The sequence below is a fragment of the Hetaerina americana genome, unplaced genomic scaffold (assembly GCF_022747635.1).
Source record: "Hetaerina americana unplaced genomic scaffold, ioHetAmer1.1.p SCAF_7, whole genome shotgun sequence".
Classification (NCBI taxonomy): domain Eukaryota; kingdom Metazoa; phylum Arthropoda; class Insecta; order Odonata; family Calopterygidae; genus Hetaerina; species Hetaerina americana.
Window position 1 is genome coordinate 19722434 of NW_027287316.1, and position 72089 is coordinate 19794522.

Sequence of the window (72089 nt, forward strand, 5' to 3'; positions counted from 1 at the left end):
AGATTCACATGAAGCTACAGTCGGGACGCGTGTGGCGCAGGGTGTCGGAAAACCAACCTTTTATTTTTTTTTATATGTAAGCAGAAGTTTTCAACATTTCAGCATACATTTTCAATCTTCCTTCTTATTAAATCAAGGAAGATTTTATTTTTTATAATATTATTTTTCAAGAAAGACTAGCATCTACACAAAACCCCGTGTCAAATAGTATGTGGGCCTTGGTCGTCTCCCAAGGGGTGTTAGGACACCCGTCATGTATTATAAATATATTTTAATTCCATTATTAGGTACCTCGATGACTGAAGTACACACAATTACCCTACGATCCTCCAAAAAGGGGCGTGGCAGGGAGTAGAAGCGACAGCATACACACATGCATTCCTTAATACATCATACAATAGTTTTAGTTTGACTAAATCATTAAATTTTGGTTTTCAATTTCCTTTTTAATGTCGCTCGAGTAATGATTATTATGTTATATTTGCGTATTGTGCGAGGGGAAAAGGAGTACTCGAATCTATCAATATAGTTTGGTACCATAATAATTCTCTGTGCGTTATCAGAAAACTCACGTGTCCGTATACCTCTCTAAAAGTCTGTACTAATGAATGTATACCATGTTTTGTTTGTGGATAGCATAAATTTGTGGCTTTTTCATGCGGTCTTTTTTTATTTCTCAATTGCGGGTGGTGTCCTAACACCCCCCGCCACACGCCCTTGTGGCGTCTTATGGGGTATTGAGTATGTAGAAAAGTTTAAATCTTGCTTGCCCTCTTCGAGAATCAAGAGGATCCCAACCTGATTCCTCCAGCATACCCGTGGCGCATATTCTCTTCTTGTAGAACATTTAAAACAATAAAATTTAAGATCACAAAACCGCAAGTCCTAATTCACAAAATTGCAGACCATTTTACACTCCATATTATCATTAATCACCAAATACTACAATTCCAGGATGGCCGAAAACCCCCTGCTACACGACATCAGGGCAGCTTACAGGGTATGTAGGCCCAGTTAAATTTCCACCTTCGGGCGGAAATCGCCCCCCCCCCCCCTCCCCGAAGGATATCCCCGACGTCTCCCAGATTTCTGCATCAGTATCACAATCCGCTCTATGAATATCCACTGTGACGATTATCGCTTCGGACCGAAATGCATGTGTCCTTAATGTAAGTGCGTACTTTTCGTCACACATAGTAGATAAAACAATATTTCATACACTTATGAAATTATTTCATACACTTCTTGCTTGTTGTGTCCTGGCTTCCGTGTTGTAGGATGGCTTTCGTGCTGCATCATGGGGTGCAGTTTTTTAGTTGTTTTGCGGTATGTGTTTGCATGAGTATTGGATGAAGGGATTTTTGCATGAGTGTGTGCGCTGCTGTGGGTGTAATTTTCCGTGTTGTTTTTTTTTGCATGTGGTATTTTTCTTTTTTACGGTTGGTGACCTAACACCCCCCGCCACACGCCCTTGCGGCGGCTTGCGGGGTATTATGTAGATGTAGATATGAAAGCATTTAAATATTTCGTCATTCTCCAACTTAAGGGTTGTACCGTTCATCAGAATTGTAATCAGTGATTGCTTTTGGAAATGCATTATTCAAGGTAATCGGATGACATAAATTCATAAAATTGGAGAATACAGCTAGCTGGTGGATTTTTTTAATTGCTCGGTTTCACCGTTGGGTATCTGGAAATCGAAATGGGTTTGTTATAAATAAATATTAATTTTTGGCATGAAATTGCAGCCATTGAAAATCTGAAATAAACCAATGGTTATCAACAACCCTTCAAGTAATTTAATACTTTCATATTAAAACTTGATATCATTTGTGACGGAACTTGTTGACTTTACATTGTAAGACTCTTAATAATTTAATTTGTAATTTACATACTTGATAATACAATTTTTTAAACTCGATCGTCCGTGGCCTATAGCGCGCACACTTGTAGACATATACATAGATACCCCGCAATCTACCAAAAAGGTTTGAGGCGAGGGGAACTAGATTCACGAATGCTTCTCCGAGTATTTATTCTTGATCGCCAAGATTAGCGAGTCTCCAACAAATCTTTAAATGACATTACCAAGCCTTTCTAAATTCGGAATTAACTCTGTAAATTTACAATTTGATTCTACGAAATATTTCGACTTCGAAATCTTACGAGAATTTTATATACAGGCAGTGTTTACTATTATATGCCGTTCGGCGGTGCCATAGGACTGAGTCATCACAATTCGTTCTTGGAATATCTCCGTGGGTGCATACGAAAGCGACAAAAATCTACTTCTCGGGAATCGAAGACGTCAGCCACTCCTTTCTTCGTATCCCCACTTAATAGCCCAAACTAAATGAACCGGTCTCCTTAAAAACGCTCACTGAGCGGCCTCCCAAGCTGCAACAGAGCTCTCTCCCCAACGAAGAATCCTTCCGCGTCGACAAGTAATTCGCCGGGTTATCATACTCAACATTAATTAAGTATGCATCGACAATGTGCATTCAATGAAAAATATTTTCCATCGTAATATTAATAAGGTATTCCTTTAACTAAAATTTAGGATACGGCTCGGTAAGTCATTAAATTTTACTCTCAAGGAATACGATCGTTGCGCGCGCATACCCGGCACGGCCACCATCTTTGACAGATCAACTGGCTGGCGAACGATGACCCACATTGGCGCGCCATTTTCCCCCACTGGTGCCCCACCCTCCTGCCCACCCCTATCGCCGTCACCGGGGCCCTGTCTCTCCCCCTACGGTTCGCCCCTCTCCTTTTCCGCCGCCCCCTCAAGACTTCCCCCCTCCGCCCCCTTCCTTCGGAATCCGTACTCAAGGCCAAAGCCGGGAACCCGGTGTGATGCGCATAGGAACACCGCGCGCTCATAGGCGCATGGAATGATGGGTAAAACCGTGAGCCGGCAACCCGGGTGAGCGCTCTCGATTCGGGTTCAGTCTGCCGGTAGGTGGCGCGCGGTGAGCGTCTCGTCTTCTTGAAGTAAGGGTTACGTTCCCGCGCAGTGCGTTGCCTAGGATACAGATAAAGGCGTTCGAAGTCCGATAGTAGTAAATACGGTCGGTCCTAACTTCGCCTTTGAAGTAATTCGTGCTAGTGATTGTGAATTTTATCCTGCTGTTACGCATTCGTGGACACTAGCTGTCAAGTTGGCTCGGGGCTTGTAACCGGCGAAGGCGGATCAACGGGGCGTTGCCGGCGTTCCGTGGGATCTTGGTTGTTTATCTTTTCGTCGTGGACATGAACTGTTCCAGGACACAATTGCGATCCTTCTTTCGTGTTCATTTCTGGGTGCGCAAGTCGCCCTGTATTAGTAGTTTGTGTACCCTGTGATCCAAAGGAGACCCGATTCCGGTCGCCGGTGTACCTTTAAACCGGCCGGCGTGGGTAGTTTAATCCTTGCGGTTGAACATCCTCCTGCGGAGTGACATTTGTCTTCCCTGGAGAAGAAAATCATCTTCAAGGGATTGTCGCCGATTTGCCTCACGCGGTGTGGTCATAGCCGCGCCCATATCAGGGTTCCCGCCCATACAGCCACGCCTGCCTACCCTCTTCCCCCTCCCGGCTGCGGTTCACGCATCCCTGTTGCCGCGCCCATTGGATTTTCTGCTTGATTCATCCGGCGCAGGATCTCTTTAGGATTACTTATACGTTGTTCAGTGCATTATAGTGCGACGATTGCTCTCCACGGAAGATTTTTGGGAAATTAACTATACCAACAAGGTAATTAAGTATATGAATTACGTTATCGTTTAGCGCTAGTGTACCAATCTATGCTATTTGAAGTTCCGATAAAATTGGTAATAGGTTACGAGGAAACTAAGACGAGTACACTATAAAACCATTAGATAGATCAGTGTTAGGAGTTTTAAATTCCCTCCGGAGCAGCGCCGAGTAGATAGACGACAGTAGTGACATTGTAAAGCCTCGACGTCAGCATCATCGCTGCCGGCCGCCTGGCGGCACCGGCATTTGATTTCCGTGGCGACAGGTTTCCTCTCATGCCGATGAAGTGAGTTGGAATTAAGAGCTTGGAAGTGCAGGCGATTTTATCTTTAAATTTGGTGGTTTTGACGAAGTTGCTTGCTACTTCTACCATAACTGTTATTTACGCCTGAGAATCGAATAAATGGCCTGCTGACTCGTGTTGCAATATATTTTATCTTGACTTCGGAAGCCTGTCGTCGATCAAGTTTTTCCCATTGCGCACCCAAATGAGCGTGATGCAGTAGTTTTTTTTCTATTTGTCTAATATGTTGAGAATTTAATGGCGTCTAGATGTCTTCGACAATAGTTAAACGCAATATGTAATTTGTCTTGAACACTAGAATGAATGCAATGAATATCCCTAGTTACCCATATACCCAGATTCAGAAGTAATTGTCGTGGGACTTACAAATAATGACATTTTACTTTATTGTTTCCAGCGTGATTGTTATGCGACCACATATCTCGCGTATCATAGTTTCTTCGAATTTGTTTATTGATAATTGTCGTTTAAGTGTGTACGACGTTGTTTGTATTTGGTTTTTGTTGTTTGTTATACATTTGAGCAATTGGCATGGTATATGTTGAACAGTGCAATTTGAACTAAAGTATCCGTAACTTTCTCATATTTTGCATTATCTTTTCATGAAAGTTGCTTTCCGAAAAAAAAACTTTAAGGTCATATATACGGGACAAATGGACAATATTATAAATATAAATCCATTTGAGTTTAAAGTCATTCATGGTGGAGTATAACGCGAATTTATTGACTTGTTTTTCACGCTAAGGTTAATGACATGTCTATTTGTTTGTAAATACGATCGATACAGGTAGGCGTGTCTTCTCGTGATGTCGATTCTGATCTTAAAAAATCGCGTCTTTACAAAGATTTGACTCATTACAGTAAAAATTAATCTTTAAAAATCGCACGACCAATGCCGTTGTATTTTGCCCTAACGATGTATTTGAAATTCATTCATATTCATTCGTTAATGTCCCGCCAATGATAAACATAGCTGCGGCCTTTTCGCGAATGGTGTGAGAGGTCTGATTGCGATGCATGTTTATCTTTTTTTAGTGCTCGGTCGGTGGGAATCCAATGGAGGTTTCGGAGATGCCGTCAACGATGTGTGATTCTGGCCTCCTGGGCCCTTGCTACAGCCTCAGCGAGTACGCCGAAGAAATTTTCCTCGAGTCGACGATCAGTCTAAGCATTCCCACGCTGTTTATCAGAAACTCCCCGTCTCAGTCTCCATCTCACCCGTCATCGGAGGACTCCCTCTATCCCCTGGACAATACTCATGTCCTGGAAAATACCCCTTTCGCCAGTGAGGAAATATGGAAGAAGTTCGACCTCCCAGTAACGGAGCCCTCAACTCAGTGGTCGCATTCCTGCATCGATGAGATGTCTTCATCCCTCAACTGGATCTCCAGCATCGGGCTCCCTCCGGAATCGCCCTCGGCATTAAGCACCCCCGGTAAGGGACATATTTCGACTACCGGCAAGGAGCTCCGCAACCATGACTGTATGTGGGCCGGAGAGTGCAAGAACAAGGAGCACGTGAGGAACCAATTGAAGGCGACTTCTGCGAGTGACCACCGAGTTGTCGTGGCCCCGGGGCAGACCCTCTTGAAGAACCCGGTCGTCCCGAAGGACTCCGCCGCATCTTCCGTCGTGCCCACCTCCGTCATGATGGCCCCCTCTCCCATGCTGACGGCGTCACCCACGGTTCTCCGTGTTCCGAGGAACGGCGTCGTCGCCAGGACGTCCCAGGGGAAGAGCCTGCTAGTGCGGGCGCCATCCAGGGCCGGTGTCCGTCCCGGAGAGCCAGCCGCCCGCGTTGTCACTGTGAGGCTTCCGTCAGAGGACAAGGATGCCCCCGCGGCGAACACGAAAGGAGGCAAGAGACCTGCCGCCAGCTCGTCCGGCTCGCCTCGGTCGGTGTTCGCTTCGGGGGGCGCCGCATCGCCCAGGCCCGAGACCCCCTTGTCCCTTTCCGAGGAGGAGGACGAGGACAGCGGGACGCCGAGGTGCGACGTTTGGGGCCGAGGTGGTGGTTTAGTGTTGGGTGCAGCGGTGTCAGGTCCGCGCGGGACCACACCTGAGGACTTGGAGGAGGCGGAGGCCGCGGCGGCCCTGGCCGAGGCGATAGCATTGGCGGCCGAGGAGGACGAAGATTGCGGGGAAGCGGTTTCGATGACGGAGGTGACAGGTCAGGTGCGAATGGGCGGCGCGTCACCACCCAGTTCATCATCCGGCTCATCTTCCACGAGTGTGACGGACAAATCCAACGCGTGCTATCTGGACCACGACTACCACAAGACCAACAGCAGCAGTATGAAGAGCGTAAAGACGGACCACCTTGGTGTTCAAACCCCCTCCGATTCTGGTGAGTTCATTTATTCGCTCGATTTATTATTCCAAATCACCTGACTCTCCCGTAAGATTCTCAAGGGTGTTTTTGTTTTTATTTGTCCTCAACCGTTTGTTTTCCTGCTGCATAATTGTTTGGCTATTTCATGGTTAAATTTACTTCTGTTATGCCCGTAGAAACCTAGACTGGGCTTCGCTTTTTCACTTCATAATTCCAATATACTCTCCATTATCATTACCTTACTTTGCTCTAAATCAATTTGATATAATCGTATGGAATGGTTCTATTTTTGCATTTCTCCTCCATTCCGTCTAGTTCTACCTTCTTGGACCTAAATATATTTCGTCTCATTGCCGTATTTAAGTAATTACTCTTTGCATATGGATATGCCGTAATTCTTATGGGAATTAATGTTTTGCTTGCAAAAACTCGACGTATTGTTAACACGCGTGATTTGTTTTTATCCGTGTTGTTTACAGTCGTCAATGACGTAGTGCGTAAGCAAACACGCCCATTTTTCGCAAGGGGGCGTGTTGCCCTTGTGTGTCGAGGAATGTGTCGAAAATTCGTCGAAGCATTATCAACATCGTCGTGACATCACAATATTTCCGTTGGGTTTCGTCTGTAAATTATTCGGTTCCAATAATTTCAGCTCCTGCATCATTTTGAGTATATTTATGAACTTTAAAAGTTAGTGCGTACGTTTCCGACATAATCGGGTCGTTTTTGGCGGGAAACCGCGTCGGCGTGAGCGTCTGCTTTGGTCGAAGTTCTCCAGGAGTGGTGGAAAAGCGCGGGAAGCAAATGGACGCCGCCAGCCAAGGTCAGATTGTTGGAAGCCGGGCGCGCTCATTTTGAACGCTCATTCCGGGGCCGCGCGCGCTCCCTCAGGCTACTTTTTTCCTTGTAGTCTCTCCCCTCCTCCCTAACGTGGATTGAACAGTAAGGGGTAATTCTCGGAATCCGTATGCGGGATGGAATAGGAATAGATCTTAGAGGAGGATAAAGTGTGGGAGGAATGTGCGTTGTCCAGTGAAAAGACTGGGTGCTGCTAACGGTGGGATTTTGCTTCTCTCCCGGTCCTCCCGTTCCTTGTGCAGTTCCCCTCCCATTTCCTTGCGTTGATGGGTTTTACTATCGTTCGAGAAACTTTTAGGAGGGGGCGGAAGCAGGGTCCGAGGTTGTGAGGGCGGAAAGAGAGAGAGAGGGGTGAGTGGTGTCGGGCCTTTTCTCGTTTAAAGGGCCCATCCCGCCCCCGAATCTACCACTTCTCTTCAGTTTTTTTTCTTATTTTCCCTTATTCCCCCGTATCCTTTTAATTTTTTAAACTCTCCCCTTTATTCGTTCTTCGTCTGTACCAAGGCTCGACCTAGCAATGCATTCGATCATTTTTCTAAAGTAATGCGTTGAGTAACATCGCGAATCAGAGAATCCCCATCCTGTTTATCCGTCCCTGTAGTAGTGTAATTAACCCGTCATATCTTCCCTTCTTCAGCGTGTGGTCCCGATTATGTTGAACACAAGTTTTTTCAAGTGTCGGGGCCCGTATGAAATCATGCCTGTTTCGTAATTGAACGCAATTTGCTCTTTATTTTCTTGTAATACTCGTCACACCGGCCTGCCAGTCATTTCGACATTCAATGAATGTTTCATGAACCGTTCGCATTAATTTTATTTTTTAACTTTTCTCTTCCCGTTGGTGCATCGCTACAATATTTTGATCCATCGGGATTACTTCGGAGGTGGCGGTTACAGCCCTGTATTTTTTTCGCAATCACCACTTTTGAAAGGGGTTTCTTTTTCTGCTTATTGAATTTCCTTGGATGGGGGGCAGGGGAGGGATCTGCGAAAAGGCGTCGTCATCGACATGGTCCACCCCTCCCTGCTGCACTCTCAATGCTGGAAGGAGCCTGTCGCGGCGTAAATAGCATTTCCCGCTCGTGCCACGTGACTATTCGTTTCAAGGCCGCTGGTGGGAGAAGTGGGAGGTGTGACGTGTGCACTTGAGTCTTATAGTCTCCGCGGCTACATAATCGATTTTATTTTTCTCCTCCCCGTTTCCAGATGCTGCCACATCACAACATTTTTGTCCCAAGGTGTGCCAGCGTTATCGAATATGGGGGGCCGTAGAAACTAATGGCATTTTTGTAGCCATTTTTCCAGACGTGTAATTCTTGGTTTTTAATTTATCTCTATATTTCCTTAGGATTTTGTGTATATTCATTGAGTTTGGTATGGGGAGTAAGTATGTTTTAACGTGCATTGATTTGAGGTTACTTATTTGCGGGTGAATTGCACTTGGGATCTAGATTTCTGTTAGTGTGTTAAAACCCGTATTTTTGCACCACATTGAATTTGTTGGATCTTGAATTTTTCTTCCTTTCACCTGTTTTGAATAGATTAAATGCATTATATCGGTAGCAATTGGAAGCATTCATTTAAGTGCATTCTTCATCTGGACTTGTATCCGTCGTAAGTTACGTCTCCTTCAATTTTAGTGGGATGCAATCGTCGCAATTGGCATCTTTTTACTCTGGTACCACTTGTTGATTGCCAGATATTTGTCGTCATGGCGTTAATTTGCAGGAATCGTAGTCGTTTCGCATTTTTCATATTTCCTTATTGCTTCCTGTAGTATTTATTATTGATGTAAATTTTTCTTTGTAGGCGGTGTTGGTTTCTCAGCCTGAATTTGTGATTTTAAATTTACTGTGCTACGTTAACTGCGCAGTCGTAGGCCAATTAACTTTTTCCTTGGTATGTCAGCGGCAACTTCTCCCTAGCCAGTATATCGGAGTGAGCTTACGAATACTCCTTTGCAATGTTTTTGACGGAGACAGTGGAAGACGAGCAGCACTGTTGTGTGGTCTATTACATTGTTTCTGGTAACCCTTTTGGTGTGTCCTTATATCATTTTCCGAGAAACTTCCGGGGGATCCACGTGTAAATAGATGCACTCATTCTCGGTCATCAACTGATGGTGATGCATGTGGTTATTGTTCCTATTTACGGGTGGTGAGATAACACTCCCCGCCACACGCCCTTGCGGCGCATTATGTAGATGTAGAACTAATAATGAGCGCAAAAGTGGTCATGTGACCATCTCGAAACAGCCATCCAGAATTCAAGGCATAGTAGTTGTACATGCATTAGCATTATTTGCTCACTGTTTTTCACGTATATTGTCCGAGCTAGCCAAAGGGCAGTGGGCGATGTGTCATTCCCTCAAGTAATCATATTTACGTACACGACCAGCTCACCTTTGGTATTTGTGCATATTTCGAGGTACTGTCAAATTCGCTTTGTTTACGTTGTGACTCACGTGTTCGGCATTTTGCCCGTCGCGTGACCTGTGCATTGTGATGGCGAAACCTTTAGGCGGAAGTAGACCCTGTATCTTAGAGAGCATTTCGGTCCGGGGGTGCTTAGTGAAGAATGAATGACGTGCCTCTCTCTCTCCTTCTAGTCGGCTAATCTTGTCGATCATTGCCCCTCCGCGGGATGGGGATGCGTGGTTGTGTTGTTTCGTGTTTTTCCGGCACTCGATCGCGAGCGTTTGTCGAACTCTAGGCCTTGTGTGTGTTGTGCGTCTTTTTTTCGTTTAGGACCTGCGGTTACACGGCAATCTTGGTTTTCCTTTGGCATCGCGTCGTAATTTCTCGTGGGTACCTCCTCACCCTCTGCCAGGCGCCCTCCTGGCGCCAGCCATGACGTACAGATGCGATGACGCAACCGTGCGCTCCGTAGCTCTTGCGTGTCAGTATGTCGTTTCGCGATGACTTTGCTTATCGTAGTCATTAGTGTGGCGCATTACGTAATGCTTAATGGCTCTTTATATATGGCATTCCTTGGGTTAGGAGTTAGTTTTCAAGAAGAGGAAGCGATCGTTAAACGTATTGGGTTGTGCATTCACGTTTTATCTAATTACTAGTGGTGTGCGTTGTTTGTTTTCTTAATGTATCATTATATTTACGACGGGAGCATCATCCTTTTGGCTCTTGTTGTTTTCGGTGTTGGAGCTGAACTTTTTCTTGCTTACTAACAATGGTTTCATGGGTATATATCGTTCCATGTCATTTCGCCCTCGTCCTCAATACATGCGGGTATTCCTGAGTAATTGGCTGTTCGCGGTATTGTTTAGTATTGGCGTTACTGTCTACTTTAAGTTCCTGATAATTCTTGATGCGAAATGCATGTTTATCATCGGCAGACTAATTTGATTGCATTTATTCTATAGAAACTGCTGTTAGAAATAATACCTACATCGCAAATTCATTTTTACTTTGTATGGCTGAGTGCGATTTGAGTGCCCACGAGATTTTATTTTTGCATGAAGTAGGTTTTCGTCATCCCGGAAGTAGATGCTCGTGCGCGTTCCTGGTCGGGGTCCACTGCTCTCCCCACCCCCTCTCAAGAATCAATTCGGTCACGGCATAATCAAATGATGAGTCATAAGCGTATGGTTCGGCATGTGTGCTGCAGACCTGGCACTCGTCCTCGCGTGGCCGTTATTGCCATTGGTACTATTAAATGTTATGCGGCGACCCCCACGGGTGACTGGGGTCGGTCAGTGCAGGTAGTGCCAGATGGCGATGTCGTAACTTTTAATTCCTCGCGCCATTTCTCGACGTTCTTCGTGTTCCCTTCCGTCTCGTCTTGGGCGAAACTCGTCTCGTCGCGCCGGCCTCCCCCCTCCTCCCTTTGTTATTCTTCTCGTGGCCGTGGGAAAGGGGCGTTTCGCGACTAGGGCTCCGCTCCTGTGTCATTTTGATCGGCGCCCGACGCCGGTCTGAATATTATTACGCTGCTAAATTCCTTTTGTCCGCTCATCACGCGTTTTGTATAAGACCCTGGTTCAGTGATTTCTGCCTTTTCCGTTTCGATTGGTCGATACCAGATTCATTTCACATGGAGACTTTCTAGCATATTTATTACTCATTACAAATCTTTCAAACCATATTCTATGCTTGAAATTAGTCTTGTATTAGCGGTATCCTGCGAGGGCGTTTGGATGGAATTGTCAGCTGCATTTAATGCATAATATTACTTATGCCTACCGACTATAATAACTTCAGTTGTATTTTATCGAATTCTGGTTTTCACTGTTTGAAACTTACAGGATATCCTAGCGGACAGAATACCACGGTTTCCCGACGGTTTTTCTGCCATTAGTTACGAATATCTCAACTATTTTTTTACGCCATATTCAACTTCTATATTTCGCCTAGGTAGGTCATCCCTATTTGGACTTCTCTGCGAACAGCTTTTCAATTGGGGTAATTTATCCTTAAACAACTTAATTCTTCTTTCAGCTAGTAAGGGTTATCGTAGTCTTGGTTAATATATGCATCTAGGAAGAGTTGTGTTGCAAACCGTGGGTCCATATATTTTAACGGCTATTTGTAGTAAAAAGATACCCGACTTGCCTATAATCTCATCGCTTCCTGTTGGTTCCTTGTGGTGATATTGTTCGTGTTGTTTGCAGTCAAGCCTTACAGTTTTAACTGGCGTTTTTAATGTATTCTAACGGTTGGCAAAGGTGCATTCTGAAAAATTGTCTTCACTGAGGTTCCAGTTAGCCTGTAAAATGTTAATTTAACTAATGCGCGTGTTTGTTATCTCAAAATTGAAGTTTATATGCTACTGGCGCCGGTGGAGTGGCGCCACCAGGCTCGTCCTTCCTCGCGATTTCGACGTAGACTGCTGTAATATCACGATTCCCTTAAGCCCTTCTCTCCCCCACTAGTCCAATCTTAGCTCTTTGGCGGCGCCAATTCCATTATTTTACCTGCGCATATTAAGTGATTCAGGGATGCTGTCCCCTTCCCCATCGTGCGAGGGGAATGTGCATTGTATTTTAGTGGACTTAATTACCTTCCTGCACATGCGCGGAGCCCCGCCCTCCTCTTTATGGACCCCTGTCTCTCAATATCTTTTATCTTCCTGGTTTTTTGCTCGATTGCGTTTATTGCCCTTGTGTTTCGATCGGAATTCTTTCGCGGATTTGAGCGCGATATTCCTTTTTTTTTGCTATTCCATGTTGATGGTTATATTTGTGGGGATTGTGCCAAATAGAGATTACCGACGCTAACTGTCCGGATGTTTACTGGGTACTTGTTCCGCTGATCGTTTAAAAAGGGAATATATAAATGAACGACAGGCCTCCACCATAACGAGACAATTCATGCGGCATTTATAATTAAGAAGGGGAAATTCTACCATCTTCACATGGACATGCCACTGAGAGTCTCCGCCCTAAAGTCACAGGTATATATGGCCGTATGCCGCATTCAACGTCGCCGGACGATTTCGAAATGGGGGAATTAATTCTGCTGTATCTCCTGCATTATCACGTGCGGAACGGACAGTTAAATGGTTTCTCATCCTCGGACTGCGAATGGGGTGAACGTTCAGCCATTAGGTTCCGGGGCCGGCTGATTAGTCGGTAAGGGTCTCGATCATAAGTAGTAAATCACGGACGCCGGCGTGTATCTGAAAGAGGGCGGTGTGTGGTGTCTATCGGTTCGTCGCGCCGCAATTAAAGGGGTATAAGGAAGGTCAAGGTTCGCGGCAATCAAATTTTCCAGCCTCCCGACTCCGCCGCCGCTTCCTCCCTCGCAACCCCTTCAGCGTGGTTTTCGCCAGCCGTGCTTGTCACGCCCCTTGATGTACTCCCCGCCCTCCCCTCGCTCCCCAGTCACACCCCTCAACCCTTCCTGGGTCGTCCGGGAGGAATTTGAGCGTGCCTCTTCCTGGAGAGAGCCCTTCGCCCAGCCCTTTCGCCTCCCGCGTGGCACAGGGGGAGGGGCCACCCATCGTGGAAGTTGGTTCGCGCCTCCCGTTCCACCTATCTGCCTCCTCTTTCCCCAACCCCATCTCTCGACGCCCCATTCTCATTTCTTCTTTCTTCACCCATGGAATTGGGTATTGGTCGCGCGGTTGGAGCAGGGAGGGGGGTGGTTAGTTCAAGGGGTACCTCTTCTGCATTCGCGTCGTCTTCCTCCGCTCGTTGGATTTCTCTGCTCGGTCCCTTCTCACGGACCCTCCTCTCTCCCACCCCGGTTGCTTGGATCCCCTTGAACCCTCGGCCTTTGCGGGCATTCCTCTTCCCGGTCCACGAAACTTTCGGTCGTGCCTTGAATCGGTTTTGGTCTCGCCCCGCCTCTTCTCCCTACCCACCCTTCACAGCCTATCTCCCAAGTGACAACGGATTTCGCCTTCTTTGCAAGTTTGTAACCTAAAAATGTTAACTAGCATGTTGGAGGAGCACGCTGGTTTATTCCAACAGTGAATGTTTTCAGAGAACTTAACCTTCCAACAATAAATGAAGCCATTTATGCCGCCCTAATAAGTTACAGGAAGTCGCTTGAACAGTCAAAAAATCCTCTCATCGCAAACCTTTGGTCCTCGTCACTACCTTCTGGAATTTACCCCTACCCACACCAACTGGTAAAATCTAAAACGTGCATCCCTAAAAAGAAGAGACGCCTAAACCTGCCGGCAAATATAACCTTTCATCCTACCCTTAACCAACCTCATCGTAATTTCCCCCCACCGAAGGAAACTCCTCAGCAGAAAAAGACTAAAACGAGACAAGGGCCTGGCTCTCCTGATATCCCTAACCTACTCCCACCTGATCCTACCTGAGAAATGTATCCCTCACTTCACCGTTACTACCAAATAAATGAGCTTTCACCAAAGTAAAAAAAATAAAAATAAATAAATAAATAAAAAAAAGATAAATAAATAAAAAAAATTATAACAATGAACTCTACGAAAAAAAACATAAAAAAACAATAATAATAATAAAAAAAATAATAAAAAAAGGAAAAAAAAGTAATTGAAATACAACAAGACAACTGAACTATCCTGTCACCCTACCAACCTTATTAAAAATTACCACAACACAAATACCAACTCTGCCTCTAAAGGATGTGAATCCGAAGGAGTAGTTATAGGTTTACTTCAAATGGTCTGGGTCTGGGACATTTTGAAATTAAATTTAAAATACTTCGCCGTTCCACATAAACCACTTTTATTACTACCTAGGTTTCGTTATGGTATAGATGTTATACCATAACGAAACCTAGGTAGTAATAAAAGTGGTTTATGTGGAAAGGCGAAGTATTTTAAATTTAATTTCAATATGAAGAATTTCCACCAAGTGACGCCAGAAACAGTTTCATTTAGTATGTTACAGTTGAAATAGAAATGTGGTTAGGTAAAAGAATATTTTGCATGCTTTGTTCTTAATTAAATTCTTTCCTTTATTTAGCGTGTAACTGATGTACAGTGATATGTATGATATAGCCGCTAGTTGGTGGAATTTTTTCATCATACCGTTAATGTTGAGGCTTGGTTACCTGATGATGCCACTTAATGGTTGAATCATGGCCGTTGAGAATAAATATTAATTCTGGAATAAACGTTTCATGTGGTATGTGCGTTGTATCATTAGTATTGTATTAAAATGTATGGATGATTAATATGTTATTATCTGCTAAATTCAACTTTCAGCAGTCTGTTTGCGCCCGCATACTAGTGTAAGATCGAATTTTGTATTCACCTCTAGCAGTATAACATTGAATTCCATCTGATGCCTCAAATGGAGAATACTTTCTTTGAACATTTTCGTGGGTGTCTTTACGGCCAAGTGCTTTCGCCAGAAGGCTGTTTCGTAGCCTTTCTTAGGTATGCCTATCCCCACAGGGAGCCGGGGATTAAAAGTTCCTTCGGGGAGTTGGTGAAAGTTCGCGTACGCCCTCCTGGGTCCCTCGGCGTAGATGGGTCCGCATTCCATCGCGTTGGCCAGATATTTCCCATATTCTGTGGGTGCATATTGCCCTGGGTGTCATTCCCCTGTTCACGGTCTGGTGCGTGTCGGATTATGCGTTTGCCAGTATTCAAATGTGTGGTCGTTTATAGATTTCATGTACTTTATGCAATCTCAAGTTGTGGGCTCAAATTATTAACATTTTTATTCACCTGCCTCTAGTTGAAGTGCTGTTTTGTCTAGTTTTCAAAAGAGTGGCTGGTTGCCCTGAATTGTGTGTGTAATTAATACTTCCGAGGCTCCATTACCGTAACAATTTGGGATTCCATGATGATTCTTATGATTCACCCCCGCGGCGGGAGGAAATTTTACGGTGGGGAAATTTCGGGCGTGGTCACTTCTTCATTCTGAGGACTACTTTTGATCATTTCGTTTCACAAATTTTGCTTTCGCCTCAGTCTTGAATGGTTGGTTAGAATTAATATTTTTGTTTTTTTCCCCTTCGGCCAAAGCGCGGCGTTCAGTTGCGTCGTTGGCATCGAGGGGGGTGGAGGGTTAGGGCTCTCAAGCTTGTCCTTGACCCACGTTGCGTGGATTGTCTTCAGTATGACGACTCTTTTCTTCTTTGGGACATAGAGATAGCGACGCATCTTCGCCTGTTTCCGGTTGGCCAAGGCCGTTTCTCTCCACGTTTTCCGAAACTTAGGGAGCGGAAACAGTGTCAGTGGATCTGTTTATTCTCGGTAGGTTGAGGGTGTTCACTTTTCTTTGCGTTGTGCTGTTTCGATTAAGTGGCAGTAATGTTATCTTCTGTTGTAGGTGTATTTATTCCCCTAAAGTTAGAATTCTTGCGTCTTTATGTTTTTTCTGCACTGAATTGGCGTGGTTTAGTGGGGCATTTTTTGTGGCAATTCTTCTTTTAGACATATTAAGTCGTCGTTTCCCGTTAGCATCTTTGGGTGTGTCAATGTATCCAGCTCTACGGATTTGCCTGCGAACACTGCTCTCGAAAATTATGCCTTTCGCCCCCCCCCCCACACCCATCCTTTTGTCCTTTTTCCTCACCTCGTCGGTGCCTCCCATCGATTCAGTCGACCTTGATCCCACTTAGAAAAGGCTGCGTTAATGACTGGTCATTTTTTTGGCGGGGTGGAAAAACTATGGTGGAAAGGCATCTGCATTTCCGAAGGCTCTATTCCGGACCGGATGTGTGTTACATAGTAATCTTATTTTGGATCGCTGTTCTTCCCTTCCTCAAACTGCTTTGCGGATCTAAATTTAAATCGCGTGTGTGCGGCAGTGGGTTTTGCCGCGATTTCTCGCCGGCCGGCGTCTGGGACGATCGCGGCGCCTGCGCCCCTGGCGTTGGGTTTTCGGCGTCTGGGGGCGGTTCTGTCTCCCTCTCTCTCTCTCTCTCTTCGCGGCGGATGGCTCGTCGGCGGGTGGTGGAGGAGGGGAGGGAGTGTCGGCGGGGTTGGGCGGTGTGGGGGCGTTGACCGCCGGCGCTGTCCGCGAAGGTCGATTGCGGCGTTGCCAAGCGTACGCTCTCCTGCGGGGCCCAGTGCTGCTTCTTTTTTTCCACCATGTTCCTCGTCCCCACCCTCTCATCTCTCCAGACCTCTCCCCCTGCCTTCTGCTCCCGGCCCACACCATATTCGCGACCCCCCTTCCCCTTCTCTCCCGACGGAATTCGTTTATAATCCCGTCTGCCGCGGCGTTAACGTGAGCGTTCTCGGGGTGGGTAGCGGCGTGGGAAAGCTATGACAACTAGTGTAGACCGGGACATTTGAATATGACAACCGGCGGACCTCGATAAAGCAGCGGGTGGTTCTATTGGTAATTCATGGATATTCCTGCGCACGGAGATTTTAGAAACTTTGCTCGAGTGCATTAGAGTTCCTCTTGTGATATTTTTATTGATGCTCCCTGCAGGCCGCTAATAGTATGTATGGCATCCGATGATTCCTCCTGAAAGACCCCATTAAAATTGATTTTTTAGATATTGAATATAAACATGTTCTTCGGACGAGGGAAATTTTACCACAGGCAGGCGACTACGATGTCTTAGGTCTACGTCGCGTGTGGTAAATCTGGGTGTTATATTGCGGTTACCACAAGAATACCGTTTGGCACCAATATATTCATACCAGTCTATCTTAAAATATAGTCTTTACTGTCGTGGTTGGCAGTCATCCTAATCCCTTATCAATCGAGTGAAAAATTATTTTTAAAGTTGCTGCTTCTGCAGTTGATTTTCTTAAGGAGTTACATCTGAGGTTACCTTACTTAAATGTAGCCACTCACTGTAGGAATCCTGTGGCTGAAGTAATGCTGCATTTTCTCTTATCAGAACCTAGAATCCCCCCTAAAATCATCTGCGTCGTTTCGGAACACGGTAATTAATTTGTCCGTGATCCCAGGGGGATAGCCGGGTACAATTCCATAGTGCAGAATTGAAGCATGCCTTGTATATAGGGCAGAGCCCTGTTATTATCGCTCGTTGTCCAATCCTGTCTGTGGAATCTGGATGCGTTTCAACTATTAACAGCGGTTCTTATTAAAGTTCACCACTCTTTCTTGTCTTCGCAGCGCTTTTCATTTTAATATGTACCCGGAAGTGTAGAATTTATATTTCTGCTGTGTATTTTCCCCATTCGGGAACATCTTTGGAGAGAGTGCTTTTAGGCGTCCGGTAGAGATTGTTCACAATCTTCGTTTGTAGCAGCATCCTTTGTATACGTATACCTCCTTACAATGCCACGCCGCACTCGGTACATCTTCGTGGTGGCGCAAGACCGTCACTCTTCCGCGGGCGCCTTTAGCCTTCGGAGAGGCGCCACCGCCGTATCAGTCGGCGTCTCTAGCTTGCACGAGACTTGACTGATGGTGTGGGGTGGGCCGCGGGTTTTGTGCGCCGACCTTGGCAGTGCCTTCTGGGATCGATTCGTCATTGTTCTCAAGTGAGTCGCGGCCGTTGCTTGGGAGACAGGCTCTTGCGGGGTGCGGGCATTAGGCGGGAAGGTGGGGGGTGGGCGGTGGTAGGCATATTTTTCTTTATCTCTTAAAGTCGTCGCGTAGTGGAGTCCGCAGTGGCGTATCTATGAATTATTAAGGGGCGGGGCTTAATACTCGACGCCCTCGGCCCGGGTCGATATTTTCCTTCAAGGGGACGGGTTGTTACATATTCTGTTTCTCCTGAGTCGGAAGTTTTCATTCCAGGGGGGATTCTGAGATGGAGGGGAGAGTAGGTTGCTCTCGATGTCTCGGGGAGACGTAGTTTCCTATTTAACATAGCCCTGTGGTGTAACAGTTCCTCTGAAGAAAACATGATGTATGCGCATTTCAACTGTGAAAGAATCGGCTATCTTATTAGTATCCCTTCTTGTTGTTCCCGTTCGTAAGACATTCATGTTGGTATCGCTCGTATTAAGAAGTCACGCATTTTTATCCTTCCCTGATGCGCTCGTTGATCACGCCATTCAAGCGTGTCATGGGGCGTACCGCTAGCCGAATGGGACAAACTTGGTCAATGATGTCAAACCGACGAGTAACATAAGCTTTGAGTTATGTTTCCAAAGTCGTTATCTAGACGGCTTATAATCATTACCGTAATTCGGAAGCTTAGCGTCGACGAGGATAAGTGGGAGGGGAGGAAGATTTCCGCCCTCGGTTCTCTTTTATCTGGGGAGCAAAAAAGGTGTATGTGCGGGAGCCGACAGGTCGGCCACGCGGGACGAAGCAGATGCTGTGGGGACTGTGGGAAAGTCAAATAGTCGCGCGGGGGCGGGATGAAGCGTCGTGGGCGGACACAGACCCTCCTCGCCTTATCAGTGGCTGCGTGAGACTCTGCGGACAGTAGGTCACAGCCGTAGTGAAGGCGTCACTCTTCTCGCCTCCGATAAGAGAAAGTGGGGTGTAGCTTATGTTGCCAGGAAGCCAGAATCCAGCATCTCCCTCGGTCTCCCGTCGCTCCATTCCATCCCCGTTTATTTTCGGGGTGATTTCTAGCCCTCTCTCTCGTCTGAAGCGAAGGTAGTGCTTGTACTCTACCATGGCAACGGTACAGAGGTTATTCCGGAGCATTGTGTTGGCAGTGTATCTTCTTCTTATAAAAACAGTACATGAGTTTGACGCTTAACGTGTCATGGAATGTTTTCGTGAATTGTTCCTTGTCGATGGAGCTTCATATTTATTACACAACCGCCCACAGACCGCCGGGTTGGGGTGTTTGAGGGCAATCTCCAGGGTCGTCACCTTATGGATTGTAATAGATTTATTACGACCGACCGGCCTGGTAAATAGATTTTGTTGGTATAAAAAATCGACATTTTGTTTGCTATCTTCTCCTTCTTCTTCGACTTCTCATACCAAGCATTTTAATTCATATTTTTACTTCACTTAGACAACGCTGCAAGACTCCGCTAGGGGTAGGGGGTGACAACGGATTACTTTTATCAGACCAGATTCGAAGTATGATCGAAAGGCATAAATTTGTTAACCTCAATGCGTTTTGGATTTTTTGCAGAAATCTTGGCCCCCATCTACCTCACATTATCGTGATATATTAGTGAGCTTCCTTGAAAGAGATGGGCGCGAAATAAAATGTATGCAATTATTGAAGAAATAATAAAGTTCCTAGCGAATGCAAACCTCTTTTGTAGCGAGGGTGAGTTTCTATAATTGTTTTTCGAGCTTCTAGAGATTAGTCAATCATCTGGTTTATCCAATCATGTCGTATTTTCCTGGAAGTGGAAGACAAAGCAAGCGCTGATATGTCCTCTGCCCACAATCACGCCGCCCGTTTCGCGCCTTTGCTTGGGTGAGTCATCTGGCCATGCCGTGGGTGCACTGCGTGTGACCACAGGCAACCCCAAGCGCAATTCAAACAGTAGGCGGTTTGAATTGCTTGACTCGCGCACTGCAGATGGCATTATTGTTTTTTGTTAACTTCCACCGATCGTGCCCTACGAGCTCAATCTGATCGGTGGCGGTGAATGGAGTTCGGGCGGGCGGGGGCATCTGGGTCAGGGTCATGCCCGTTCCTTCTTTTCCGCTCCTAGGGACACCCACCACGCCCCCTTTTAGACGCGGTGTTGTGTGTGTCGGGGGCCTCCTCCTCTCTCTCCCTCCTTCATTCTGCTTGCTTTTCTCTTCGACCGTTTTGTTTAACGTCGTGTTCCCCCCCCCCCTTTCCCTCCACTCGCGCGTATGTCCCGGGGCGCTTGTGTCGTATCGTTAGGTGATCCATCCATTCCGATTTTCTCGTCGTCGGGACGGGCCTTTATTACTATCTTGTCTGCAAAGTTCTCTGAAAGGTCGTCGGGCGCTTTACTTGAAGCACGGGCTTTGGTCTCGACCCCTATAAAAGGGCTCGTTGGGTCAGTGAAGGGTATCTCCAGACGCACTATGCCTTCAGTATCCTCGGATTTCTATTTTTTTAACGATGACCTCCGAGGGACTGCAGCGTGCTTCAGCCGTGGCGTGAGAATGCGAAGTAAAAAGGGTTTCGTTGTGATTCGCTCCGTCGCCAACCTCACGGCCGTCTCCTGTGCTCCGGTTCTTAAGGTTATTTTGGGATTATAATGGGATGACCGTCTGCTGCTCTTTCTTTTTTTTCATTTTCCATGCCGTCTCGTCTGTGGCACTTCAAGGTTAGTGTGTTCCTCGTCAGCGTTTATCCTTCGGCATTGGTTTAGCGGCAGGTTGTTACCGGTCTCTGGGATGTAAAATTGGGATTGTTAGTTGTTCGTTTTTTTAAGTGATCTCCCAACTCTAGGGGAAGTTTTGAAATGTTTTATTTTGGCGCGAGCTGGCCGTGAAATGGCAACGGTCGACGAACAAATGATACTTTTTCAGGGGGGTTTGGTTCTTTTATTTTGTATATATCTTCGTGAACCCTCAGTTGTGTGTGGAAATTGTGCACGCACTTGGGTTATGCGATTCGCGTTCACCTTACTGACCGAAAGTGCTGACTTTCGTTCCCAACATACCCCGACGGTTTGCCTAGCGGTGCTTACATTCCTATCGTCACGCCCTAGTGATTTTTGCGCGCACCGTAGGGTCACGCCTCGCATAGGAAAATCTGGAAACTCGCTGCCGAGATGAGTGCGTTGGTAGACGTCTTGTGCGGGAAGTGGTCGTCGTCGTTGGTTGCACCCTGTGCGCGCGAATCGAATTCGGGGGTGTACGCCCGACCCCGGGTGGGCGATCTGCTATCAATATACCCTTCGCCACTCGAACCCCGCCCACCCCCGTCGCATTCCGGCCTTACAATCTCCCCTCCAGTCCCTGTACGGCGTCTCTACCCTTCTCCCCACTCCCTCGAGCGTCCTACTCACCCCGACCCCTCCTCCCTTTCCCTCCCCGCCTCCTCCCGTCTCATTGTAAACTCTCCAGCTCTCGCTCGTAGTAATGTCCGCGTGACGTCACAGCGTCGCAGACGTCTGGCCCGAGGGATCAATGCGCGGTGTGAGGGGCGTGGCGGGAAAGACGCCGACCGCCGCCGAATCTCTTTCTCCTTCCCCCCTCCACCCAACACCACCACCACCCCTTGGTCATGGATACATCCCTCCAACCCCTCCTATCGTGTCTATGTAGTTCGGAAACCTTCTCTCTCCCGTCGTTTCACACACCGCGTCTTCTTCATTCTCTGCCTGCATTGCCCCACGCCCTCCCGCGTAACGAGGGGGTTAACGGACTTGGATCTCCCCCCCCTCCTTCGGGAATTCACGCACCATTCTTCCTCTCGCTCGTGTCTCTCACCTGACTGCGGTTCGGTGCGGGCGAGACGGTCTGATCGCATTGCGCTAAGCGTTTTTCTCTCTCTCCTTCTCACCACCTTCCCAGTGCCGCGCCTCTGCTCGGCCTGCCCTCTCACGGCGCGACGCCCAACTCCTCTCTTTCGCTCCCTCTCTCTATCTCCCGCTACAGGCGCCGGTTGCCACGTGTACTCACTCTCTTGTGCCCCCCCCCCGGTCCGTTCCCCCTGCTGCCCACTTTCCTTTCGCCCTCCCTTCCAACTCGGCGCAGCCTCGATAAATGTTCCCTGCGTATTACGCTCCCAGCGTCCACGGAACCCTTTTTCTGTGGTCTCCTCATGCCCTTGCCCCTTGGTGCGCCATTTTTGTGGCAACAAGTCGAAGAGCGTTTGCGTCGTTCTCTTGACGCAAGTAACGCGATAAGTTTTTGATTTTATTTTCCGCGTGCCTTCGGTCCAGCCGCTTTTTGGCGTACTTGCCGGCGTTTTTTATTTCTCTTCCTTTTCTAATCGTTGATTTATGATTTCATTGTGGCGGAGGATGACAGTTTAAATAGGCTGTTGATGGCAGTATGACCTCGTGTAGAGTATCTTGGCCATTACTTTTTCAAGGAAGTCGTAACCCCTCGGTCAATGTGAATGATCCGTACGTTAAATTAAATATCTCGGAGTTATTGATTACGCAGGACTTTTATTAGAACTGCGAGGCATCTGTTAATTTAATTTCACGGCTGCGGCTGTTTTTTTGTAGGTAACTTATACGCTCTTTGAGTCTTAATGTACTCTCTACAGCCCCGCGCGCCCTGTTCCCCTTGAGTTAATTCCAATTGCGATAAACTAAATCTTTTTTTGTTGGATTATTTGTTGCGTGGATTTGTTAAATATTAGCCTTTCTCGGTGCATGTTTATCGTATGGCAAAGTAACAGGGATTGTGTGGGACGGCTAATGGGATTGAAGTTCCCTTTTAGGGTCGTTTTGCTCTCGGGTCTGCTGCGCCGGGTCTCCCCCTAATGTAAGTCGTGGCGTTCAACTCGTCCCCCGACACAGCATTGCCTTTTCCCCGCTGGGGGAGTAATGAGATTCCTCGCCTTTGACGGCGGCTGCGCGTTTCCCGCGAAATATCGTGTGGGAGTCGCGCCGAGGCCCATTCTCACTCATCCTCGCCGCGCTCGTGACGAGAACGTGCTGAGTCGTCCCCCTATGACTAACGCGGGGTGGTATGGAGGAGAGGGTGTGGGCGGCGATTTCTTTTGGTTAGGAGTGAGAGGGGATTTCTTTTTTACATCGTCACTGGTTGGTGGTGTTTTCAGAGTAATCTCTCCGTACTAGCATGTTATCAAGTACCCGTGTGTGGTCCATGGTGTGGTTGGCAGTCATTTCCGGTTTTTCTCTTAGCTCACGGATCTTTCTTTTCCGCCTGTGCCTGTCACCGCGAACGCAAGTCGTCTTGCGATTTTTGTTCACGTCATCACTACCGCACGGTTCCGTGACTTTCAATACCTTTTGAGATGTTAATCGAGACAGGGTGGAAATATTTTTCTCTTTTATCAGATCGATCTGGGTCGAAGGAACACCACGAGCGAAGTGAGGGGGAGTCGCACAAGGTGCCGGTTCAACTGGGATTGCCGACGTGGCGATCCACCGAGGGTGAATGATTCCTTGAAATCTAAATATGCATTTCCGTTGTAAATGAGCTTATTCGAATTTTCTGCGAAATGCTTTTCGGATTATACGTATTGGTCTTAAGATGCCCTTTTTCATCTCCAACGAAGTTTGACCCCATTGTATCATTGCCTTGAGACGCCAAAGATAATTAATTCTAACTCTGGTTGTGGGTGTTGGATAACTAAGGGAGGGGTAGTTGCGTGGGTTTTCTAGTCGGTCTCCACGACGGAGTCAACCCCCTTGTGCCCTCATTTCTCTAGTGGGTGGAATTGCCCCTTAAGGACCTTGAATAGAGTTTCGTGTTGACGATGGGGGCGTGGTTTTTTCAATTTCCGTCGGCACGGTCCAATTTATCGTAAACCCCCTTCCCCCCCAGGGTAGGAGTTACTTGCAATAGTGTTTACTGTACACGGCAAGTGCAGTCTTCCGTGTACTTGCGCTCCTCAAAACCTCTAGTTGCACCCTCGCACTATTTTCAGCCCCATGCTTCAGCTGGTTTTCTTTCCTGTCTTCTCCCGTTTCTGCCCCCCTTTTTCCCCGCCCACGCTCCCCCCCTCAGTCCCCGCCACTCCAGCTATCTCAGCATCCCTCCCCTCATCAATCGTTTCTCATGGCCTTGCCTGGCCGTTGCTCGGCGCTTTATTCTTCTTCTCCCTGCTATTTCTAGTTTTCCTGTATGCATCGCGGTGCTGGACGAGGGAGCACATTTACCTGCCTCGGGGAGGGATGTTCATCCTTATCCGCAATAGATTTCGTGTGTCAGTGTTAGTGCGCTGGCTGTTGGTATTTATTTCGCATTGTCCATGCTGAACCCCTCCCGGGGGTTGGCGGGCCTCTTCCCTCACGTAGGTCCCTAATGTGTTTCTCCGTTTGCCCCCATCGATCTGTTGCTCTTGTGCAAAGTCGAGTTTTGGGAAATAATTACGCATTTGGAGTTAATTATCCTTGTGCTATGTGCCTTCTTCATCCCCTCTAGTTACACCGACATTTGTGTTGAATGTTTTTTGGCGTATTTATGAGGTGCATTTATCTCTGCACGAATTACTTCTTTATTTGGTGACGTTTGCTGACCATATTGCATTTTTTCCAATAACCATTTTTTGTAAGTACGCCGAATCGTTTTTAATTTCCGCTCGGCGTATATTGGCGACGTACACTTCGTCGTGTTTCGTATGAATGATGCATACGCTCTCGCGCCACGTCAACAATGATGTTCTTTTTCAAGTCCAATCGTTTCAATAGCAGTTAATGCTGTTTCGTGACTATGTTGCTGCCGCCTTATTTATTAGTTGGCCAACCCTTCATCGGCTCACGTTTGCCGTTCTGGGTGGCGATAATGGCAACATATCCACCGTGGCCGGTCACTAAACCAGTCGTCAGTGGAATTTGATTGTGACCTAAATTTTCTCCTATCCTCCAGCTGGGTGATCCGAACTATAGTATTTTCTGTGGGTGCGTTCTCTCATTGTAATAACCTCCATACCACAGTTCCACAGAAAACTCGTCCCATTCTAAATAATTTGATTCATTTTTTACGGCCTGACCGCATTGCCCAAAAATGTTTGGGGAGACTGCTCTTTGCCCTGTTTCTTTGTCCAGATTTATTATATTTCGTCGTTATTTAGCCACAGTTGTGTAGTTGATTAAAGCTATTGACCAGATGTTATAGTAGTAAAATTTTTAGTCATTACGTGTCTCGTCTCCAACTCTTTTTTTATTTAGTGACATCCAAGAATAATATTTTCTTGAAAATAAATATTCCATTAACTGACCGTTATAATGAGTCGCCTTTTTTTACCTATCTGTTTTCGCGTTTTCGTAGTGAATGGGTTACGAGTCTTTAGTCCCCTGAACGCTGGTTACTTTTAATACTTTTTAGTAGCTAGTATTTCCCATAGCTATTTTCCAATTCGGCTGTATTCGCTAAATATTTCGAATGTGTTGCAATTGTGTTACGCAGCCTGCCTTCACGTCTTTTCTGTTTTTTAAATGGAAGTTTTATTTCAATCGATGCTTGCCGTTGTATTTGCTTTTCCGGCACAATTAATACGCGTGTATATGATAGTGATTTTTGGCGTGTTTTTAGTTTTGATTAGCACCCTAAGTATCCTATTATTTATTTTTTCCGCTCCTCTCCTGTCACCGTCAGTACCGCGTCGGCGGGATAGGGCTCGCCGCCACCCTAGATGGACTAGATTCCCTGCCCCCTCCCTGGTCTCGTGTGATGCTGGGGGGGTACCCGTAAATATTGCCCAACGCCCGCTATCTCGTCGAGGTGAATGCCCCCCGTGATCATGACTCCCATCTCCCTCCTACACCGGGCCCTTCTCCCCCTCTCATTTTGGATCCCCCTCGGTCTCCCTTCCGTCTTCTCGCCCTCCCCCCAGTACTTCTCCCCCTGCTCCTTTTGAGGGTTCCCGAAATTCCTTCCTCGCTTCGCTCCCCCCGCCCACAGTCGGACCGATTTGTCCCGCGACTTTTTATTCGTATGCTAATCCTTTCATCCGTTTTTCATGAAGTTTATTCAAAAGAGACTCCCAACCTCGTTCTTGGTTTCCTTTTGCATTCTACGAGATACATTCTGCGAGGAGTCGTCCTTCATGGTCTTAACTCGGGCAGGGAATGTTCGTATGCCTTACGATCGTGAAAGTAGATGTTTTGGTTCAATTATCTTATAACTCCAAGGACAGGCCGCCAATTATGTTTACACACAGGGATACCACACGCCCCTGTTTTGACTTTTTACATGTAGCCGGCATTCTTAATACTTGGGCACTGGGAGCCTAGGAGTGATCATGTCTTTCGCAAACGTGTCCTGTATGAGGGGCACCGATTGAAAGTCTTTTTATTCTTCCTAATTCTTATTTCCGCTCAGTTCTCATCCCAATTTAAAGTATGTGCTAGGTCCGGTATGATCGTTCTAAATTACTCAACTGCCATCGTCATTCAGGTTGCGCATTTAAAAACACGGTATGCATCTTTTCGTTGGGGAAACCTTATGTGGGTCTACTCGTTAACATTTGACGTTTCTACGCACTAAAGTATCCCCCACCTTCCTTCGGATTTGAAAGTTATATATACTAAATTCGTCTCCCGAGGACGCGTGTAGGAATACCTTTCCATCACCAATGCAGGGTTACCTTCAACCGCGCCCCCACCCCTTTTTAATCGAGTTGTATCCCATGTTCCATTCCGTCTGCTACGTGGCCCGTTTTCCCCGCCTCATCCTCCCCTCCCCCCGCGTCCGTGGACCGCCCCATAACACTGAAACGTGGCTCGATCAATTTTAATGCCCGCGCGCGTTCGTTCGTACGGCTCGTTTTTCGGCCGTCCCCAAAGTTTCATTTTATTATTCCACTCGCATTTTTTTAAGGTCAGGCGAGGACGTTGCAATTGGTGAGAAAATAGAGCTGTTCGTGGGGGATGGGAATGTGGAAACCGGGTCCTCTTGTTGTGTGTGCAGGGTGGGGGAGAAGGGTTGGAAGGAGGGGGATGGAATCGTGGCGGAGGTGTGGCGAGAAGGGCGTGGTGCCGGGGGAAGGGCGTTGCCCTTCGCGGGAGACGTCGTGGGGAGGGGCCGACACGCCCTGCGGCGGACCCACCGCTTCATCCTCCGCTTTCTCGCCGGTCCTCCCGTCTCTCGGGAGAGATGCGACCATTTATATTCTCTCTCTGTTTTTCCCGTCCCCCACCCGCATCAGGCATCCCCCTGCTGCCTTATACTCCGCAAACACACCTTCCGGTGATACACTACTCCCTCTCTTCGCGCAACAGACGAGGACGGTGACCCAGAAGCACTGCGAGATCGCCGCATCCACGACCCGCCTTCGCGTTCGGATCGCCAAGTCCCTTCCTCCCGCGCAGATTTTTTTCAATCTCCACTTCTTCGTGCTTGGCCTAGAATGCGTGATCAAATGCTTTTGTGCCCGGTGCCTCCCCATCCTCCCCATGTTCAGTGCTGGTCGTGGCCCCGGTTTGTTTCTCTGGTCGTTGAGGGAATTCAATTACCTCGCTGTACGGAGGTGCAAAAGATGTTTCCGCCGGCGTGGCCAACGTTCGATTCCCTTTAAAGAGAAGTTCTGTCGGGTGCTGGGGGGGGGGGCTCCATATCCCGCCCGATTCGCGGGATTGATGCCTAACCCTACTTCGCGGTTCCGGGACCAAGGCCGCCGAAAGTCGTGGATTCTTTTCACGAGCCACGTCACCTCACTTAGTGGGTTTAGTTTTCTATCCCACGGTGCTCGAACAGTGCCGCATACGATTGTAGTTTGTCGGAAGACATAGATTTTTCGTCGATATCGTCGTTTAGTTGTCGTTTATGCGTTCTTAAGGTTCGTTTAGCATTGATTATTTTTAGTTATCTGCCTTTTAAGGGCCACTCGTTATTGGTACTCATTGTTTATTCTCTGCCATTTTGTCGAATGTTCTTCTACCATTTATGAGAATACTAATTGTATTGTCATTTGATGATACATACAATTCACAACAAAGTACATGGATGGCTTACCATGCTAGTGGGATGATTTTGACACGGACGCGTATAAATCGCCGCCAACATCTCATGTTTCCATTTACCACATAAGAGTATTGTTCAAATTTCGTTCGTCTTTGCTCTCGTTGAGAATGCCAATGAGGTGTGTGTTGTGGGCACAGGGCGTGACTCCCGCTTCCCCCCGCAGTGCCACGCCCCCATCCTATCTTCTCACGCGGGCAGCATCCACCTCCGCTCCGCTTCCGTCTGTCCGCGACACCGGCGTTGTAGCAATGCCCGGAGAGAGAGAAGGGGGGAAAGAGGAAGACGGCATCTCTTCCTTTAAAGAGGGGATGGCTGCGCTTCGACCGCAGCGCCACGTTTGAAAACTTTTCTGGTAGCCCTTCTCTCGTTTCTGCAAATGTGGCGTGGCGCTCTACGAGCATCCCCCTCCCTGAAGGCAAGAGCGCAGGGAACTCATACCTTCTTTCATTTATCTCCCCATTCGGACGATGAGACTACGTCGGAGGTATTTGCGCATAGAGGGCTAGGGGGGGGGCACGGCGGGAGGAGGGGCGTTGGAAAGATGCTCCGACCCAGAGGATGGGTGGCGATGAAAGTGTGCCAACTGCATGAGCAAACAAGATCGGCATTTCTCCCCTCGGTTCCCCTTGCCCTCCCCCAATGCCGCCGCCGTGACAAGATCTTTTTTGTGTGCTCCCCCTCGTCCCCCCATACATTCTCTTATTTTCCACTCCTCCATACGTCTGGATGTGCACTTCCCTATTTTCCACTGGGCTTTTAACAACCGTCTACGTTGTGAATTAGGACTGTTGCAAATTGGATTGGAGTCATTTTTCTGTCGGTTGCTCTCTCTCTCTCTCCCACACCCCCCCATCTCTCTCTCCCCTCCCCCGGGTCCATCGTCTTTGGAGAGCTTCTCGAAGGCTATTTCCGCTTCGAAGAGGGTGTCGAGGTAAATGAAGATGGAGCCGGCGTTGGTAAAAGGAACGAATGCTGTCGTTTTCCTTCCCCCTTGAAACTAGAATGGCTTCCAAGTACCGACGTTATTTCTGAAGTGTGTCCTCCCCGATCCGGGACGTCGATGTTCAGCAGATTAAATTTTTATCCGCGGCTTTCGTAGCAGAAGGAGTAGGAGATTTTGCATAATTTTTCTTACCGCAAAAATCGCTAGGCTACATCTTGCGTTTTCTGCCAGAGAAAAGCCTTCCGTTTGGTTTTTCAGCGCTCGGGGGCAGAAGTTTGATTTTCATTCCCCTCGGGTACCCTGTCGTCGCCGTGACAAATGTGTTCATCTTTTGCACTTGTCACCTCCTGTTTTATCCCCGTGAAAGGGTGGGTGGTAGTCGATTTCCCCAGAGTTTTAATCGTTCTTATCTGATATGTTCCACTTTTCGCTACTCAACCAGCGTTAAGTCAAGGGCTTCTGCCGTCCTTAATCCGTGTCCTCAATATCGAACTTCTTATGTCATCAAGGGGTTATTTTGTTTCACCCTTCATTATTCCGAATTCATTTTGGAACCTGTATTTATTTTGTATGAAACATCGTTGAAAATTCAATGTAAAATAGATGTTACTTCAATTTTCTAAAAGTTCGCTAATATTTTTGTTTACTCGCCGTAAGTCGTTGTCAGTTGTCGTGTCAGTTTTACCTGATCCTTAATTACCTGCTGTAAATGCAGGTGTGCCGTGCTGTATGTGCCGTTATCGACCGGCCGAATTATCACAAAAGTGCGCGTGGAGAGTACGGGTGTCTTTCAATTTTTAAGTCGTGGATTTTCCAATATAAATAAACACGGGAGACATTGACTTCCGCGATTCCCGCCATCACATTAGCGCTCTATTGTCGAGGCTCTCCTTGAAAGTGACGGTGCGCTCTCTATCTTGGCGCCTGCGGTGTTGGCTCTTGAAACTGCGGTGAAGTGGCTTCCTTTTCGTTAGCGGCCGCAGCCTCCCGGCGGCCGACAGACCACCCCCGATCAGGAAGGACGGGTTCCCTGCGGCCGACCGCATTCCTGCTCCTCGCCGTGTTCCTCCTCCTCGTATTAAAAAAAAGAGATGGGCCACCGGTGAACTGTAATCAGCCGTGCTCCCATCTGCTGCTATAAGATTTTTGCGGGGGTGATGGCGATCGAGGCTTCTTTTTCTTGGGGCGCTCTGATTTTGGGCGTCCTGGGATATGGAGTACGTGGCATCCTTGACTGGGAATTCGTTCCCGTTGGAAAAGGTTTGTTTTTAGTTCAAGGTATGGCGATAATTTACAATGTCAGGTAGAAGTACTTGAATTCCTGTGAGATAGTGGCTGTTTAAATTGTAGCTGCTGCTAAAATCCGTAATTTAGGTAGATTTTTCCTTCCGGATATCTGTACTGGCCCGAGAGACCTCCTATAACACCTATTTTTACGGTTTAGTGGGAGAGAAACCACCAGTTGAGGCAGAATCAGTGCACAGTGCCAGACTTATGTCTCAGTCCCAGTCACAAATCAACCGTACTATTCCCTGCTCTTGTTATTCGTATTTCAATTCTATGTTCGAAGATATTTTTGTGTCTAAACCATTTACCATGATTGGTGTATTTCCCGGGTATTTTTTTATTGCTTATAAAATGAAATGGATGATATTACTAACGTTGAGGCGCAACAACATATTTATGGCAGGGGAGTGCAAGAATTGAGGCTTGTGCTTCGCCGTTGTCAAATGTTTCAATACATTTCCACGGTGATTGAATGTTGGTCTTGGTCCACTTGATTCCCGTCAAAATGGTGACGGCGACCCGGGCGCCGTTACCATTTTGCGCAGGTCTGAGAGCTTCGGAAAGGAATCGTGATTATGTTTTTGCTTCCACGAACTTCAGAAGGTGTCGCGGCCCCAATTGGCCCGTGATATTCGTTTCTATATGTCCCGCTCGCGGAAGTTCTGGAGCTATTATCCCTTTGCACCTCTACTGTTGAAGCGCAGATGCATTGCCAACCCCGCGGCTGCAAGTGGGGGTAGTGACGTCGAAAGTTCGCGATTGGGAAGAATGAATCATGGCTCGGGAGTGTGATCCTTAGCTCCCACGACTGGCGTATTATTTATTTCGTCGCCCTCCCCTTTGACCTTCGCAAATTCAAGGTCTTGTCCGCGATTTAGCGTGGACGTTTGTGTGTCTTTCTGTGCGCGCAAGGACTCTCCGAGCGCGTTAAATAAATCACGATTTTTTTCGCGATTCATGAGTGGGACTTTGCTAGCCCTCATCTCCCTCCTCTTTCTCACTCAGTGAGCGCGGAAAATACGGGCATGTAGAAGGAAATATAGCTATGGTCGTTTGCCCCTAGGTGTGAGTGGATTGGGAATTGAAGTCCGCCTTTGTCTCGGTGAAGAAAGTTGCGACATTTGTCTTGGGCGGCCAGGAAAGATGGGGTGTTGGGTCCAGGTCCATCATACTAGCCGTACTCCGCATTATATTTACATTATTGAAATATTCCATCCTCGGATTCGTTTGACGCGTTTTTCCCAGCTGACCGGGGTATTATGGAACGGGACCTCATGTCCCGTTCCATGTTTCGCAAGCCATGCGTTCCCGTAACGTACTTCGTGAATATGCCTCATCGGTGGAGTTGTTCTTTGGCGGATTGAATTTTCGTTTAGTTTTTTTGTGTTAGTCTTTCGGCGGATTGGTTTGTCGTTTCGATGAAGCGCAAGATTCGGTGCTGCGTGGGCGAGGTTTCTTAGGGTATACCGGGCATTCGTTACGTTATTGCTCCGTATGTATTGGGACTTGGTTTATCTTTACATGTGAATGGTTCTGCGGTATGTGGAATTGGTTGTAGTTCTGTTTGCTTGTTGGTCAGTTAGCAATGAAAATCTCAAATTTTCTCCACATGCAAATGTTCTTACCCTTATGTACACCCCGTGAACTTTCATAAGTATCCGTAATATGTTGAAATTGTTTCCAGCTGCCTACCTACTGTTGGGTGTGTGTTTCATTGTAATTTTACACGCCAAGATACTGCGCGGGGAAAAATTACTGATGTAATGAGATTTCGTTTCGGAGAAAATTTTCTCAGATCGATGGAAGCGAGCGAGTACTATCGTGCCATTGAGCAGTCGATCGGAGACACTTCTCGCGCGAACGTGATTGCGACGCCCCTCACAGGCCACGCCCCCCAATGCAGCACCATTCGAGGGTGCGATAAATCTGGCGGAGCGCCGCACCGCGGAGTCATTTCAATTAGCGGGGTAATTGCCCGTTGCTCTCCGGCGGGATTTTCGTCTCCCAATTCCCCCGCCTCGCCCCGCGGAACGTGCCGCATTTCGCGTCACCCCCGCGTCGGGATTTTAGTGCGCAGTGAAGAGCACGCCCTCCCCTCCGCCGGGGCACGTGCTGTCATCATCCCCGTATATATCCCCAGCCTCGTATCTAGAGCGGGGGGAGGGTGGAGGGGGTCAGGGGAATACGTAGCCGGTGGAGGGGATTTCTGCGCCTGCGAATTCGTGAAGCGGGCGGGGTGGACTGCTCACGGGATTCGTCTTTAAGGTAGGTCGTCCACGCGGACCCCTCCCTCTATCGCTGGGTTCCGGGCCCTTAATGGGGGGGGAGGTGAACAGGGAGGCGTGATCCGCCGAAATCCCTCACCCCTGGCTACTTCTTGTCCCCCACAGCCGTTGAACTCTTCAAACGTCCCGTCCGTTTACCCCCCTTCTGGGGGCATCGCTCCCCTCAATTCCGTTCGGCTCTCCGCGGACCCTCCCCTTTACCCCCGTTGCTCACGCCCCCGACGCACTCATATCAATCTTATTCCTCTCTCCCTTGTCCCCCCACCCCTGGGTGGATCGTGTTCCGTGATTTACTGGGTATCGAGGCTTTTTCTCTCTGTCGAAATTCTTCACGGGTGGCTTGGATTTTATGCTGTGCTCCCGTTAGAAAGGGTTCCCTAAACATTGCTGGATTGGGTACATTATTTGTTTTATTTTTTAAATTAATTTTTCAGTTGCATATCCTTTATAGGGAGAGATGATGTTAATTTAACCTACACTCTTCAATTGTTTTCAGTTGGTTCCCTTTTTAATTCTGACACCTCGAGGTTTCTAAGGATTCATCTGTCTGTAGAATGTTGGTCCTATGTATCGCTCCTATATATGTAGGGTCAGCAGTGGCCAATTGAGTTCTTGTTTCGGTATTAGTGAGTATGGGGTATTGCACCAAAATAATTTGGGCGCCAAAAGTCGATAAGTGCAATTTTAAGACATATTGGAGGAATTACATGGGGACGTACAACAGATTATGATCTCCTTGATGCCATAAATGTATCTACTACTGCATCATTCTCTTGCATCCAAGTCTTGCTACTGTTGTGAGTGTGTTTAATGGTCTGTTCTCGGATAACAGAGAGGCGGGGGTTGGTTCCCCAAAGCATTGTCGCCTCACAGCGATGCTCTTATTATTTTCCTTTCGCCGCCGGCCCTCGTCTCCCACCCCCTCCTCGCCTTGCTCCGCCACTATCCGCACTCGAGTTTCCGGATTGCATTCCACCACTCGGCGTCTGCGGTGTTTTTCACTTGTGTTACCCTCCCTCGCGGTCGTGGCATGCGGCGTTGCCTCGTTGTCACGTCTGGGGAGTGAGGGTGGTCGTGTTTAAACGAAGGGGCGGTAAAAGTTTTTTCCCGCCCGGGGGAGGGGGGAAGGTGTGTGCGGTTCCTTTTTTTCATACCAGTCGAAGCTATTGTTTTTTCGGCTATCAAGATTTTTCCGAAGTGGGGGGAGCTGGTTGCACGCTCCGTTTAGGCTTGCAGCCCCTTGTATGGACCCTTCGCCCCCAGTGATGTCATCCGCGCGTGATTTGTTTACGGCCCGAGTTCATCGGGGTTCCCCATGGGCGGCGAGATAGCAAGCACTCGTAGTCTTTATCTCGTGGTACAGGAGCTTTCGTAATATTTGCGTGCCATATGCCTCCGAGGGTCGGCGCCGCCTTGCTCTATCGCTCACTCAAGCATGCGAATGGTCACTTTTCCGCGAAGATAACTGCTGCACTGGGGATGTTTCGCGTATTTTGTACATGCGCACGCCTAGTACTTTCACCTTTGGGATACAATGTCAATTCGCCCTGAAATAATAAATGCATCTACTTATTTTTAATGTATGCTATTTGTATAAATGTTCCTATGGTGCCAGTGGTGATCGTGTCTTTTTGTAGAGTTCTAAAATTTTGGTCCTGTTTTGACCTGCCCAAAGTTGCTGACGTTTCTGTCGAAAATTATTTGAGGACTAATGTTTTCATTGGATTCAGCCGAAGGAGGGTGAGTCGAGGATTTAATCTAAGCCGGTTCGTTTACAATTGGATTTTCATTACATTTGGCCCGGGGTCATCGTTCGCGTTCGATATCGCCGATCTCCCATCTTTTTTGTAGTTGTCTGGTTATTTGCGTCGTGAGAAGACTTGAGCGAATGCTAGTCCCTGTCACCCTCCCAAAGCCTTGATGAGCTTTTTGTGCAAGTTTCCCGCGTTGCTGTCAAACTCGTCTTCTTCCCGCCACTCTGCCTGCCCCTCCTTCCGGCCGTATCTGGCTTTAATCTCCCACGACTCTCTCAGAGGCAGCCCACTCCACACTCCCTCCCCCCAGCATTTCCCACCGTTCATATCCCTCGTCTCCCTCGAGCCATTCCTAAACCCCCTTCCCTGCCCCTCGACTCCCCCTCACACTGGTCTCCCCTCTCCCCCACCCTGCCCCTTCGATGCCACCGCCCTCTCCCGACCTGGGTTCACGTCAGGCATTTCGGGAGACACGGGGGCCATCCAAAAGTAACCCCCGTCGGTCACGTGCCCCGAAAAAACGTAATCGAATCCTCGATCTGCTCCTTCCCATTTCTCCCCCGGCTCATCCGGGCGTTCCTCCCAACTCCCTCCCTGGCGTCCTTCTCCATTATTTCCCTCCCTCGCTGCTTTGCCGTCCATCTTCCGCCTCTTAGTCCACATTGATTCCCCGACTTCCTCTTGCGGCGGCTTTACTACATTCTACGAGTATCTCCTAAATAAACTTTGTGGGTTGGGAGATTGTGGGTTTTTTTTAATAGTTTTTGGTCCTTCGTATATTTTACGACGGCGGTATTCATAATTCCGAATGGTATGTTACAACTTCGTTTGTTTGTGGACCGAATGAATTTCAACCATGCCTTAAAGATTCGGGGATGTACATAATTTTTAGCCCTGTCAATTCGAGAAAAATCTTACGAGTTGGTATAGGTCATATGTATTAGATATGCAACGTCCTGTTCGCATTGTCACTGCTGATTCCAAAATCCTATCTATGACATTAATTCCTCAATAAAGTAGTTTTTATACGTCATTCGCCATTAATTTTACGATTTAATATGGGCATTTGCTTCGAGTGGGTGTTTCCACTTCCTAGGCTCTTGCTGTGGAATATGCGAGAATTGGCTATTCACTCTCCGAGATAGTCCTGCAATGTTCATAATCCCAGTTGGATTATATAAAAGATAAATCCCAGCGGTCATATTCATAGTCGTTGTTTCACTCTCTCGGGCATACGTAGCGTTTCCAGTTTTCAGCATTGGGTTAGCACCTTGATTTCTCGCTGTTGGCGTATGCATCCCTGTCATGAGTTTTCCTGGTTCTATAGTCTGGCATTCTTTTTATTTCCGAGCATTTTTCAAAGCACTGCAGCCATTGCTTCAACCCGTTATTTTCTCCGGGATATATTCAAGGTTCGGGGTTCTAATTCAGACACAAGTTCTGATGCTATTTCGTATTCCAACAACTATATTTCTGAACAAATGAATCCACTTTGTTTCCCTTCACTTGGAGAAATATTTTTTTTCCAATCCCCTCGGTCGACATTCAAAAGTTGGATTCAAGACGAGAAAGGAATGGGTTAGCTACTGTATAGGAATACCGTGGAGTCATCGGCGGATATTGTTTCGTGTATTGGCAGGAAGAAGTTACTTCCCCAGTGTCATTATTTACGGAATGGGCTCTTGATTTTAACTTAAAAATCTTGTGTCAACTACTCTCACCTTACTCGCGGTACTCATGCGGCATCTCTGATCAGTGGTCGCGTGACACATTCCCTTTAATACAAATATCCCGCGGAGGGGAGGCTGTATTTGTGTGCGTTGGTAGTGAGGACATGGAGGTCGTTCCGGCAGCCCTGCCTACGCCCCCGAGAGAAGGTTATCGCTCTCGCGTAAATAAATAAAATCCATCCGGTATGCGGACTGTGGCTAGTTGGCCTCGCTCTTTCTCTCGCTCCCCCCCTTACTTCAATGAGCTGTTCCCTCCTCATCAATGAGTTGCTGCCACTAGGGGGGTATGGGTAAGTCAGACTCTCCTGCGTCTTGGATCGCTGAAGCAACTTCCCGCCTCGTGCCCGCGTCACTTCCGCTCGTTCTCGCGGGCCACTGAGCCTCTACCTCTTCTCGCTGCTTCCCATTAACTTGCGGCTATCATCCAACCGTTTTTTTCGTGGAGATTCCGATGCGATTTGCAGCACGGGCCCGCGCCCGTGGACTTCTGGGGTCTCTCTCTGGCTGGGGCTGGCTTCTTTGCATGCCCGTGAGGTGAACTATAAAATACGGGCAGTATTCTCTACAATTCCTGCAGTGCCCTTTCATGTGGCCAATAGAGCATTTTGTGCTTTTCATGGCATTATTCATATTTATCATTTACTTATAATTACTGGTGATTGCCGAGGATGTTTCATTTCCGTTCGCATTTGTGCCCTCGAATGACTCCGTTTGGTATTTACGGGTTACGTTCCTTTCTGCAACCTCAGTTTAAAGTATTCGTCGAGTGGTCCGCTAAAGCATATCATTTCAATTCCGATCGATAATTTTGTATTATATTTGTTCGGTGTGCAGCAGAATTGACTTTTTAGAATATATTTTGATGCTTGCTAACCATGAGGTGAGGTCACGATTATATTGTTCCCCCGCCCTGCTGTAAAACCGAAGCAGATTTGAACGCATTAATTGAGAAAGGGGGTTCCATTTCATTGCCTCCTTTTAAAGTGTTTTAAAGCGTTATTTTATTTAGGCGATCATTTTACTGGTCTTCTCTTCTTCGTCATCCATTAGTTTACGGTTGTTTTCGTTAGTGATCAGGTTAGGTGTCCAACCTACAATGCTGAGTTCTTTGAGATGATTATATAATCGTATTTGTTAAGGCGCAACATTTAAGGAGCATTTTTACTTGTGAGTGATGTGCCAACTTTTTGGCGTAAGGGGATTGTTGACGGAGCCGACTGCGAGTAGTCGGCTTCCGCGGATGGGTGTCCCGCCGCTTATTTTGCATTTCTCCCGCCCTTTGCCGTCTTCCTTGTATTAAACCTCCCTCGCCCCCCCCCTATCGTACGCCACTGCCTTGCACCAACCTCCCTCCCCTACGCTCCATTGTTCCTTCCCTACAATTCCTTGCGCTCCCCTCCTTCGAGCACACTGCTCTTCCACCCTTACTCTCCTCTTTCCCTTTCGACTCTCCACTCCCCTCTCCCTTCCGCAGGAGTTCATTGCCTGGCACATATCGATCCCTTCAGCCGCGCCATGTCCTCCCCCCCCGCCACACCTTCCCCCCGCCTCGCCAAATCCTCCCCTCCCCACCAACAAGCCAGCGCGCGGGCGCGGCGTCACCGCAGGTGCCGCGTTGCCAAGTCTAGGTTCTCCCCGGCACCCGGCTTTCCAACCCGCTCCCCCTCCATCCCTCTCTCTGCACCCTGGCCGGCGGCGCCCGCCCCACTGCATCCGTCCTTGCGTCGTCTCCCGTTTGCCCTCCCCGCGCCCTTAGACCTCCCTCCCTTCGTCTCCACCCCCTCCTCCTTTCACTCTAGCCCTCATCTCTTCCTTCAACCCTTCCCTCCCCCTTTTCGTCTCTCTCGGGTACGATCAGAGCATTCCCGATTGACTCGATACTGTCTCAATGCTGCTGACACACTACTTCCCGACATCGTTTAGTTACAGTTCTTTATGATTACTTGATCAGCGTTGATACAGATCTTGTTTCTGGTACAGGGTAAAGTTTTACGGATAGATATTTTAGACCTTAACCAGTTCAATATTTCCTTTTTAAAAGTGGCATTCTTGGGCCGTATGGGTGTCAATGCCTCAATCATTATGAAATATATGCCAGTGTCAATTTATAATAATTTTTAATTTTTTAGCCTCAAGTATTATTTCAAAAGCTTAACATAACTGGACTGCCTAAGCAATTATTCCATGTCCAACCTGGTATTTGGTTCCTCCAGCACAAAGTTTTCTGCTGTACCGTCGAGTAATCTCACTTGAGCACGGAGACATAAGCGCGACACCTCCGATTCATTTTTTTACGACCGCTTTGGCCGCTTGTCCTTAAGAGTAGTTGATGTATCGCATTGCTTTGCGTGATCCTAGCACCGCCCTGACTGGAGGATTTGGTCATGACATAAGCGCCGTTGCAGCCTCAATTTTGCCAGTGGATATTGCATAACCGCCGTCCATACCTCGTTTCCTTTGCCCTCTTCGCTGCAGTGGTTTCGCGCCACCTTTGTGTTTCTCACGGGCCTGCAGCGCGCGTCGGCCTGCCGTGACCCACATTTAAGCCCTTGACTGTTTATCTTCATGGCTCTATTCGGGCGCATTTAAAAGAATGTGGGAATATTCATTTGGTATGAATTACTCGTAATTTTGTGGTAACACTTCAAGATTTTGGAGAGTACAGAACCCTCGCAGCCGAGTAAATGCCGAGCTACAACCGGTAATCATGAAGCAAATAATTTTCTGGAAACTTCTTGGAGATGTTTTGATTTAAAGTCGGCAACAGAGTTGTAGTTTGAAAGTGTTCGATGTTGTTTTGCAAGTTTTTTTATATTTTTACAATAACCTAGGTAAGCATTTTTATGAGTGTTAAATGAAAGAGATGTCATCTTCGGTTGCCGGTCTTTGCTGACGTTCTTTCGTCACCAGTAGTTGGATACAAGTACAATATTCGAGGTTCAAGCATTCCTAAGTCACATCGTGGGCTTCTGATCATCGATGTTGGGAGGTAACTTACTCCTGGCCTCGTCCATTCCTGCATCTTCTCCTCGTAGTTTTATTATTTTTCCCGCCCTTTTTATTCTCATGCCTCCACTCGTCTCTCCTCCACCCTCATCCCCCGCCACTCTGTTGTCCGAACGGCTAAGTGGGTTCGCCCGGTGCACTCGGGGGATGTGGGGCGGGGAGTTGGGAGGGTCTTGCGTCAGGGGAATGTTGTGGAAGGTTCGGAGATACGTCACTCTACGGGTATTGCAGCGATTTTTAAATCGTTCTTTTTCTCGTTTCACTTCGCCGCCGTCTCCTCTTCGATTTTGGAAAGGGTTGAATATTTCATTCACATCTGGTCCTGTTAAATACTAGACCTCAGTGTCATATCCAACCGGGCAATCGAGAAGCTAGTTGGAGGAGTGAGGACACTCTTTCACTTGGCCTGGGTGTGGGGAACTAGTTTCGATGTGTTACAGATTTATGTTATTGATCAGCTTCGACTATGAGGGTCTTTGAACGACCGAAAGATTTCCTACTTGCGTTGCTTTTTTTCTCTCTCCCTCTCTTGCTAAAAAGTTTTCAATTTTTTCACAAAGCTGTTGGAAATTCGAGAGTGAAATGATATTTTTTTTTCGTCTGCTGTGTTCACATATCACCATTACGGCTATTTGGATATGAATGTGATATGAGTTCAGAAGTATAATACCCCTTATATTCCTTGCATTCATTCTTCCCTCGGTTCTTATTGTATGGTGTTTTATTGTGCAGCGGCCGGTAATCACTTCGCCCTTTGTCTCGAGTGGTGTCAGCGCCAGTCCTCAAAGGAAAAGGAAAGTGTCATCCTTTCCTTCCGCGATTGTCCATTTTCACTGCCGCACCGGTATTCCTCCGGTTGCGGCAATTCCCTCTCCGCGTACTCTGGATGTTCGTGTCCTGCATTTTAAACGTAGTTTATTTTTGCATTGCAGCCCTCGGCTCGTGTCGGCTACCCTCGTTCGATTCGTGTCGGCTACCCTCGTTCGATTCATCCGCCGTCAGGCTTAATGGCTTCGCGGTCCACGGTGGTGCGCTTCGGTGTTTAATTACTCCTCGCGCATTTCAAAATGCGGGTTAAAGTGCGGTCGCCCTTCCCCCGAGGCCCCTACGCTGTCGCGTTTGTGACTTGTCTAATTGCCATTAGCGATGTTCGTCTGCCTCCTGCTGTGAAAGAATTAGCGGCGGCACTTTGCACGTGTCATGCGCATGTCGCTGTCCTCCCGTTTCCCCCTTTTTCTTCTTCCTCCCCCTCGTTCTTATCCCGGAAGGCGGAGGAAAAAAGACACTGCGACTCCCGCTGAGAGGGGAAGAAGGGGACGCTATGTTTGCCTTCCGTCCTAGTAGTGTTTTCAGCGGCACTTCGCGGGCTCGAGTTACTTTCTCCCCTTGATTCTTCACAGAATCTAATCGGTGTGTTGGTTTTAATGTCTGTTATGTTTAGGTTTCAGCTTTGCACTGTGCCAGTGGCGGAATGTTTATTGCTAGTATAGCATAAAATAGTTTATTATAGTATAGCATACACCAGGAACATAGCGCAAATTCACTTGCCTGTATTTGTTGAGCGTTTTTCATCTCAATGACGGTGATATATTTAACTACCGCGATACATGCTGAACGCCGGGTGGGACGTAAATTCAGTAAGAAAATATAGCCATAATCTTCGTCGATTCATGTAGTTCCTAAGGGAGTTGAGAAAAAGAAATGCACACGATTGAGCGTATCAGTATGCATGTAAGTTTTCATAGACACTGCTGCGCGATTTCCCGTGACGTCCCGCTACAGGGGTGCGGTTCTATATGTGAGATTACTTGCACCGCATAAATCCTTGCTCCGTGTTTTGGGATTAGTTTCTCAAAGCAAATTTTTTTCCCGACGAATAATTAAGACTTCAAGAAATTCCATTTCCGTCTTAGGTTCAGACTGGAGGACGGTGCCACATTCTTCCTTTTGTGGCTGTTTAGAGTAGCGCCTCTTGTGAGGTTTCAGCGCGGTCGTGTCGGAAGACCCTCAAGGAGTGTGGCAAGGGTGAACTTAAAAAAAAAAAGGCCGATGAAGCACGCAATACAGGGGAGCTTCTCTGCCCTCTCCTATCTCCTTCTCCCCTTCAAACAAACTTTCCCACCTAACTGCATACATAGGCCACGAGGGCCTCTGCCACCTCTATAGACTAGAGGATAACACGTAAAATCTCTTGCCAAAATCAGCTAAACCCCCTTTCTCTGTTGGTTTTACAGCTTGCCTTCTTTGTATAGCTAATATAGAGGGCGTTTGGTGTCCCTGGGCGTTTATTATTCTATGCCACAGCAACATGTACGAGCACTCTTTTATCCTTCGTTCCACCGATTTTTCGTTTCTTCTTTCGTGGGGTGAATTATTCGTTTCCCTGACGTAAAATTGTTTTATTTCCACATCCAACTATTTAATCCACGATTTGTTTGGCCTTAGAAATCAATTTTATCTAAATGAGCGCTGGAAACGTAGGTCCCTTGCAGCCTAATTGCCATTTATGGATGTTTCAGTGTAAACGTTGTTAATTAATGGCGCCACTGTTTTATTGATTCGCCTGGTAGGCGATTTCATGTATGCACCTGGGTGTCATGAAATTGGTTGTGCGATGTGAAAGAGTTTGATTGTGGGAATGCATGTGGAAGGTTTCCTTTCTTTTGTATTTAGTAACTTTCAATCTCTTTGGAATGGAATAATTCATGTGTTTTTTCCATTTCTTGCTCTTTTCAGAGGAGGAAATCGACGTGGTCAGTCTGACTGGAGGCGAGAAACCTGTGGTTTCGGTGAGGTCATCCCCTGCTCCTTCCGCCTCCCGAAACAGCAAGGCCTCTACGGGTTCGGGTCGAGTCAACCTCCCGACTAATCCCAGCGCGAGGGACAAGCAGCAACTCCAGCTGACCGTCGAGGCGGCGATGGCGCGGGTTTCCGCCAACGTCGCGGCGGAGGTTTTCAGCGATGGCTTCGATGAGGAGTTCGGTGATTCCGACGAAGAGGACGAGGAGTCTGAGGAGGCGGAGGAAGAAGAGGAGGAGTACGAGGGTTACGACAGTTCCGAGGGCCAGCGCCACCTCCACGGCCACCACTACTCGAACGGCAGATCCCATGGTGGGAAGATCTCAGTCGGTGCCAAGAGACACGCCACAGACGACCTGAGGGGTCCGTCCGCCAAACAGTCAAGAGTCGACCGTCGCCACAAGCGCAGGAGACGCCAACCTCGCGACGAGGATCCGGATTATGACGATCAGCCTACCTCCTCCTCTGCGGGCCAGGGCGCTAATGGATGGTCCAGCTACTCAACCTCCACGTCGTACCTGTCTTCCTCATCGTCGTCCTCCTCCAGCACCGCATCTCCCCCCAGGAGACGCGGGGGTCACCGGAAGAGGCAACACAGGCAGTCCCACGAAGGCGGTGACTCTGCTCCCGAAGACCCCCTGGAAAGACGCTCCATGCATAACACCATGGAGAGACAGCGGCGCATCGACCTCAGGAACGCCTTTGAGAACTTGAGACTCCTGGTTCCAGCAGTGTCCGAGAAGGAGCGTGCGGCAAAGGTCACGATACTCAGGGAGGCTGCGGGTTTTTGCTCCCACCTTACGACTCTTGGAAGCAAGCAGCAGGACTCTCTTAAGGCCTTGAGGGCCAGGCAGGTGGCCTTGCGTGCTCAGGTTTCTTCGTTGAGAAGAAGTCTGGCGGCGGCGCGGTAAACTGTGTCGCTGATGTGGACTGATGAGGGTCTATGTGACTCCAATAGGATTTATTCATACATAGCTTATGTATCTGTTTAAATATGATTGTATATGTGAATAGAGATATGTATACTTTGGACAGTTTAGTTTTCTGTCGATGTTTCCGTCGGCCTGGACTGCGCCGTGTGCACACGACAGGGGCTCTTTTCTTGTGCCTATCGTATAGTGTAAATTGAAGGACTAGAAGAAGTCATCGGAGTGTAATTGTGTGGGAGTACTCATGTCATGCCGTGCCCAATTTAACGTAGCCGGTCGCTGTACGTTGTCGGCATTGAAACGTGTAAATATGTATCTTGTACGAACCTCCTCATACCTTTGTCTTCCTTGGCGATCAGTCAGTTACTGCCCTTTCGCCGTTTTATCAATGCAATTCTTTTGAAGTTATAGCTCAGGCCGCTATTAATAAATGTTACAAATTTAGTCGGCGTGTATAGTATTTCTCACGGGAGTGACTTTTGATTTTGCGTATAATGCATATTTTGCGTGGACATAAAAACAATATAAAAATTCATGCAGCTTAGGTTGATGGATCTGTGGTAAGCTGCCATTCTTTGAGACAATGCAATTCCTTATTGCCAGAAGAATGTGTACTCCTCGTGTTTCAGGACTGCGACGTTACTAAAACATCTGCGTCATACGTTGGGTGGTGTGTTTAAAAGTACTGAGTTGCAAGGACATAAAACTTGGAACGGTCGAAGATGCCAAAAGAGTGACTTTGCTTGCATGGTGTCTCATGTGCCCTGTCCCATGATCCCGCTAATATTGCCTTGTCCGTTTGGAACAATCTGTGCATGGGTTCATCAGGATGACTGCGGACACAGTAGTCTGTTCCTCTAGTTATATGAGAACTGTTGTGAGTGGATTCTCAAGTTACCTTCCTCGGACATACGAGAGGTGGTCTTATCCATTGCTAGCTTTTGGTAAAGGTCAGAATATATGGTTTAGGTGGCCTTGGTGTAACTTAGTAATGCCTGCATCTGAGTATGATTATCTTATGTTTACTCGACTTCATATTAGTAGTAATAATTCTGAATTTCAAAAAAAAAGTCTTTGTTTTAGCAATCAACTTTGCAGTTGACAAGAGATAGCATTATAAGCTAAATGCCAAAGTCTTATTGCTCATTTTTCGCCATAAAAAGTTCCCGTCACAAATGTTTATGTGAACAGATTTTTGCCAACGGATACTCATTCCACCTGATAGTGCCTTTATTTTCTACTTTATTATCCTTTGTATTGTAAGAGGTTTGGAGTTGATGTAAAAGTTTGCATTTCAATGAAAACCTAGAACTCCATTTGATTGGGTTCTATTTTTTTAGGTGTAATTGTTTGTTGCCCTTTCACGAGCAAGAATAGAATGTGTATTTGTCAAATGTTCACACATATCACTTCACTTGGTCTTTATTTCCTTTTTCAAAATGTTTGTCTATGCAAACTTGTTCTATTCATCTGAGATATTATTTGAAAAGAATCCTTATAAAAGTTAAACCCTCAACATGGTCATATATGTTAAAAGGCTTTATGTTGTGGGGTTGAGAAAGTGATTGCACTTGGTTTTTTTTTCAGTGTGGCTTTGCACTATTTGGTGTAATATTTCTTTCATATTAGATGTCTTCATTATGGTGCAAAGAATTAGTACAGATTATATAATCAGTGTTACTCAAGTGATATATGTTGTATTTTCAGATATTTGGTAATTATATTTTTTTAATTGGAATTAATGATTTTGGTCTCAAACTTAGACTTAAGGTGTCTTTCTGTTTACTTTGTTGCATGCAGGAAGCTGATTTCTGCATTCATGTCTTCTTCGCCTTTCCAAAAGATAAGAAAGTTTTGCATTAGGGATAAGGAAATTTGACCCCTGCCATGTTAAACTTTCCATCTCTATTATATTTTGTAGAATGTATTATACGTTATTGATTACAGATTTGGCATTGACAATTGTTCAGAAACATCGTAAACGGTCATGATATTGTTTTGATAGTTGCGTAAATCTTTAGTGCTCCTTTATTTGTACCGTGTCTGTTTGCTATCGATGTTTTCTTTTCAAAATTATATTTTCTGCCATTTGCGATGGTTGTTCTTTGTGAGCTAATTTCCACTCCTAGTTTGAAATTATATGATTCGGTTTTAATTGCTTTGAAGTGCCAATATTGTTTTAAATTTATCTAATTATATCGTTAAATCACCTATTCCCACTTAAAAGGAGTTACTCTTTTGGTACCTGTCTGTAATTTTGATAGAGATTAGTGACATGCCTTGTTGCATGCAAGGACAGATCACAGAATTTATGATAACATATTGTAAATATACTTGTATATGAAGCAGGTTTTTCTTGAGCAGCAAAGAAACCAAAATATAAGCATTAATGAAAAAGTTTCTTTCCAAAAGAAGATATCTTCAATAATGTATAGTATGCACCATTTTGTTTATTATTTGTATCGGGAAGCATAATTATAGGTAACTGATATATGGCATATATGAATACATATATTTACAACAAAGAATGTTGTTAATGACCTAGTATTTCAAATATGTGGTGTACTTTTTTCAATATCTTGGAATCTTCTTCCAGAGAACCGTAAAATCTGGTGCGCTCTTTTTGTACTTTGTGAAAACGGAGCGTGACTGGCAGTTGTTTTTTTTTTACGCCGACTTAATTCAGAGTCGAAGATAACGTCCTCAACATGGGTTTGCCTTTCGTTCGTGTAGGACAACGATATTCATAACGTTTAACATTTGCTTACATACAGGAGGGAGGGACCGCCTTATTTTTTTAACATAAAGGTAAAAAGAAAAGCATTTATAGTTGGGATAACATGGTAGTTGCCGCTGGCGGAAGAAATACTTTCATTTATGCAGGTGATAATGAAGTGTGTATATTACTTATTTTGGCTCCCACCAGACGAATGTCTTAATAGACGTAATTGTTTACGGCCGCGTTTTTCTTTGTGGCTCAGTTTTTTTCCTACATGTTTACTGCTATTATGGATCCTTGGACTCGAATGAAAATAATTAGGCTGTGCTCCAAAAGTGATGTGTTAGTGGTAAATATCTGCTGTAATTGTACTAAAAATTTTGAAAAAAAATACATCAATCAGTCTGTATGTATGTATGCAATGTGAGTTGAGTAAATGCTGTTGGTGTAAAGAAAAATTTTTTTATTTCCAAATATCCTCACCCACGTTTATGATCGGGTATTGAATCCCCGTCATGGAGATCACTTCGCTGGATCCGGAAAATATGGCAATTGTCATATCCACAAATGAATTTTTGCACTTTTTAATTGCAATTTAAACCTTGGGAAGAATTAACGTCGTGAACAAATATTTTGTGATTTGAAGTCTACGAATAAATGACAGATGTACTTAGCCCTTTGTTCTCTGATGTCGTTTAAAGCACTCCAGATGAAAACTATTACTATAAACTTAGGTAAGTGCTGGTAAATTACGTAGTTCTCATTTTAATATGATTATTTCACATTGGAGTGGGAAAGCTTGGTGCCAGGATTAATTAAGGCTGCATGTATGAATAAATATATTGAATGTTACTTTCGTCGTAATAATACTTGGGAGTAACTTGTTGTTTTCGAAATCGCATTACAGGAATAATTGTTCAAATGATATCCTTCGAGGAATAATAAGTTCAATGGAACCGAGTTCCATTCTTCTTAAATTCAATACCGCAGTTGGCCAAGGGAGCTGTTTCAGTTTTTTTTCGTGGCTGATAATGCTGCTTCGTATTATTGTGATGAATGTTGTACCTTCGGAAGCGTTCAAAATGTGACATTTTTGATGCAACATCCAGTAGGGTTCCATTCAGTAACATATGGTAGTCTCGTATCTCAAGTGGTTTATGTCTTGGTCAAAGTAGGCATGCTCATCCTGTGACTCACAAAATGCACCGCAAATTTGGGGAGGAGTTTTGTTGGGGCACACCTCATACATTTCAAGAACCACTTCATGTATGCATAGGATAATATTTTGCTTATAAAATGTCCTGTTTAAGTCGGCGTCTTTGACTCGATCAGTATATTTTTGTGTTATAATTAGGGTTGAAGGAATGTGGTTTTTTATTTTATTTAAAATTCCACATTTAAAAAAATTTTATTGCCGAATTCGATCGTGTGCAGGGTAGAAGAGCTAGATTTGTGACGTAATGATAAACTTGTTAGGGCATACAAAATATTAGAGCAGCTAGGCTGGGAATCACTGACAGAGCGAAGGTTAAATTACAGATTGAAGCTCTTGCATAAATTATGAATAAATAAATTGGAAGGTCGTCTCGTAAGCATTGATATTGAAAATGTATTGTTACCCCCATTGTACTACGGTTGGAGTGATCGTTTTAGCAAAATTAGAGGGATTAAGTGTAGAACAGATAAATTTAAGATGTCGTTTTTTTCCGCAAGCGAAAAGGGATCATAATAACACTGATTGACCGCGGTAGGGTCATGTTGTAGTAAAATTATTCTGGTGTCTATTAACCCCCTGCCACACACCCTGGCGGTAGCTTGCAGGGTACATATCAATAAACTGCTCCAGTGCTTTGAATAAGGTGAGTTTGTTTTTCAAACTTCGGCAATTTAATACCAAGGCACATAATATTTCGTTGACTGTAGAGTTTTTTTGAATTTTTAACGAGAATCGTCTTCTTATTAATATTGAATCTCTTAAAAACGTTTCCGTCCGATGCCATCTGATTGGTGTCAACTGAACGAACTATTGCTAACACAGGACCACTTTGTCGAAAAGATCAAACTTGCAAAATGTCGACGAATACTCTGTCTCGAGAATATTTCTCAAAAAGCAAAATACGATTTTACCAAAAGGAAAATAAACTGTACCTTATGCAATGGTTCATGCTTTAAGAACGTCTCCCACACCAAACAATGTTCCCAAGACGAGAGGAGTGAAGCATTTAAAATAAAATACTCGGTAACTCTCGAGTATATTGGGTAAATTTGACCAAAATTTAAAGGAAGGATAAAAAAACACAAAACGTGTGTAAAGGATAAGAACATGACATCCCATTTTGCGAAGCACCTCATCAAAAGTGACTGGTGACTAAGATTCTTCATTGTGAAACTAAAGGTCAAAGACTCGATACTTTGGAGCAGTTGGAAATTTTGAAATGCGTCCGTTTCAAGGATGAACTTGCAACAATATTGTGTATCCCTCCCACTGCCTACTCCAAGATCTACTTCTCTTCCAAGTCACCGATTGACACCAAAAGATGTAATTCTCTTTTCCTCCCACCTGCATTGTAAGCTTTCTACCCCTTCCTTACCCATCCTCTCTGATCAATTCTCCCGCTCTGAAGGTACATACGAGTTGGCTTCTATGAGGACCACCTGATGATGACGTTCAACGTATCACGAACGTTAGGGGATCATAATAACATAGTTCGACCGCGGTAGGGTTATTTTCTGGTAAAATAATTCTGGTGTGTATATTTATATATACCCTGCAAGCCACCCCTGGCGGTGGCTTGCAGGGTATATATAAATAAATAAAATAAACGTCAGAACTTGGGTCGTATTTTAAAGAGAGTGATGGAATTGCTAAGTAAATAATTTAACTATAAAACTTTATGCAAATTCCATAAAGTTGATTGGTCACAACAAAAAATTATTCCTATTTTCTTGTCAACTTCACGCTCTTACGCCGATAATCTAGGAGTTACATGAAACTTGGTTAAAGATTATTAATTAATTTACATATATTTTTTAAGAGCTGTGACAGATGGAGTTAGCTCTAATGCAGTATAAGTAACTTCAGCTGTTCCCCAGGGAAGTGTTATCGGACCTCTTTTATTCCTACTTGAAGTTGACGACATTGACTCCGTAGTCACTAGTAAGATACGTTTATTTGCCGATGATGCAGTGGTTTACCGTGATATCCGTGATCCTGAGAACAGAGCAGCTTTGCCAGATGACCTTAATGCTATACAACGCTGGTGCGACACTTGACAATTAGAATTAAACTTAAAAAAGTGCGTAGGCATTAATTTTTGGAAAAAGAATTCCCAATCGAACACCTACTGCATTGGAAACACCGGAATGGGATGCGTAGACTCAATTAAATACCTAGGCATTACCCTTACTCAAGATCTCTTCTGGGTGAAACACACGGGAATATGTGGAGAAGCTAACGAAAAATTAGAATTTATTTAAAGAGTACTAGACAAATGTGACGAAAAGGTCAACGAGAAATGTTATCTGTCCTTGGTTAGGCCTCGTTTAAAATATACTGCAATTATATAGGATCCCAACGATTTTGGATTAATTACTGAGTTGGATCGCGTGTATTGTAGAGGAGCGAGATTTGAAAAGTGTTATAGTGATTAACTTAGTACTGTATCCAAAAAACTGGAGCAGCTAGGCTGGGATTCACCCACGGAGTGGAGATTAAATTGCAGATTTGAAGCTCTTGTTTAAATTATAAATAAATAAATCATTTGGAAGGAAGTCTCTGCAGCAGTGGTATTGAAAATGCATTGTTGCCGCAATCGTACTACGGTAGGAGAGATAATGTTAGTAAAATTAGATAGATTAAGTGCAGGACAGATAGACTAAGATGTAATTTTTTCCAAGAACGATAAGGGATTATAATAACATTGTTCGACAATGGTAGGGTCATATTCGGTTAAATTATTCTGGTGTGTTTTCACCCCGTCACACACCCTAGCGAGGGCTCTCAGGGTTTATAAATAAATAAATACAGTTTTCTTAGCCTCACCGACGAACATTCTGAATTCCTTGCAAAGCCCATTAATCACTTCTCATTTGAATAAATCTTTAGATTTTGAAAAAAAGACGCGTTGTATCCCTTATTTATGGTCTCCTCTTCGCCGGAGACCGAGTGGCAAACTTTCTCGGTCAGGAAGGCTTACGGAAAGAAATGATCAGATTCGTCTTTGGAGGTAACAATTCCATTCATGCCTTGGAAGAATAGAGAAGTCCATCAAAATGGGGGATTTACGTTTAGAAAGGACCTCCTTAGCAACCAGGACACCAATGTCGAACATTCGCCTCGAGAGGTGAAGAGAAAACATAAATCCGCCGTGTAAGGGTTTCACTCGCACCCCATCAATGTCCCGGAAGTAAATAAAAACATTGGACCTGATACATATTTCGCGTATAGCTGAAAACCGTATCCACGGAAAATAATAAACTTGTCCGATACAAGCGGTAAGCATGCTCCTGAAAACGCCCCAACTCGTAAAATCGTCCCACCTTTAGGTTGGGCCACCGACGCGACCCTTCCCCTTCATCACTCCCTAGCCGACCAGTTCCCCATTCCGATCCTCACGCTACAAGGTGGCTCCTTCCTTTCCGCAACCCTGTACCAACTCTCTCTCCGCTTCCAAGCGGCTGGGTGGTCACTTTATGGTGCGGGCCGAAGGCGGCAGGGTACCTCCTTAACACTAAAAAGGGCGGATGGGCTGACAAAGATTCCGATTTCGCTCCGCGGCGGAAAGCCCTTTCGGGAGAGTGTATATGTGGCCGCTGGAGTGGGTAGCGGGCCGAAGGAAAACTGGGAGGGCGGTGGGGAGGACGCCTCGACTTATCGCCTCCCCCGCCCTTTGTAGTCCCCCGCTCTACCGACCGACAGGGAAAAATGGAAGTCCCTCACCCACCGGCTATGGCCCCTCTCCCCCTCATGCTCTCAATCCTCGGGGACGCCTCCCGAGGATACTGAAGGAAGCTTGGGACGGCGCCTCTACGGCGTCAAGTCCGAGTCGGGGGAAGCCGAACAAAACATACAAACATGCATACAAAACGAGTTCTCTAGTCAGTGTGAACTGTTAATGTAGTTTCGAGTGGAGTAGTAGCACCTATTATTCCCAGTATTTGTTTTTTGAGCTGCGGTCTGTGCGAGGTGCACAAGGGACTTCGACCTACTCAACGCAAAAAAAAAGAGTTTTACCTATTGGGATAGAGGCACGTGGTTAGGCAGCCTCGTGGTTCGAGCGTGCGGCAACTGACCCTAGTGCCCGTGTTAGATATCCGTTGGCTTTGGGCACCTCCAGCTTCACCCAGGCTGCGTGATTTGTCGGGTGCCGCATTTTCGCGGGAAACCATAGGCGGCATAGTGAAAGGAACTGTCCCCCCTCTCCTGTTCTAGGTTCGTGAATTTCACACCCCGTAGGGCTTCGTACCAGGTTAACTCTATCCTACCTCATCAAACCAAAGTTGGATTGATTAGGATATATCCATCGGGAAGGATTTAAAACCTCTAAAAATGTGAGAACTTCCTTTCATTGAAATATGTAATGATGGAATGTTAAAAAATTTAGTATTTACGGAAAAAATATATGAGGAATGTGATTCATAAATATATTAAACATATGAGAAATGTGATTCGCTCTTAGTTGCTTAATGGAGCGTATCCTTTCCAGTTCTCTCACGAAAGAATAGTGCAGCTGAAAAGTTTGATGAAAAATTGAGCTTCGATAAATTATGCCTGTAAAAGAATCAAATGGTCAAAATAAAATGGCTGTGGAATCCACGAATGACAATCGCCGGAAAGAATTTGAGTTACTTCACTGCGTATTCAAAGGCGCATGAAGTCGACGGAACATCCTCTTGGCCAATGTGTGATGCATGAATGAAATGTGATGTGGAGTGAGGTGGGATGTACGTCTCGTTTATCCTGTCTCTGCGCGAGCTGGCCCTCGCAATACTTAGTGTAATACACTTGGGCTATCTATCATCGAATCTGCTGACGCTTCGTTGGTAATCACCTGTACGAAGTTCATCGGGTCCGCTTTGAACTGCACCTGCGCGGTCGCGATCAAGAACAAAAAATATCTCAAGGAAAACACCTCAAACGTTGAAGGAATATTATGGATAACTTATCTATTTGTATGGGGAGACAAGAGCAACTGGCTAACCAAACAAGTGACAGTGGGCTGCGGGAAAATAAACGTGGGGAGCACTGATAGTCTCACCTCATTATACACATCAGCCTAACCTGAGATAGGAAATAATTGGGAATAGTTCTAGTTAATTACTTCAATTGAATCCAGAGAATTGACCTGATCCATTTAAAATTATGTTATTCTGTTCAGACTGCTTTTTCACTCTTTTCGATTGATTCACTGGTGAACATACTTATGCATACCGCAGGCGCGATTTGCTTCATCTCTGGATATTAAAATATTTGGAGTTACAAATGAAAAGCTGCGCTAAATCCCACATCGTTTTGCAATACACACGGTTTGTATGAAAAGTATCGGGAAAAGTTTCCAGTCTTGGTATGGCAGAGATCTGCATGGTGGATCGCGGGGTTGTTTCTTATCTATTTATGTACATGTAGATTTATCCTATAGTATCGCCCAGGGTACCATGTAGATGGGTAATGCTGCTGCTAAAAATGGTAATTTGAGTACTCCTGAAGTCGATAACCTCCCCAGCCTACAATATGCCGATAACAAACAGGAGTTTAAGTTATCGAGGAACACCATTCAAACCCAAATTTTTACCATATGTGCATTGAGCATGAGAATATCTGCGAGTCTAATGTGTTTGGATAGTTTTCAATGTCCATTTTTGAATTTGGTTATATTCATGGCAATTTATTCCAAGTTCCACCATTGCGATTTTGAGTGGTTTGAATAGATTAGGTACCAATTGCGTTCTAAGGGTAAAATTCAATCATGCATTTTTAATCAGCATTTGGACTCACAATGATCATTATGCATGAATAATGATGAAAATACGAGTACTAATGAACGTATCAATGAAGTATTGTTATATTTATAACCTGTACAAATGTGTGACCAAAAAATGTTACCGTCCATTTTTTAATAATGATCGCTTATCACCATCGTTATTTGCCATAGTTTTTTTCCCGTCATTAGGAAATTGCGTGTGTTTTATTATCAAAACGAATGTGAATGCGCTTGGATATTCATTCCCTGTCATGCTGACCTCTTGAATGGTAACCTATGCTTTGCTTAGACAAAAGGGGCAAAGAAAATAGAAAAAAATAAAGTTGAAGACTGCGAGAAGGACATCCTCCGAGAGTGACACTGGAGTGCAGGCTGTATAACGGGAGCAGTGCGCAATCTTCGTGGAAACCCTCCGAACATCCGAAAAATGTCCCCAAAGGCAATAAAACCTCGCAAAGTAAGTAGTTATCCTTTTCATCTTCGCCGGCTTGAGGGGGAGAGGGAGGGCGGCCACACGTGCGTAGAGAGCGAGTTATGGTAGGTACGTATCTCGATTGGCTTTCGACTTGCCCGTCGACTCTCTTCAGGGGGAGAGAGGGAGAAAGGTGTTTGCTTGCGACGAGATGCTTGCCCATGTGTCCGTCATTGAGGAGGGTATTGAGGGAGGCCATATCTGAATGTGGAGAGGCGTCCACAACAGCCCCTCCTCATGCCTCTCCCCTCAAGTCACCCTTTCCTTAAAATCCCAGGGTCTTTTTTCCTCGCAGCCCCTCCTCACTCCGCAATTCGGAAAAATATGGGGAGGAGGGCCAGGGGAGGGGCGGCCAAGCAATACACCCCTCCCCCTCGAATCCTATTTCCTGGAAGAGAGGAAGAAGCTTTATCCCTGCCTGCCGGCTCCACTCTAGCCTGCACCAAAACTCCCCAAGTGGACGACGCCCACACCATCGCTTTCTGCTTCGTCCCACGGAATGCCTGTGGCGCCGCCGCCTATTCGAATTCCCCTTCCCCCAACCGAATGTGCTCGCCCCCTTAACCGTCCGTTTTAAATTTCGAATCGCCCCACTACAGCCGTGGAGCATCTTTCTGGCACGACAAGAATGTGCAGGAGTCCCACACTATCCGCGGAAAATCTGTTAATCCTATGCCATTTCAGCCATTTACTGAAATCTAGAGAGCCTAAAAATGGATTTTCATTTCGAATGCACGTGTTCAAGGATATGGTGAAAGTTAAACGAGATGGACTATTCTGAAACCTGGTAGATATTTTGACATTTCCATTGGATTTAGATTACAGCAAAAATGCAAGCGCAGAAGACGTTGACAATGTCATGCCAGTAAGGAGGAAACATCTTTATATATATTCATCCACATAATACTCTGAAAGCCGCCGAAAGGACGTGTGGCTGGGGGTGTTAGGTCACCAGCCTTGCGCGCACAATCATTACACCACTACATAGATATCAGTTCATGCTGGTATGGTATGGTACTTACATGGATAAATATTCAATCACAGTATTAGTCAATCAAAGGATATACATGTATTCAAACCTTGCGGGAACGATGCTATAAAAATGGGTCTGCATGTATAATTTCATGTAGTGTATCGGAAAAATATATAGATCACCAATGCTATTTATCCCCTTCGGAGTTACGGTGATCTTCAATGGTCGCCATCTTCAAATAAGCATAGATATTACCAAATCTATTGCTTATTTTCCTATGGCAAATAGTATATTTTACCATCTCACCTTGAACATATTCTTTTTCCTTCAGAATGCATCTTTGAGGATAAAGAGGTCTTGTACTTTATTCGCTTATATATTTTGCGTTTTTCAGCTCTTTGGTGTTCTTTTTCGCGTGTTTTTCTAATAGTATGTTGTCACCTCTTAAATTCCACTCTTTTCTTCTCAGGAATATGAGAAATGATATACCTCGTTTGAAATTACATGGCGAATTTTCTGTTGAAGTCAATGGTTTTCTAAGAATTTTCCTAATCGATCAGATTAACGAATATGGCCGTAATGTGGTCGTATGAATCAAAACTTCTGTAAAAGTTGGGTAAGAAGTTTGTCGTTCAGCGAAATATTTGTTGGATAGTTTGAGACACCGATACCAAAACATAAATAATCGGTGTTGTAGTAAGCTTCTCTATGAAAAAATCGTTTTATTTCACCGATATTCAAACCCTTATATCTGTTTCCGATCAATTTTTTTAATCTATTTGTCGTGAGAAAACCTCCTTCATTTTTAATTGAAGCTACACAAAGGAAGGTCAGATGCATGAATTACGGCAAATCGTGCAGCTAGCCCAGAAGTATTTTTGAATCCTGGTTGATAATATAGAAATGAATGAATTTAGCTATTAATTTGAATTTTAATTTTGTTTAGCAAAAGTCAGTGGCAATATCTTATGCAAATATGTTGCAATTGATGTAATCAGACAGTTCCCACGGCATATTATTCGCCACGTTCATCGAGCACATGTAATCAGTTCAATTGATAGCTAAACCTTGCCAGCGTAATCGCCAGATTTTCCATTACTTTCTTGTTTTTATGGATGTTTTCAAATGCCTCTCCAAAGTCTTCCTGTCCAGCACGTATTGAGGCTTTACTTTCGACGAGTGTCAGAAACTTGAACAGATTGTAGAAAACCGTTCTCGTGTAAATGTATCGACAGAAGCGAAGATTAATTCTTGAATAGAAATAAGTCCCTCCATCTTTGGTCACTCACTACAATTCCTCCCGTGTGTCACTTTTGAGGGAGTTTCCCCACGCTGTGGTATCGCATATTGGGGCCTCTCGCTATTCTCACCACTATGGCCGTGTTTACGAGCTGCGTGTTATGTATGTACTTTGCTCTCCTCCACCCCTCTCTAATTCTTACCTCAGTTCCATTTTCCCTTTCACGCCGAAATCTTTCTCCCAGCCCAAACACCTTCCATAATGGCATTACACACGCTCGCCCATTCATTACGAGTTTTTTTTCCTGCGGCAGAGCCATTCTGTCAATGCTGACCGTCACACCTGACCGCTCGTTTGTCTCCGCGGAGTTTAGGACCTCTAGTTCTTTTGCACCCTCTGTCCCTTACCTTCCTCCCACGCTGTGGATATCCTGAACTAACTAGGATATAGATTGTGTAGGAGTTTTTTGGACAAGCGTTCTTGTCGGCAGGATAGTCGGGTCGCATGGACAAATGGGCCTTGGACTAGCTGGCCCCCATTCCAAACGGCGAAATAGGGCGGGCTTACCAGACCGCTGTCGTTATCGCAAAATGGTTTTCCTTGCGGGTGATATTGCCTGAGGCAATCACTTGGGGCGGGGAGAGGTTCCGCACCCGTCCTGTGAAGAGGTGTGCTACGGTCAGCGAGAGTGCTGGCTGTACACACTAGGCCCTATCGTGTATCGAGAGTAAAAGCAATTAATTTATTTCACGAATGTACCCAACTTGAAGCGTTATACCCCATATTGCAAGATTGCTTCCTCCTTGTCCCCAGTGATAGCGAAACTAACTATCAATACACAAGGCAAGAAACACTTAAGAATCTGCACGGCATTTTTAATTCACTTGAGACACTGAAAATTAATGAATTATCGTACTTTCGGAAACTGGTTTGGGCATTGAAGTTTTATTTTATACTTTGGTATATCTTTTCTTGCGAAAAGATTCCAATCACACTATGTGAAACCTAAATGTATTAACCCCTTTTCATTAATGCCATTATTAAAAATCAATCGTATCCTGTAAATGTTTGCTTTACGTTTTGCCATAGAAATGTGGACAAAGGTTCTAAAGAAAAATTCAAAAGAAAACCATTAATTATATCAAAACATATATCAAAATATCAACCAGAAACCATTAATTATATCAAAAGAAAACAACAAACACCACACACACGAGTATATTCAATGGAGAATTCATCTGAAATAATACGAAACGTAATAAGAAATATGCATGTCATTTTTAAACTTCAACCGAAAATAAGGATCTATCAATATTTCCAAGATAAATGATGTATCAAAAAATATAATAGATACAGTTATGTGTCAACATCGCTTTCTTCTCAAGATTTGCCGGTCCGGGTGGCGGCGGGGTGACGTACTCGTCTGCTAATCCAAGTGTCGTGGGTTCGATTCAGGCTGGGTGGTTTTTCCTCCACCTAGGACTTGGGTGTTCGTAATCGTGCCTATTGTTATCACTCTTTCATAGTCCGATGTAAAAGGTCAAAAAGTGCTGTTTTCGGGCTAAGGTTAAATAAATAAATTATGACCCACCGAAATTCACGACTGTAAGAAAAATGGTGCAAAATTTCTCATTAGTATCTCAGTACTTGGCCTCAAAAATTGTGATTACGCAATTGTGATATAGCATTAAGTGTGCATTTCATTGTCCATCCCATTTAACAATATTTCATTCGACATTTTCAAGTATCCACATCCGAGGCAGGCGCCGATAAGTGATTTCGCGTACTCACTTGCTCCATGTATATGGAACCGAGCCAACCATTTTTGTACAAAAGACATTCTCCAATTCACTACAAAATCAATGAAGTTTACTCAGTTCGGCTTCAACTCTGCTATCTTACTTCTTAATCGACTTTCCCATGATGACATATTGCTAAATACTTACTTCAGTTTATGAATGCTATGGCATTCGAAATAAAATTAAATGCTATCATGATCCACGGGTGTCCCTGGTGACAAACATCATGTTCAACATTGTCCGGGTTGAAAACTGCCCAGTTTGACACCCCGTCTCGCTATGCCGGAGACGTCTCGAGGGAGATTTGAACGAGATATTGAATTCTGGAGTTGACAGCTAAAAGAGTCGGCAACTGAATGGAACAAGCAGCGTCCTCACAAATATGCATGTATATCCGTGCATGTACGCCAGACAATATATAATGTCTCCGAAAATGGTCTCTGATAGAAAAAAAAGAACGACGGATGTAATAATCTGCGACGAATGGCATCCGCATGTGAGAATCGGCGTGCCCGGAAGACGTTCGAAAGGGAAAGGGGGGAGAAAGGGTTAGACCGCGGGGGGGGAGGGGCGAGTGGTTCTCCCCCCGACTACGACGCTACTACGGCTCTCTCGTGTTACGCAATGCGCCACCCCGGGCTCTCTCTCCCCCCCGTGGTCGGAGTCGGACGCATTTTTTTCGCGTCGCGGCGGTATCGTCAGAGATTCGTCCAAGAACCTGACAATGGGGAATGGTGATTGAAGACCAAGTATGTCTTCACGGCTTAGGAGTCTATTGATTGAATTATATTGCAGAAAAATGTGTTTACGCACGAAAATGCATGTAAGTATAAGACTGAAGAGGTGTAAAAGACACCTAAGTTTTCTTGCGACACCGAGGGAATCGGGCAAGGGGTGTCACGATTGGGATTGTCCATGAATGGCTGGTGACCTAACTTCCCCCGCCACATGCCCTTGCGGCGGCTTACGGGTAATTATGTAGATGCATATGAATCATTATGACACCAAATTACGTGGTGATTCCACCACCGAGATAAAATGATTAAGGATGAGATCCTCGAAATGATTCGAGATGAATCAAGTACTTGTTCTTCCCTCGAACAAATCACAATCACAACAAATTCGAACCAAAGCACCAAAATATAGTTACTTAAAGACAAATATTTAGTATTAAGGTCAATTATTGCATGTATGTGGTGTGTATCTGTACGAGTGTTTCGGTATAAAAAAAACCATAAACACAGTAATCTAACCGAAGGCCGGTTTAGTTGGTGATGGTAGAGATCACCCAGTTCTAAGCCCTCTACGGCGTGTGAAAATTCACACATCAGGGAAGGGGGGGGCAGTTCCTTTCCCTGTGCCGGTTATGGTTTCCCAGGAAGACCTGGTACGCGAAAACTCACTATAGCTAGGGAAGACCTGTAGGTGATCAAAGTGCCATGCCCGGGAATCGAACCCAGGACCCTCTGATCAGCAGTCCAACGCTCTACCCACTGGACTACCGCGACCCTTTTTCGTTATCTGAACATGTATGAAGTAATGTATGCATGCATGGCTGGTGCCCGAATTTGCGGTGACGAGAAGTGTATTGTGTAGATGTAGAAAGATATATTTCCATTTGTAGATGCGGGTTTTCACATTAGCCAGTCCAGAATTAAGATATTCGCCCAGTCTTTGGGACTCATTGAAGAAAGTGATAATTAAGGATCTCGGAAAAGTTCTATAGATTTCGACTTGATTGCAAATTGAGTAGCTTCACATGCATTAAGTAGTTACAGTAGTTGACCTGATGATGATGCAATACATCGAAACCTGGAAAGAGTTTTAAAAAAATTATCAAGTGGAAAAGTGCTACGATCAGTTATTTATCCTCTTGATTTTTGAAAATGTAATCACGAAAGTAAAGTAAGTGTGACGTGGCTGTTCTTGGATACTGTGGGGAGAGACATTCAAGCCAGAAAGGTAATTAGCCAGACTCAAGACTTTTAGAAAGTGCAGAGCACTCGAGTGACTTCTCACAGTAAGGGAATTATTAGTTATACGACCCCGCACTATATTGGAAGATTAAACCACCCGTACAAGACAAGGCCAATCGACCTTGGCATATGGTAGATATAAGTATTCATCCTTGCAGTCACTCCGCTCTTTTTCGGCTCTCAACCTTGTCCTCCAGAGCGAATTGATGAAAGAGGCCTCGACTAACAATATAAAGAAAAGAACAGTTAAAATTTTGATATTGTAGCGTGGTTTAATATGGCTAATACGGAAACTTGGTCGCTGAGGCAGGAGTACGAGCGTACATTTTGAGGTTTACGCTACTTGTATGTGGTTGTGGAGAACGGAAAAAGTGAAATGGACGGAAAGGACGTTCTATGCATATTAATGGCTGTTTGGAGATTTGCAGGGAAGGCGGGAAAAATTGGTGCAGATCCTTTTAAATGTCAATGGAATGTTGAAGGCCGTGCCACAGAGGTGTATAATATTGAGTACACTTGTTGGGAGCAGAAAATGAGTAAATATGTTGGATAGAATGATGGGGTACCCGAAATATGTACTCCTATGCGGAGTTGAAGAATGGTTTATTGAAATCTTCTTATGGTGGGGGAGGAGAGGGGATTCCTGGGAGAAATCCTAAAGAGACAAAAAATGGATGCAAAGCATATTGATCGGCAGTGGAATGTTGAGGACTGTGATAGAGGAGAGAATGTTGGACAAACGAGGAAGGGGCAGGAATAGAATATGAATGTTGGATGGGATGTAAAGAAGGACGGATACGGAGATGGAAGGGTGGGCTTGTTGTAGACTAGGATGTTGGATTTTGTTTTGTTAGAAGTCACACAATATTCATTTAGTAGTGATATATACGATATATACTCGTGTATGAGGGAAGGAGAGGTAAGGGACCAATAGGAAATGAACAAGGGGTTGGGAGGGAATATGTAGGCAGCTATTGGATACATTCGTTGGGCTTGGTTCAGCCCGTGGGGGATAAATGACTGGGACCCCCAGATATGTGCCATCTCGCGGGTTCTCTCCTCTATGATACTTGCAGATTTTCGAAGGGTTTCATCACCGAAACGGAGAAGTAGTCATCAAAAGATTGGTTGTGGGAAGCAGTGTGAGTAGGAATGGGATAATTAAGGAAGGTGGGAGATTTGGTGGAATAGCGGTGGTTATTCATGCGGAGGGAAAGGGTGGTCGTGCATTCGCCCACGTAGAAGGCTGCCTGCACCTCATAAAACATTATATATCGCCTCTCCTATAACCTCTGCCCTGCCTTCTACTGGGGATAATGCTGGGATTACGGGATGTCATGAAATAAAAGGTCCAGCTGTGTTTCACATGATCTGCTACTTTGCCTATGCCAGTATTGAATACGGCTGAGTACGCTTATACTGTCGAGATAGGCTACATGGCATGACGCCCAATGTAATTCTATAAGATATTGCTCGATATTGATGCTGAATAAATTAATCTGTAATTATTCGGATTCTCCCTGTTGCCAAATGAACTATTATATTTAGTGTTACTTCAAAGGAGGAAATATTTTTTTAAGGTGTCATTTGATTACAAATTGAAATTAATTATCCGGACGTGCCTGCCAGCTCTGATTTCAAATTAGACGATTTCCAATATCTCCTTCGGAAGAGGTTTTCGACGATGGATGTGCTAATTCTCTCCCCTCCCTGCGACAGTTAACATGGTTGGAATCAAATGAATTTCTGGCGAGGCCCTTTCTCCCGAAAACCTTTTTATTACCCGGAAACGTCTTAATTCCGATCTCTCTCTCCTTCCTGTTTCGCGAGATTTGCCCTCAGGGGTAATTTTAGACGTTCGTTGTTTGGGTCCGGGTTGCTCCAAGGAATCGAAAGATGGAAGGAGTGGGAGAAAAAATTGAATGGTTTCCCCAGCCCTCCCTGCTCAAGCGACTCCCTTGTGAGAAAGAACCTTTTAGTAGGAGTACTCAGAACATTGGTGTTCCACTCTCCAGCTACGGTGGTTGAGAGGAATTTCGAAATGTGTACAGAAAGTTTTGAAATCGGTTAGAAATAATATACTAGGACGTGAAAATGTCATTTCTAATGAAGGAAGAATGAGTGTGAAAAAGAATTATACGGTGAATTAAAAGAAGATCCCAACTTCGCTTGAGCACAATGTTAGCTCCGTATCTTATTTCTCAATCGTTCAGGCCTCGTCCCATAATTCACGCTATCTCCTCAACAATTTTTATTTAGCAGGACCCTACCGACGTAGGGTAGGTTTCTGATTGACCCTGGCATTACACACTAAAAGTTATAAATAACATGACACAAAATGTCTATGAAACTCATGCCTACTACACATTACAATTATTCATACATTAGATTCGCAAATTTTCTACCCCCTTTAAATCCATACAAGTTGCTTTTTCTTTTCCTCCATCTACCTCGCTTTCCCAGAATTCTACCACCTATTACCGTCTTTATCATTTCATTGCCTCTCAGTATCTCCTGCTTCCGCCTGTTCTACCTTCTTCGGAATTCTCCCAGCAGCTGTCTGTCTCTCTCTCTATGCAATGCCTAGAACTTCATCGTCGGTTTTCCTTTCCTTAAGTTTTATTTCCTCAGTTCTTTTCTCAAACCACATCTTAAAAGCCTCAAATCTACGAATCCTCAAGCCGTAATGATCAACTTACCGATCAATCTCTAAGTGCCTTCCGTATTAGGCTTATCACTAGTCTTTTCTTCACATATTAAGTTGCCTTTCATCACCCTCCCCCGGCAATTTGTGAATACTTCTTCGCCTAAAGAAATTCTCCTTGTAATTCTCCACCTGTAATGTTTTTTTCTAGATTCCTACGTTTTAAAAATCTCATTGATGTTTCTTTTTCATACAATTAAATCTCAATTCGTACCTCATCAATGTGAGCGAAATATCGAATGAAATTGTATCATGGTTGATCAAAATTGTATGCTCATCATTTATTAAAACAGTAATTGTATATTTGCATGCATTTGTTGGTTTTGCATGTGGTTTTGTTCTCTTTTACGGGTGGCGACCTAACATTCCTCCGCCACACACCCTTGCAGCGGCTTTCGGGGTATCATGTAGATGTAGAGAAATAATTTAACTGATCTGCTCTGAATACAATTGATCTATCAGTTTTTAATGAAATGGATTCTGGTCATTAATGTAGCTTATTTGACACCTGTATTCACTATTAAATTTGATTGCAGGGCACGGAAATATTTAAAATAATAATAAAAATAAATAAAAACGCAGCTTCCCCAAGATCCTGGATTTTGAATAAGAAGAAATCCATGTTCCATGTCTTTGAGTTAGACATCCAACACCAAAGGTTTTCCAGGTTGACGTTTGGAGGTCATGTGACGGACGCTATCCTCAGGTGTTCGCTTCTCAATTCTTGCAGCCGGCTGTTCTTGGGACCCCGTTGAAGATATCCAAAGGCAATGAGATAACATTCTGACGAAGTGAAAGGCAGTTATTTTAATATGTAAATAAATACTTGACATCTTTCGGGTGAGACAAATTCAAAAAAATATGATTGGAGCTAATTTCAGGAAACCTATTCTCATTCCTAATTTGTTTCCTAATAATTTTGCAATGCTACCAGGATGAATCCGAACTTGTAATCGTTCGAAGAATTCGAAGAATCCTTCAGTAATTTATTCTCTACGGACCCGAAAAAAGAATGCTAAAATTTGGTGCGTCAATCTTTCACTCAGAGCCATTATTTCAACACCTAATACTGTCATGTGATAAAACAATGGCTTTAAACGGTAGTGATGAAGTAAATATTCTAATATGAAGAATCTCACCTACTTATTTCTTTGCTTCGTTACTGTGGGACATTTTCAAGACACCTAACTATGTAATGAAGGTATACACCCGTAATTGAATACTGTTTTCAATCTTGACAAAGCAAAATTTTGAGCATCAATTTTTCGATTTTTCTTTCCCACACATCACGAAGCAGTTGTACGAAGTATCGCCATCCAACAAATTAAATTAAATTTTGATTCACCAATACCACCTGGAAAATCTTCTTTCTCGTGCCATGTCTACTATAATGAGGGGGATTTAATACACACATATTACAGTAAAGTAGCTGTGGTGTCTTGACAAGCTACCCTCAATCCACAGAAATACTCATTGTGCAGCAATTTGATCTTACTTCCTTGCTATTTAAACCATTTAATTTCACTCAGCACAATTTATCCAATATCTCCCCTTGCTTATCATCAACCATCAATCTAAGCTTATGCTTTCGAATGTCTCCATGAATTACGCTGCTCTCTTTCAAAACTGAGATAAGTTTTTGTGAGGCGTAATTGATAGTCGTTTTCGTCCAGATGTCCGCTGAGCAAGGGAAGAAGACTCAGGAAGGCGTTTGTTCCGTTTTCGGAATGTGAGTTGAGCAACGGACGTATCCATGACGATGACCGCTGAAGGGGATGGGGGCCGCGACTATGGTTTTGAGCTTGGAAATTAAAATTCATTCCATTGGCCGGAATAAGATGCACTCTGATTTGTTGATTTTAAAAGAGAATTAAGAGTCGCTTCCTGATTGGTCTACTCGGATTCGAGCGGTGAATACAACTCGAGGATGTCGCCATCTTGCTTTCCGTAGTTGTTCCTTGGTGCTAGCTATCAACGAGTAAACTATCTTTGTATCAAAAATTTCAGGCGCGTATACGTTTCACTCATCCTCGCAAACAACTAATAATGTTTTTCAGTTCCAGTGCTTATTTTCTTCTGTTTCATGCTAGATAATTGACGTTTTGTGACCATATTCAAACAACGTCCGTAGTCAGCGTTCAGTTACCGGGAACGGGATTCGTGAGGTGATCTCTTGGAAGGAAAAGGATCCCCGTGGGCTTGAATCTCGCATTTTCATGAAAGGTAATGCATTTCAGTTTTATGTTCTGTCTGTGTTTTAAACTAAGGAAAGTCAATGGTGCGAAAGTGCTAATGCTGCTGGACACGCTTAGGAAACAACTTATTTGGTAATCCACCAATTGAGGAGAAACGTTGCGTGTTTTTGTGTAATTCCGTTTCATTTCCCGTCTTTTCAACCGCCTCAATAATTTTAATTTAATTTTCATTGAGTAATGTGCATTAATACGTTGGTAAAGTAAATTTAATGGGCACTGCGATTGTGTTGCAACAGTACTCAGCACTTGCACTTTCTGTGCTACTATTAGGGAAAAACTCTCTTCTGCTTTCGTGAATATTTTCAATTGCTGTGAACACTCCCCCCCTCCCCGCCCCGATTCTATTTTTTCAGCCCCTTCTGTAAATTCTAAAGCCCCTAGGTAAATGTCCTCGTCTGCAATGCCTTGAGATAACCAGCTCTCAGTTCTTGCAATTATATCGGCTTCGGAACTTCTATTCCTATGGTAAAATTCAGCTATTTTGTTTTTCAAACTTTGTCAGTTGATTGTCACTACAGAGATAGGTCTATTCTTGATCAATTCATTGTGATTTCCCTGTCTGATGCTGCTTACCCTAAGGAGTTACATTTTTCGCCATTTACCTGCTCATTCTCATGTGCGAATTCTAATATTTCATTACATATGCCGTGATTCTTGTCGCAATTCTTTTGTGAATGAACCGTGTAATGTTTATTAAGTAAATTTCCACCAGATGACCTACTCTCTAACCTACCAAATATGTTAAATTCTCCCCATATTCTCCTAAATCCTAGTCGCTACCTTCTGCGATGCCTTAACTGTATAATGTACTCCCGAACGGTTAAGAGGCTCCCGACACGATGCACTCTATGAAGTCCACTCCAATTCCCCGACAAAAAATTACCAATTTATTATTTACCCAATGTGCAGCTACTATCGGCGGCGGCTGAGTTTGCAGATAGTTTTCCCACAGCAGAGGCCCAGGGGATAAATTCTAAGATTTTATCGAGACGTAAGCGACACATCGGTTAGGACCCACATTTACTCGTTTCTTTCTACGAGGGTCATCCGGAAAGTAGTACCCGTTCGTGAAATTAAGACACAAAAGTAAATATTAACAAACATAAAAAATTTTATTTAAAAGAGGATACTTTAAACTACTTCTCAACATAATCTCCAAGCAAATTAAGGCATTTGTCATAACGTGTGACAAGTTTCTGTATTCCTGCTGCATAGTCCTTCGCCGCCAGCTCATTGAGATACGCGAGGGACCCATCTTGCACAAATTTTTGCATAATGCAGATGGTGTTTAACAATTTCATGAACAATTGTTCGAGAAACATTGGGAAAATGCTCACAGATGTCATCAATTGTGACGCGCCGATCGTTCCTCACGAATTCGTCAACTGAGCTCACCAGTTGGTCTGTAATGACAGACGGTCTCTCCGAACGCTCATCGTCGTGTGTGTTCCCCCTCCCCATGTTGAAGTTGCGACACCACCGCCGAACAGACGACTCGTCCATTACATTGTCTCCATACACCTCCTTTAATTGGCGATGAATATCACATGGGCGAACGTTTCTTGCATTGAGGAATTTAATCACTGCCCTCACTTCACAACTGGCGGCGTTCTCAATTTTTTTAAACATTGTAAACAATCACAGAAACAACACAGGCAATGCTAGCGTCACGCAACTTGGCTCAGAGAAGGCAGACAAGCCACTGAAGCTATCTGACCTCGTCCAGCGGCTACTCGCGTCGTCAGCACTTCATGCGGCACGAACGGGTACTACTTTCCGGATGACCCTCGTATTTTAAGATTGAGCTTCGTTTGAGTTTTTCAGAAGCGCTTGAATTATCTTCGAAAAACTACCGCAACAATTCGTAAATGAATAAACTAAAGTTTTGTTTCCAAGTATTTGCATTGGGATTGAAAGTGGTAGAAAAAGTACCAGGCATGCAGATATTTATTTACGTTAGGCTCGGCCGTGGATACGGCGAAACGCTTAACAACTTGTAAGTTACTTCAGGAAGCAAGTAAATGTATTTTGTTTCTTATTTTAGTTCCCTGCAAGCCACCGCTTGGGTGTGTGGCAGGGGGTGAATACACACAAGACTAATTTTGACCCAAATATGACCCTACCGCGGTCGAGCAATGTTATTTTAATCCATTCTCGCTCGTGGAAAAAATGACATCAAAAATCTGTTCTACGCTTGATCTCTATAATTTTAATAACATGTTCTCTCCTACCAGGAAATATTCAAACAAGTTAATTGCTTCGAAAGCAGGACGAAAAAATATAAAAAGTAGCTACTGAGTGCGATAAACTAGTGAGACGAAATGCGATCAAAAAATTTTGTTTTTTCATGGAAAAAGCCTTGACTTATTTTAGATTTTGGCGCAAATTTAGGTCGACAAGTTTATCTCACGCCCTGTGTGGACGGGCGATATAAAAGTCGACACATTTTGGTGACGATGATCGAGGAGACATTCGTTGCGGGGAGACTATTTGGCCCAACGCTTTTCGTTAAGAGTAGGTTAATGCCGACGCCGGGTTTCTCTCCACCCTTCATCCTTTTCTGTCCATCCCCAATGGCGCAAATTACCTGATCTGTCGGTCGCCTATCATGAAAACCACAACTGCTATGTAGCCCAAGTAATTCAACCTGCATCTTCTATAGAGAATCTCGTGCGCATACTGGATCAAGTGCATTTATTGTAGCAAATATATGTCTACGATTCCGTTATACTCTGCTTGCCGACTAAGAGATGCGGGGGGGGGGGTCGCAAGGATGCCAGTTTTTCTTATAAAATCTGGGTTAAGTGCTAGGTACTGGCAAAGAAAATTACATATCTTGCATAAATTTGAAGGATATATCTTCAGCAGTGATGTTAAAAATGTATTATTACGCCCATATTAAAGGAGTTTGCAGTTTTCCGCAAACTTCACTCTGTGGAAAATTACAAACTCATTTAATATGGGCATCAAACAATTCCACGAAGTAATGACGTAATACATCGAAACCCGAGCGTAAAATAAATTTTATCAAGTGGAAGAGTGCTACGATCACATTATGTTCGACTTCCACCACATCACACCTGAAACTACTCAATTTGTCCAAAAAGTGAATCCTGGAAGTGTAAATTATTTGTATTATTACCCCCATCGCACTACGGTAGGTGAGATCCATGTCAATACAATCAGTGAAATTAAGTGTAGAACAGATAGATTAAAGAACTCATTTTTTCCACAAACGCTAAGGGGTCACAATAACATTTCCCGACCGTAGTAGGGTCATGTTCGGGTAAAAATTAGCCTGGTGTGTATTCACCCCTTGCCACACACCCTAGTAGTGGCTTGTAGGGTACTTAAACAAATGAATAAAAATTATATTTCCTTGACATAAAAGTTTTTTGAATATTTAACGATGTATGAGCCTTTCCATGAGTACCAATTCAATTGGTCATATTCACAAACAGACGTAAAATTTCACAAATACATCATCTACACGTACGTGATACCTCGCAAGCCGTCTCAAGGTCGTATGGCGAGGGGTGGGAGGTCACCAGCCATTCTACTTATATTCCCTCTATTTCCTCACGCACCTAGCACCCCGCGATCCACCAAAAACTGCGTGGAAAATAATTTTCATTATTTAATAATGTTTTCTTTTTAAAATTTTCATTTCGTCCAAAAAAATCGTTTCTCCGGAGGAGATCGACTAGGAAAATTTTTCCCTTCGCGATTGAGTCGGTCGTGAGTCTTTCAAAAACCGATTTAAATCAACTGTACTCCGGACTCGTTTGCGATCTTTGCCTCTTTTTCAAATTAGTTCCGATTTCATTTTTTTGGAAACTGTAATGATCCGACGACCGAGCACCAATCATGCAACATGCCTACATACTATTATATGGTTAGCAGCCATCCCTATGCTTACCCGATGAGTACTAGAAAATACATTCAAATAAGGCAGGCACACATGCAATTCAGACACTTATTACCGGTTAGTATTCTACATATTCTGAACGGGCAATTCACAAATACAATAGACTTTATATACATTCGCCTACCTGACGCAAGGGCACACGGCGGGGGGCGCCAGGCTTGGAGAGTGTTTTGTGGGAATCTATTCTTGTGAACTCCTATTTTCGACAGTGTATACCTTTTATTTTCTTAGGTTTTCCCCCTTTTATTGCTGTCGCGAATAGTGCGCGGGAAAAATAATACTTGAATCTATCAGTTCGACATGCTAACCCTCTAATTTTTTTAAGGTAATCTACCGGTTAAGGTAGGTTTTTTGATGGACACAACTACCAAACAAATATTTTGTGACTACTAACAAAACACAACCCTAAATTCTACTCTACACCAGGTCCCTCTTCATCTCTGAGTACTTTCTTCCTCCCTTCATCCCGTCCAACATCCCTATCCTGTTCCTTCCCTTTCCTCTTTTGCCCAACATTCTACCCTCTATCACAGTCTTCAACATCCCACTGCCGGTCAACACCCCCTTCGTCCACTTTTCCTGCCTCCATAGGATTGCTCCCAACAAACCCCTCTCTTCGCCCACCATACCAAGTACTTCCTCATTTGTTTTCTTCTCTGTCCATTTCACCTTTTCCATTCTTCTCCACACCCACATTTCAAAAGCCTCCAGTCTACGTCTATCCTCCTGCTTCAATGACCACGTTTCCGCGCCGTACATAGCTACGCTCCATATCAAAGTTTTTACGAGTCTTTTCTTAACATCCTTACTCAAAGTCCCCGTCATCAACTCCCTCCTCCTCGTGAAAGCCTCTTTGCCTAGCGCAATTCTTCTCCTTACGTCCCTACTACTTTGACCGTGTTGGTCCAAAACACTACCGAGATACGTAAACTGTTCTACCTGCTCTAGTTTTTGCCCTCCTATTTTAATGTTAAGCTTGCTTTTTTTCTTTCTAGAAAATCGCATAACCTTTGTTTTATTAATGTTGATTCTCATCCCATACCTGTCGCACTGAATTTCCAATTCACTAAGCAATGCTTGCAGCCCCTTGGCTGACTGACAAACTAAAGCTTGGTCATCAGCAAACCTAACTGATTTTACGAATTCCCCGCCCACTTTCATTCCTACCTCGAGTCCTTCCCATGCCTCTTTGATCATTTCCTCTGCATACAGGTTGAACAGCAATGGTGATAATGGGCAACCCTGCCTTACACCCCTTCCTAACACTGCCCATTTTGACTCCCCATTTCCCACCCGCACCTGAGCAGTCTGAGACATGTACAGGTTGCGGATTAGCCTCCTTTCCCTCCAATCTATTCCTATTTTCTGCAATATACTCATTAGTTTTTCCCAATTCACTCTATCAAACGCTTTTTCGAAATCTACGAAACAGGCAAATACCTCCTGGTTGTGTTCTAAATTCCTCTCGATTAATAATCTCATTACTGCAATGGCATCACGCGTACCTCTCCCCTTCCTAAACCCAAACTGATCATCCCCTAAGTAATCATTTGCCCTACTCTCTATCCGTTTGTTTATGATCCTGAGAACAACTTTAGCTGCGTGGGATATCAAACTAATTGTCCTATAGTCCTCACATGACGTGGCATTTACCTTTTTCGGAATCGGAACTAAAACTGCTCTCACAAAGTCTTCCGGCCAGATTCCCTCCTCATAAATGCTACGGATCAGCCCATATAGCCTCTTCCTCCCACATTTTCCTAAGCATTTTAAAAGTTCCACAGGAATGTTATCTACCCCCACGGCCTTATTTAGTTTCATCTCCCTTAATGCCCTTTCTATCTCATTGTCTAGTATGCCTGGACCTAAGCTGTCTTCCTCTACGTCATTTTCTTTTTCAATGTCTAACTGTGTTGGTCTGAGTTCTTTACTATACAGTTCTTCTATATACTCCTTCCATCTCTCTTGGATCTTTCCTGCGTCAACTATTACCTTACCCGCTTTATCTCTAACTATTAGCATAGCTCTTCCTTTCTTACTTCCCGATAACGATTTAACTTTGCTGTACAGCGCACCCATTTCGCCCTTCCTCTGGAGACTTTCCATATCCTCGCACTGCGTCTTCCACCATGCGTCTTTTGCCTTATTTGTTGCCCGCCTCAATTTATTGTTCAATTCTTTGTACTTCATTTTGCCTAATTCTGTATTCATATTCTTCCATTTTCTCCGCTCATCCATCTTTGTAATCATCTCATCCGTGATCCATGGTTTCCTAGTCCTTTTAGCGTTAACGGTTCCAATAGTGTCTTTTGCGGCTTTAGACAACCCTTTTTTGATCATTTCCCATTTTTCTTCGATAGTAATAAGCCCTTTACCATCCTCCATTATTTTCTCTACCGCCTATTTGTATTCCTTCCTTTTCAACCCATTTAATGCTTCTACATTCCATTTTCTAACTCGCCGCCCCTGCCTTATCTTTTTGAAACGTACGCTACATTTCATAACAACTAAATTGTGGTCTGAGTCCGCATCCGCTCCCGGAAAGCTGTGGGAATTTATCACACTATTCCTAAACCTGTGTCTAACCAGGATATAATCTAGCTGATATCTTCCTGAGTCACCTGGCATTTTCCATGTATACCTGCGTCTTTTGTGGTGTCTAAACCAAGTGTTGGTGATGACTAACCCCTGTCTCCTGCAGAACTCAACTGCTTTCTCCCCGCGGTCATTCCTCGTGCCTAAACCGTAGTCGCCCACCTCATCACCATCTCTTCCTTCGCCTACCGTCGCATTCATGTCCCCCATCACTATCAAATGTTTCCCTGCTGGAACACACGCGATCATGTCCTCTAACTGATCGTATATCTTATCGACCTCTTCTTCCTTATGGTTGCTCGGTGGCATGTATACCTGAATAATAACTAAGTTCGTCGGTTCTGCTTTTATCTCCACTAGTAGTATTCTATCCGTTACCTGCTCTATGTTGACTACGCTTCTTCCTACCTCTTCATTTAATACTATGGCAACCCCTCGTTGGCTCTCGTCCCCACCGCTGTATATTATTCTATACTTATCACTCCAGTAATCCCCGCTATCTTTCCATCTCACCTCGCATAGACCTAAAATATCTATATTTCCCCTTTCCATCTCTCGCTTAACATTCTCCAATTTCCCTGTCCTCATCATTGTCCTAACATTCCACGTTCCTATTCTAACTAATTTTGTCTTCTTCTCCTGCGTCTTCTGTCCTGCTGCTTCCGGTTTTCCCTTGCAAGGGTTTCGTGGGATGACGACCGCGGAAGCCTTGCCTCCCCCGCTGCCGGGCACGACACACGGCCGATTGGGCCGAGCCCCGTGGTTGCCAGGACTCAAAATATCTCTATTGTCCATCATATTTTTCTAGGGAATGATAATTGAGGTGGTTTCCCGTTGCCTTCCTCAATAGTGTTTTTAACGTGACACCATCACTTACTGGCCGCCCCACTGGGGTCAGACGCCATTGCAGCCGCCTCACTGAGGAACAGACGCTGCGTGGATTACCTTTCGTCTGGCTCCTAACCTTCGACCTATCTGGCATGGGTGACCCTACCAGGAGCAATAATTATTACTCCCGCCAGTACAGCTCTAGGGGTCATCGGAACGCACAAGCCCTTCCACCACGTCAAGGTTGTAGTCCGGGGAGGGGAACCGTCTAATATGGTGACAATTTTATATTATTTGTATTTATTATATTTATTTATATTTTATTATAACTCAACTTTCAGATGCAAAACCACGCTTTTTATGTCTTTATAATAAGTTTAATCTAGCCCTGCGTCTTCGCATATCTAAAGGTTCTCATCCCAGATTCTGCATTAAATTTGTGACGCTTTTTTTCCTTTGGTACGAGTTTTTCAAGAACCTAGTGGCCTTTCTCTGTACCCTATTCAATGCTGCAATTAATGTTTTTTGAAATGATCCAAAATGCTCGCCGCATACTCAATGTGAGGCCTTACTTTTGAAAAATAGCCTATTTCCTTCACTTTTTCGTCGCTACACCTTCCGACTATGCGTTTAACGAGTACCAGCTTTTTTTGGCGCCCCTTCGCAAACCGTGCATATGTTTTCCCCTTGAAAGATCCGATGGAATGGTGACCCCCAGGTATTTGACTTCATCCATGACGCTCATCCGAACGCCTCCAATTGTGTATGTTGGTTGGTTGTTTTTTATTGCGTAAGAAA

General features: G+C 44.9%; 1 protein-coding gene across 1 annotated transcript; it reads left to right on the forward strand.

The window, feature by feature from the left end:
• The first annotated feature begins 5128 nt into the window (after positions 1 to 5128).
• Positions 5129 to 45999, forward strand: LOC139696561 (bromodomain-containing protein 2-like). Its single transcript, XM_071595365.1, has 2 exons — positions 5129 to 6392; positions 41831 to 45999. Exons 1-2 carry the CDS (start codon positions 5129 to 5131, stop codon positions 42802 to 42804), a joined length of 2238 nt encoding a protein of 745 aa, XP_071451466.1. The 3' UTR covers positions 42805 to 45999.
• Positions 46000 to 72089: the final 26090 nt, after the last annotated feature.

Excerpts from the sequence above, each read along its gene's own strand:
- LOC139696561 (XM_071595365.1), top strand. The coding sequence starts at position 5,129 with ATGTGTGATTCTGGCCTCCTGGGCCCTTGCTACAGCCTCAGCGAGTAC. Across the intron at positions 6,393-41,830 it reads TCAAACCCCCTCCGATTCTG|AGGAGGAAATCGACGTGGTC; the intron begins GTGAGTTCATTT and ends TGCTCTTTTCAG.